The sequence below is a fragment of the Beta vulgaris genome, chromosome 3 (assembly GCF_026745355.1).
Source record: "Beta vulgaris subsp. vulgaris cultivar EL10 chromosome 3, EL10.2, whole genome shotgun sequence".
In the NCBI taxonomy this organism is placed as follows: domain Eukaryota; kingdom Viridiplantae; phylum Streptophyta; class Magnoliopsida; order Caryophyllales; family Amaranthaceae; genus Beta; species Beta vulgaris.
The window spans coordinates 31,989,007-32,061,095 of record NC_079204.1 but is presented as its reverse complement, the minus strand read 5'-3'; the positions used below and the strand labels follow the sequence as shown (position 1 = coordinate 32,061,095).

The following is a 72,089-nucleotide window of genomic DNA, read 5'->3' as shown; positions in this document are numbered from 1 at the left end:
ATAATTGTATAGAGTGGATGTAACCTTTATGTTCAGCAATATATATTTAAATGCTCCTGCGTGCGTTATATTGAATTTTGGATATCATATATCGTTTATAATTATGGTCATGATTATAGATGCATCTCTATAAGTTAGTTGTGAATTGCTATTAGATTTTTATGAAAGTATTTTTTTTGTTCAGTTATTGGAGTTTTTCGAAAATACTATGTTTCTTAAAATATGATTTGGTATGATAATGAGGAAATGATTCAAATATGAGTTAAGACCAGATAAGGTCGAATATGGTTTTTGTTATGAGTGTTGAGGATTTAAGTATGAATCATTATCTTATTTTATAAATATGAAAGTGAGGCATGAATAGGCACCCCGAGTTAGGGCGGGTAGAGTCCCTAGCTGTTGCCTTCCAGGAGGGGCTAATTCCTGGCGTTATAGGACATGTCCGGTAAGTCTTGCAAGCATAACAATAAAAGGCTGGGTGACGACCCTCATAGTTTGGAGACAGCTGGTACTGCGTGGTGCCCTCTCCACTCGCGTTCATGCCAAACGATCGGATTTTGTGAAAATATAGTTAACTGAGTTGAAAGGTTGATTAAATGAGAATATAGAACATGTCATTGTTGAGAGTCATCTTATTGAATTTTGTTACTATATGATTGATGAAGTATTATGGAACGTGGAATTTGGAAATGTAATATGTAGTTCAACAAGAATATTGCTGCTAAGTATGCTATGATTGGTGTGATTGTTGAACTTATGTTGATTGTGTGAGAGTCGTTTTCAAGTAAAAACCACCAAAGCATGTGTTACTCTTGTTTACGGGTTAGTACTCAGCTTTGTGATGTGTATATGTTGTTTTGTCATTTCTGTGGCCTGTCACTTGGTGGTGGCAGTATCTTAAATGTTTCAGGTTGAAGCCTGAGTTATCTTTTGCAAGTTGAAGCTAATACAAGTTGGAGCTATTATAGTTGCTATCGAAGTGAGGACGCTTGACTTTGTAATAGTTAATTGTTTATTTTCTATAATCTATTTCTACATTTAAGAGTCGCTAGTTAGTGCTCCTGATTCTCTATCGGTTGTTGCTCCGCGAAAGCGTTGAGGTTGTTGAGCTTTGGGATTTGGATATATTTATAAATTGAATTTGCAAACAGGTTTAAATCATTTTTCGCTTTAGCGTTGTCCTATTTTCAGAGGAAACTCTGCCTAATTTTCTGTAGAAATTTATGGAATAGAGTCTGAGAATCAAGCGTAGTTATAATAGTTAATTTATTTGAATAGAGTTGGGAATTGAGTTCCACACTCTCCGATATAGTTCGTGAGTGTGATGGTAATATGAACTATCCGTCTGATCGATTATCTCGACTAGAGTCTCTTTCGCTGTCCTTAACCCTTTGGAAGCTGGTTGGGAAATTCGGGCTGTTACAATTCCTAAGTACATATTTATTAATTGGCTTGCTGTACAAAATAAACTCCAAACTACCAGTATACTTGCCAAGATTGATATAAGTTCTACTGCTACCTGTCTCATATGTGGCAATGCTGATGAAACTCATTCCCACTTATTTTTTGAGTGCCGTTTTGGGAAGAGATGCTTGGTTGCAATTAAGAGCTGGTTACATATTGGTGCCATTACATCTGATATGGGTCAATTGTATAGATGGATTGGTAGAAGTAAATGCTCCAAATTCAAGAGAGCAATTTGGGCTGCTGCTTTAGCAGCTGTTGTTTACATGATTTGGATATGTCACAATCATGTTTATTGGAAGCAACAAGTCCCTTAAATATACAAGATTGTAGATGAGATCAAATACTTTGTAAAGAACATCATACAGGCAGTATTGCCTTCGAAAATTACTAGGAGAGATTATAGTTGGTTTGTTGCTTTATAATTGCTTGATGTATAGTTGTTCTCCCTGGTTTATTTAACCAGTGGTTTTGGTTGTAAGTTTGATGTTTCATAAGTATATATACCAATCTATTTACTTAGCAAAAAAAAAAGTGTTTGTTGCTCGTAATGGTGTCTTTCTGGAAAAGGACTTATTTCAGAAAAACAAGTGGGAGAAATGTATATCTCGAAGAAATTCAAGATGAGCAACAAATGGATGAGGTTAACATCTCATTAGAGGCGGCCCGGCATGGAAATGCTCAGGAGGCGGTGCATTCAATTCACATACCTCCTACCGTCCCACTTGGAGATACTCCATGCGAAGTCACTCAACCTAGTGAGGTAGAAACTTCTTCAGTTGTTCCCCAATGTAGGTCTAGTAGGACCATCATTCCGTCAAAGAGATATATTGATTTCCTTTTGACTAAAAGTTCTGAAATAACGATTTTAGAATCAGAAGACCCTAATAGCTACAAAGATGCTTTGGATAGTCAAGACTCCAAAAGATGGCTTGAGGCCATGAAATCTTAAATGGATTCCATGTCTGAAAATCAAGTATGGGACTTGGTTGATTTGCCTAATGGGGTAAAATAAAACCCATTACATGCAAATGGATTTTCATGTTGAAAACAGACAAGGATGGAAACATTAGTGTTTTCAAAGCAAGGTTGGTTGCGAAAGGTTTCAAGCAAATTCATGGTATTGACTATGATGAAACCTTCTCACTAGTAGCCACGCTAAAGTCCATTAGGATAATCCTTGTAATTGCTGCCTTTCATGACTATGAAATATGGCAGATAGATGTCAAAACCTCTTTCTTGAATCGGTTCGTGAAAGAGGATGTGTACATGACACAACCTCAAGGTTTTAAAGATCTAGAAAATCCAGGGAGGGTATGCAAGCTTAAGAAGTCCATTTATAGACTAAATCAAGCATCAAGGAGTTGGAACCTCATATTTGATGAGGCGGTACGGTCAAGAAATTTGGCTTTCTTAGAAATGAAGAGGAATCTTGTGTATACAAGAAGTTAAGTGGGAGTAATATTACCTTTCTGGTCTTATATGTGGATGACATACTTCTCATAGGAAATGATAAAAACATGTTTGAGTCAGTCAAGAATGGCTTAAAAAATTGTTTCTCTATGAAAGATCTAAGAGAGGCAGAGTACATATTAGGAATAAAGATCTATAGAGATAGATCTAAAAGGCTGATTGGGCTTAGTCAAGAGACTTATATTGATAAGGTTCTTGCAAGGTTAGCTGGAAAACTCCAAAGAGGTTTCATTCCCATGCAACATGGCATAACACTTGGCAAGACTCGGTGTCCTTCGAGTCCTGATGAGGTCAAGCGTATGAGTAATCTTCTCTATGCTTTTGCATTAGGATCCATTATGTATGTCATGATATGCACTCGAGTGGATGTTGCATATGCTTGAGTATATGCAGTAGATACCAGTCAAATCCAGGAGATGCGCACTGGATTACAGCGAAAAACATCCTTAAGTACTTGCGAAGGACTAAGGATAACTTTTGGGTTTATGGTGGAGATGATGAGGTGGTTGTTACTGGATACACCGATGCAAGCTTCCAGAATGACAAAGATGATTTCTGATTGCAATCTAGTTTCATATTTTGTCTCAATGGAGGAGCTGTGAGCTAGAAGAGCTCTAAGCAGAGTACCATCGTGGATTCTACAATAGAGGCTGAGTATATTGCATCAACTGATGCAGCAAAGGAAGTTATTTGGATCAAAAAGTTCATTGGTGAGCTTGGTGGAGTTCCTAGCATTGAAAATGGCATTGAGTTGTATTGTGACAATAATGGTGCCATTGCTCAGTCTAAGGAACCCATATCGCACCAAAGGTCTAAACATGTGCTCAGGAAATTCCATCTTATTCGAGAAATTGTTGGTAGAGAGGATGTGAAAGTAAGCAAGGTTCATACTGAGGATAACGTACAGATCCTCTGACTAAATCGCTTGCTCAACCTAAGCATGAGTGTCATACTAGGTCCATGGGGATTAAGCATATGGGAGAATGGCTTTAGATTGTTTACTTCATGTTTACAATTGTAAAGACATTGATTATGCTTTGGATGTTTATTAATAAAACTTCATTTCTGATTTAATTGTTTGGTTTAGTATTAAATAAAATGTCCAAATAATTTGTGTTTTAAAATAGGATTATCGAAAATGTTTTGATAATGGAACCCTATAAAGTCAACATAAACCAAAATTTATTTAAAGTCCCTAGTCTAAATCACTAAATTGGACATAAGTGGTCTATTTAAAAGACTAGTATATAATTAATTGATAGTGCAGTTCCGTGGGCTATGGAGACCTGGAGATGTCTAATTGATTATATGGATGTGTAGTTGATATTGAGACTTGACCTAATTAGATTCTAAAAGTAGAATCAAAGTATTATACTTAGTGGATTCCTTAGACATGAGTATGTCTTAATAACCACAATATAATTAGTTTAACTTTGACACTGTTAAACGTCGCGCCGTAAAATGAGGTTATAAAGGCAATGATCATATGGGCTAAGAATTGAGTGGGATTTATGGTCATACAAGAGTGGATAAGTCTTCTTATTTAATTGGAATGGTGTCTGAGCCTCTTGATGAGAGAGAACTGGAAAATTGCATGGCCATGCGGAATAGGATTAAAGAATTAATCCTCATTTGAGCAGTTTGAACTCAACGATCAAGAAACATAAATTTGAGAATAACATTGTGCAATCAAATTTGACATTAAGTGACTCAAGGAATTTAACATTGCGCTCTTGTCTTCGGACAAGTGAGAGATTGAAGGAATATGTCCTTAGACATCCCGGTAATTACTAAATATAAATAGGAATGTTATTATGAAGATAATAAAGTTAATTATTTTAGTAATCGTATTTTCTTGCTAGAGAATAAATATGATTAAAAGGACAATATTAATTGGGCCTATAACTAAAATAGATTAATCCTATAAGGTCACACAGTGTAGCACAAGTTGGACAAAGTAATCCAAATCTAGTTAGGATTAGGACTGGGCCGGTCCAAAGGAGAATAAGAGGAGAATGAGTTCTCCTAACTAGCCTATGACTCTTCTATTATATATAGGATATAATATTAGGGTTTAGGTGATCAATTCATTAATCAGTTTCTTTTCACTGGAGAGAGAAAATGAAACCCTAGATCTATTCTCTCTAAACCGGCGCCTATACCATCAAAAGCAAGAGACTTTATACTCTTCCGTTCTAGAAAACGTTGGTGTTCAACTGGTGCTCATGGACAGATTAGAGGATCAACACTTTGGGCTCTTGGATCTTCAAATCTTGCATACAACAGGGAAATCACGCTACAAAGGTTTGATATTTAATCCCTATTAAATGATTCATATATTTGATTATGTCTGTGATCCTATGATAGATATGTTAGGAAATTATTTCCTGAAATTCCTCTATTTGCATCTATAAATTCCTACATAACTTGCGACGGTTGTTCATCTCCCTGAATTTCATTTAGAACAATGAGCTTTTGGTTAAAACACCAAGGCCTACTTCCAATATTTTCTCCTTATCTCCAATGAAAGAATTGGATTGCAAACTGATTCGAGGCAATAATCCTGATTAAGACTTTATTAGATAACGCCTAGACTTGGATCATCGTTCTTTTGAAAGCTTCAAAATTATAAGGTCTATCATATAGTAATTTCCCAACGAGCAGCAACGAGACTTATTCATCCGAGTTAGGGGTCGAAAACCTCCAGAACAATACTCAATAGCGACATTTTCTTCCTAGGAAATACGGAGATTCGAACATTATGAAGCAAGATCATCGGCCATGATGGCGTGAGGATCGACAAAACGAGGTGAAAGACGACTAGGAAAACTTAGAGAAAAACCCTTTTATCAAAGGAGAAAACTTCTTTCATGCATATACTTAACTAGGAAACTAATTAGGAAAATTTGGTCTACTAACAAACTTTGAATGTGGGGATTCTACTTATGAGTTATGACCTTACTCTTTTCCCGCTCCATTGTTGCCTATGAGTCCAATTAATCAACATAAAATTCAAATCTTTTACTCTTGTGTTTCTTTCAAATTTAAACCCTTTTGTTTTTGTTTTGTTTCTTTTCAATCTACACATTGTTGTTATTTCTATTTATGATAATATATCTCGTCGTCTCATCGACTTTCTCCTTTTTTTCCACCCTGTTATACACTTTTTAATATTTTTCCTTCCACCAACCAAATCTTATACTCTTTCATTTCCTTTGCCCACTTTATTTTTTGATTTGCTTCTTTTACATATTATTATTTTTTTCTATTTTTAGTAACATGTGTCATTGACTCTTTTTTTTTCCACCCTTTCATCCATTTTTTTGATATTTTTCTTCCCACAAACCAAAAAAAAATCTTTCATGCATGTATATATTGTCTTTAGGGATGGGCAAGGGTAGGGTCTGGGTCGGGTCCAGCTGGACCCTAGACCCGGACCCTAAATATTTTTGCAGACCCAGACCCGGACCCGTACCCTAAGGGTCTGAAAAAAGTGGACCCTGACCCGGACCCTTAGGGTCTGGAGGGTCTGGAGGGTCCAGGTCTAAATTTTTTATTTTGCAAAATTTTCAGCATTATTAATATCAATAATCATCTAAAATTCGCATGAAACAAACACAAAAAATCGCATGAAACAAACACAACCATATAAATTAAAAAAAAAGAAACAAACACAAACACAAACTGAAAAAAAAAACGAAACAAACACAAGTCACAAACATATAAACTGAAAAAAAAACGAAACAAAAATACAAACATACAAACTGAAAAAAAACGAAATGAACACAACTTACATAAGAGTTTAGAATGGTGTTTTAGTTTAGGTTTTAGTCTTTTAAAAAATCAGTTTGTTTTTTCAAAAAAAAGTTAAAATGTATATATTACATAAGTTTAGGGTCTAAGGGTCGGGTCTGGGTAGGGTCTGGGTCCAAAACTTTAAGACCCGGACCCGGACCCTAAAAAATTTAGACACCGACCTCGGACCCAGACCCGGACCCGGACCCTTAGGGTCTGAAAAAGTTGGACCCAGACCCTTAAATTAGGGTCGGGTCCAACAGGGTCTGGGTAGGGTCCTGGACCCATGCCCATCCCTAATTGTCTTATACAGTATCTATTTCTCACACTTTGCGAAACTGTCAGTCCTTTAAGTAGCTTTTAGAAAAACCTCGAATTAAATTTTATAGGAGTATATAGTTTAGGCATGAAGTATGACATTATGACTTCACACATTCCCTTGCCCTGTGGCCTCTGTAATACGGTGGTATATTCAGACAGAAAGAAATTTGCCCCAAGATTTTGGATAAAAGTAGGGTCTCACGTGATATGCTTGAATGCTTTTATGTTCAACGGGACCACTAATTATAGATTTAATGCATGTAATGGCAATTGCCACCCCCCAATCATTAATTATTCTCCTCTTCTACCCTCTTTGTTTCTTTGATCAACTCTTGGCAATTTGGCCTTTACGTGAAAAGAACCATTATCAGGTGAAAGTTATATTAGAATAAAATATTATTAGTAGCTCAAAAGAAGAAAAAAGAAGATAAAGATCAGTGGAGTAAATCTGAAGCATGGTACCAACATGATCCTATCCCCCCTTAATTTTATTTTAATTTTGTATTTGGTTGTTTTGTTTTTCTTTACCCTCTGTTTTTATTTTTTCTTATTTTATTTTATATGCAATGTGTTTTCTTCAAATTAATTTAGAATTTCAAAAATTCTTATATGTAATGTGACCGGCCACATGAGAAGTTACAGGTGTGGCCACGCGCGCGACACGTTGTTATTCCGTCAGCTCATTTTCAAATAGTCATATCTCACTCGTTTCTCATCGGAATCGAGATTTTGACTAGGCGTTGGAAAGCTATTGAGCAAAAGTTTCATCTCCCACTTGAATCATCCGAAAATATTAATTGTGTTGCAATATATGACCTTTTGAGGTTGACCCTTATGCACAAACACTTATAAACAAATAGAGTTACTCTTATTAACAAATGGAGTTATTCTTATGACCAAATGGAGTTACTTGTATGAGTATGTGGTTACTTCTAACAATAAAAGTGTGTCACTCCTATAAAAAAATGTGGTTACTCTTATAGCAAATGTGGTTACTTTTGTGAACCTTTGGGGTTACTCGTATGATTAAATGAGGTTACTCGTATGATTTATTGAAGTTACTTGTATAAATAAATTAGGTTACTAGTATGAATTAATTGGGTTACTCATAAGATTAAATGAAGTTACTCATAGATTAAATGACATTACTAGTATGAATTGATTGGGTTACTTATATGATAAAAATGAGGTTATTCATATAATATAATGGGGTTACTTTTGTGAACAATTGGGGTTACTTGATCAAATAGGGTCATCATATGATTAAATAAGGTTAATGTTGTGAACTAATAAGGTTACTCGTATGAAAAAACGAAGTTACTTTTGTGAACAAATGAGGTTACTCATTTGGATAAATGAGGTTAATAATCAGTTTATTTTTATGAAAGAACGAGGTTACTCTCATAAGAAAATGCGGTTATTTTGTGAACCTTTGGGTTACTCGTATGATTAAATGAGGCTATTCGTATGATTTATATAAGTTACTTGTATAAATAAATGAGGTTACTAGTATAAATTAATTGGATTACTCATAAGATTAAATGAGGTTACTTATAGATTAAATGATATTACTAGTATGAATTAATTGGGTTACTCATATGATAAAAATGGGGTTACTCATATAATAAAATGGGGTTACTTTTGTGAACAATTGTGAGGAAGATGGATGAGTAACCCTATTATATGAATAACCCCATTTTTATCATATAAGTAACCCAATTAATTCATACTAGTAATGTCATTTATCTATAAGTAACCTTATTTAATCCTATGAGTAACCCAATTAATTCATACTAGTAATTTCATTTGTTTATTCAAGTAATTTCAATAAATCATACGAGTAACCTCTTTTCATACGAGTAACCCCAAAGGTTCACAAAAGTAATTGCATTTGATTATAAGAGTAACCACATTTCTTTATAGGAGTGACACCCTTTTATTGTTAAAAGTAACCACATAATCATACAAGTAACTCCATTTGGTCATAAGAGTAACTCCTTATGTTCATAAGAGCAACTACATTTGTTTATAAGTGTTTGTGCATAAGGATTAACTTCAAAAGGTCATATATTACAGCACATTTAATAATTTTTGATGATTCAAAATGGAGATGAAAGTTTTGCTCGATAGCTTTCCGACGCCTGGTCAAAAGCTCGATTTCGATAAGAAACAAGTGAGATATGACCATTTGAAAATGAGCTGACGGGCTGGCAGCGTATCGCGCGTGGCCACACCTGTAATTTCGCGTGTGGCCGGCCACACGCAAGACGCGCTGTTACAATTTTTATTGTACACTTAGATATATGATGAGCATGGTACATAAAACTCTTTTTTTGTTCATTACTCAATTGAATGTATTTTTTCATTCATTGCTCATTTAAAACCTTCAAATGAGCAAATGAAAAAAAATAGCCTTGGATATACCATGCACATGAATAATCCAAAGTTTGACTCGTTATGGGAAGATGGCTTAAAGCTCAGCTTATTTTAAACAATATTTCCGATAAAAAAATATATATTATATAGTTAATTATATATTATATATATATATATATATATTAAGTTACCATAAATTAGAATGTAGCTATACATTAAATGATTTTAACATGTGAAATGTATATTTATAGCTTGAATAATTTGAGGCGAAAAGGCCAAAATTTATTCTAGGAAAATTGGCTAAAATTCATATGAATTTTCACTAATATGTGCAAAAATATACAAATTGTAATATTTTCTATGAATAATATGAATCTTACTTTTAATTGTGAATAAATAAACGGGTTCACATAAGGTAGAATATTTCAAGCATATTATGTTGGAAAAACTTTAAAAGTTAAAAAAATAAAATTTCGTGAGCAGGCTCGAAATATGTTTTATTTATATTATTCTCCATATTATAAAAATTAGATGAAAAATTATACTTAAATTTTCGCAATACTTGTGAAAAACTCGAGTAAGTAGTCTAAACCTATTTATAGAATATATGTAATATAATTTCTTAAATCAAGTTAAGTTTTAGGTTAATTGAATTAGAAAATTTGAATTTGAAAAAACTCGGGACTCTGCTCGAGTTCGAGTAAAATTGTTGCGAATTGAGATGAACAATCCCAAGTTCGGTCTCATTTCGATTCGTTAACACCCCTAGCTAATAGTAAAATTCATATTTACCTAAAATTTGATGTTGTATTTTAAGTCTTCGAGTCTCTAATGTTGATGCCAAGTATTGCCAACTGCCACTGGTCACTTAAAACTTATCTATGGAACACAGTAACGGACTAGCGGAGCCATAATTTTAAAATCGAGGGATTACAAAATAAGACAAAATATATTCAATACTAAAAAAATTTACAACGCAAAAATTAGGAGACGAAAGATAGCCTAACATACATAGTAAAGACTCTAAATGGTTTCTTGTCATCGAATCCCCAATAAAAGCTATGTGTTTTCATTCAAAAATCCCTAACAAAAGACCCTTCTGTTCTTGAACCCATTCCCCATTTGTACAGTCACAGGTTGATGAAATTTCATCACTACCCTTCCCTTCTAGCAAAACCCCATTTTCACTTTTTGTTTTTCTGCTTAAGAAAAAGAGAAAAATCAAATACTACCCATGTCAGTTACGGGCTTACGGATCTGGATCTGGATCATCATTTTTATTACCCAGTGGATCCGGGTAGGATATGGATCCTTGCCTAAAAAACGGATCTGGATCTGGATCCTAGAAGACCCTGTCTTATCTTTTTGGGTATTGCATTGCATTTTTATTTACTGACATGAGTATATATATACTAAATGCAATGCACTCTCATGTTTTTATTTTTGTTTTTGTTTTTAATAAGATAGGTTGAAATCACTTGTAAGTAAGGAGGAAATTGGAGATCCCTTTTTTTACAAGGGGTGAGACTCAATTTCAGACCTAAAAGTGATCATGATCGAGCTGGACTTTGTGCAAAAAAATTTGGTCTATATTGGGATAAAGCCTCGGCCAGGATAAGTTGTAGGGTAATCTTTTCACGCCAAAACCTGCTATTTCGTTGCGACAAATCGAGGTTAGCAGGCCAATTTTATGTCGGGCCAAAATTTAACCTAAATTTTTGAATTTAGATTGTCAATTACCCGTCTTTTTTATAATAAATTGGGCCGATCAAACCCAAATCACAAGCCAAAATGTCATGCCTAAATTTGGGTCGAGTCTGGTCAATGTTGATCCCCTTTATCATGGTCTTTGAGATCAAAGATAATGCTAACACAATTAGGTTGTCACTTGTTGCTCAAAAATACTTCTTATATTGGCTATATTCTATGAAAAAATAAAATAAACCAAGAAAAATTATAGATCATATCATCCATATGTCCAATAATGGACTAATCATTTAGCTAGACAACACAGGTCAACTCCTCTGTATTACGTTCAGTAAGGATTTGAAATTTTAAGTCACTTTAAACTACTTTAGCAGAGTATGGTATAATATCGGGCATCAAGTAATTACTTAGTAGATGCATGGGGGCGTCAATGAGTTTTGATTAGGCAATCAATCACATAAAGAGAAGATAAATCGTAATTAATCATTATTGATTGTTATATTTCTATCCATATTACTCCCTCCGTCTTATAATATAGTGTTTGTTTCTTTTTTACACGGTCTCTAAGACGTAACTTTGACCTTTAATATTTTCAATTTCATATTAATAAAAAATATAAAAAGTTGATATTATGAAATTACACATCGAGACGAATCTAACAAGATCCCACATAAATATGTTTGTTTTATATATACAAATGAGAATATTCGGTCAAAGATTTTAAAGTTTGACCCACCAAAAATGAAGTAGGCACTATATTATGGGGCGGAAGGAGTATAATTTATATAAGTAAAGGAGTAGTATTGTAGTAAGATGGTATCTCCTTACAAAAAGTCTAATTTAACCTTAATGAATTTAACTGGTCATATATATGAAAGGCTTAGACATAAATACACTACCTAAAATGAAAATAAGTTGTGAATTTATGAAAAAATTATGCATCAACCGATGTAATATATGATCATTTCATGCATATTTTTCCATTTTTAACTTCTTATATGCAGCCCTAAGGGAATTACTTTTTTCTATATTAAATAATATTTTCTTCTTTTTACTTGCTATATAAATTGAATGAACAAGTTAACAATGGAATTTAATTTGAAATTCGCATCAAATATTAAATTAAGAATAATGATTTCCTCTTCTTACATATGCGTGAAAAACTCTAATCAAAAATTAAATTGACAATATAACTTAATTGACACGATTAGAAGAAAAAAATAAAAACTTGAAATTTATATTAATAATTATACTGATAATATTTTAAAATCTCAGTGTTGTTTATTATTTGTTAATTAATCTCTATTATATAAATTATATTCTTCCACTTTATCAATATTCAACAATTGAACCTTATACATAAATTTTTCTCCACTTTATTTGATCTCAAACTTTCTTATGTTTTATATGTCCTTCTCTCAATATCATAGTTTAGTAAAGACGAACAAATAACTAAAATAATCAACGAAATATTTATTTTAGAAGACCATATAAAAAAAATTACAAATGTTTGTTCGAATCAAATTTTTTGTAAAATTGGTGAATAACTAATTGACAAAAAAAAAAGTTAATTCAACTCGCACCACAGCGTGCAAAAAATCTTTTAACTAGAATGGGTAATCAATCAATCAAAATATTTGTAATTTTAATTAAACTTTTAAGATGATAATGGGTAATCAATCAATCAATCAAAATATTTGTCATTTTAAAAAACAAGAATTAGAATAGCTTAAAATTTTAGGCTTAAAAAAAGAAAAGACTAAAAAGTTTACAAAAAAAGATAACAAATTAATTAAGAATATCAAAATCTTCCATTAAAAATTAGTAGTCCACAACATTATAGTCATGTAAAGAAATTATAATTTTAATGGTTTATATTTCCAATACGTGTAAGTCAATTACATGTAGGATAATAAGGTCAGATCAAGACAACGTATTACATTTTAAGTTTTAGCTATACTATCGATGATAAATAATAAGAGTTAGAACTGAAAATCATTCACAAGTAAATCAAAATTAAAAAGAAGACAAAAGAAAAACAAAGATATGAAGGTAATCTTTGCAATTATGGAGAACATAAAGTGGAATCAAATTTGGAATTATAAAAAAAAGATAAATAGAAAAGAAAGATAAATGTATTTGCAATTATGAACTCAGTTGCTAATCAAATTGATAAACTTAGCTTGACAAAAGAGGTGATTATACTATATTCTATGGATATTTTTTAGTACTATGTTTTAATTAGAAGCACATGTTTTTTTAACTACTTTGGTTCCATTCTATTCAACCTATTTTTGCTTATCTGAACTTATTTTTGTTGAAAATAACTTCTAAAAAGTTGAACAAAACATAGTTTTTATTGAAAAAAACTGTCAATTTAAAATACTATAATGAGTTGTTGTATGTAAAACTAACTACTCGACATTAAATATCAAAATGAAAAAATTATCGTCACGTACTTCACGTACCTAGAAAGCTAGTATATCTAAAACCCACGCTTCAAGGAATGTGATTATCTTGATTCAAGATGCAAATCATATAATTCTTCTTTCTACTACTAGAATATAATATACGCAGTATTTGAGTATTCGTGTAATGCACAGACAGTATATAGTATTAATTAATCCTTAACTTTAGATATAGGATTAATTGAGAGTGAAACTTTTTTTAATGAAGAACCACTAAACAATAGTATTTTTTTTAAGTATTTGATCGATTGCAATTATGAGTTAAAGTTAGGGTGTGACATGGATATTGGGTTGGAAGATCTTAAGTTGGAAGATTATTATTGTGTATTTGTGTTAGAAAATTTTTCAGAATATACCTATTAAAAACCACTTATGTTAGAAATTATGTAATAAATAAAACTTTGTGGAAAACTACCTTACAAAATATTTTGCTTTATACTTTGCAGTACTTTGACGGAGTTACAACTGAATTTTCTCAAAATAAGCTTGATGAGCTCAGAGACTTGTGGATCAAATATGTGCATGAATATAAACAAGTGGATGAAGAAGAATCGGAAGACAACGACCATTTTAATTAGGATGTGTGTTTTCTTTTTGAGCTGGATTAGGGAGGTGCTTCTGTTTTTGTGCACATGAATTGGAAGAAACAGGCCTAGGTGCTCTATTTTTTTTTTGTAACTTATTAGTTGAATTTTTGGAATCTTCTAACATTATATTCATATACATGTGATTTTGTAGTGAATGATATTGAATGAATGAAAAAGTATTCCAATTTTAAAGTCATCTGAATTATCTCAATACAAGTGCCTAGATGTTCTATACATATGTAAATTACTTGTAGATTATGAAAGACACGCATGGAGCAGGTGAAACGGATTGGAGAAGCGTATAATAATATTGAAATATTTTTATTGTCATTTTTTTAAAAAAAAAAATGTTAAAGAGACCACCTTTTCCTTTTAGGTGGTGTTTTAAGGAATGATTAAAAAGACCACCTACATATTAAAAATGATTTCTTTGTAAGAAAAAAAGACCACGTATCTGTAAAACGTGGTGCCTTATCCTCTCTCTTTTTTTCCCTATTTAAATTCATAAATAACCACTTATTTTACGGAAGTGGTCTCTTCTATCAAATTAAGAAACCACCCGCAATAAGTGGTTATTTATCCTAAGAGACCTATGAGCTGAAGACCACCTCTCATGTGGTCTCTAAATGAGATTTTAGGGGGTCTTTTTAGGCTTTATTGTAGTAGTGAATTGTCAAAAAATCAAAGTTAACCAAAGAACTCCAGTGTTGATCCCAATTAGACCTGGATATGGGGCGAGTCGGGCCTGTTCATAAGCTCGGCCTACGGGCTTGGGGAAATGATGGGTCAGGCCGGGTTCGAACCCGTGAGTGACGAGTCGAGCTAGCAAAAACACAAGCAAACCGCAAGCATTAGCACCTACTCGGACAGCTTGGGCACATTAGCCCCTCATCTGAGTGGCGTCCACTCTACTCGACTCTAGGGGACCTTCTTCCCTTGCTCGAGTCTATTCGTACTTAGTTAGATATGACTAAGTACATATCGACACCCACTCGGAAAGCTTGGGCCTCATTATCCCCTCATCCGAGTGGTGTCCACCCTACTCGGTCAAGAGAAGATCCTTCTCTCCTTTGCCGAGCAGCTCCTATACTTAGTCAAATATGACTAAGTACATATTCGCACCCACTCGGACAGCATGGGGCTCATTAGCCCCTCATCCGAGTGGCGTCCAACCTACTCGGTCAAGAGGAGATCCTTCTCTCCTTTGTCGAGCCACTCCTATACTTAGTCAAATATGAATAAGTACAAATTGTCACCCACTCGGATAGCTTGGGGTTGATTGCCCCCTCATCCGAATGGCGTCCACCCTACTCTGTCAAGAGGAGATCCTTTTCTTTTTTGCTGAGTCGCTCCTATACTTAGTCAAATATGACTAAGTGAAAATTGGCACCCACTCAGACAGCTTGGGGCTCATTAGCTCCTAATCCGAGTGGCGTCCACTCGGTTAAGAGGATATCCTCCTCTCCTTTGTCGAGTCGCTCCTATACTTAGTCAAATATGACTATGTACATATTAGTACCCACTCGGACAGCTTAGGTTTCATTAGCCCCTCATCCGAGTGGCATCCATCCTACTCGGTCAAGAGGAGATCCTCCTCCCCTTTGCCGAGTCGCTCCTATACTTAGTCAAATATGACTATGTACACATTGGCACCCACTCAGACAGCGTGGGCTTCATTAGCCCCTCATCCGAGTGGCGTCCACCCTACTCTGTCAAGAAGAGATCTTTCTCTCCTTTGTGGAGTCGCTCCCATACTTAGTTAAATATGACTAAGTACCAATTGGCCGCACCCACTTGGACAGCTTAGGGCTCATTAGCCTTCATCCGAGCGGCGTCCACCCTACTCGGTCAAGAGGAGATCCTTCTCTCCTTTGCCTAATCTCTCCTACATTTAGCCAAAGATGGTCAAGTACCGAAGGGTACCCACTCGGACTGCAGGGGCGCTCATTAATCCCTCGTCCGAGCGACGTCCAACCCACTTAATCATAGTCATACTTAGCCATGTATGACCAAATATTAATCGACACCCACTCGGTCAGCAAGAGACTCAAGTTCTCAATTTGAGACGACCATGTCGGCTAACTAATTTCCCCCAAGGAATGGTAACTCAGTCGGCTTCGATGGCTTTCAATGAAAGATAACCCGGTCGGTCAAACAATCCTTTAGAGGAGACGATCCGGTCAGCCATTATTCCGCCAAGGATGGGCACCACCCACTTGGACCTCAATGATCCCCATCCCTGGCGTGGGACTAATTATTTGGGCTCAACCATGGGCCCGCCCAATATCTACACCATAAGTAACTACACATGTGCCACGGTGGATCCCACTTGGGAGTTGAATTAGCTCCAGGTGGCTTGGGGATCCACTGATGAGGCTGAAAAAGCTAATTGCCTGAAAAAGCTAATTGCCTGAAAAAGCAACATAGCCATTGATCCTAAAGAGGCCCATCTTATTAATGTTTCCTGTCTGGGAATTCCCAACACTATAAATATCAACAGTCTCATCAATAAGCGGGTATTCAATTCTCACCTAACAAACTAGAGCATCTCTCTCTAGACTTTCTCTCTCTACCTTAATAATCAACTGACTTGAGCGTCGGAGGGATGATCTCAGGACAACCCCCGGGGTAGTCTAACTGTGTTTTTCAGGTTTTCGGCGTACAAACAATCAATTCAAGCGCACGTCCTTGGGGTTCACTCTTACTTAGCACACATCAGTAACTCTCAATTTCTAGACATAAAATATTACAATTGCTCACTAATTAGCTGAGGATTGAGGGTCAAATTGTCATCATTATCTTGATTGGAAAACATCAATGTCGATAGCAATAACCTAAGCTACTGAAGGATGATATTAGAGCTTTTTATATTAGCACCAGTTCAATCAAAGTTTGTCTTACTCTAGCACCAGTTGTTGCCTTTATCCAAACAAGGAGTGTTTTTTTGTCTTTTCTTACTCTAGTAGATTATGTTATAACTTTTAGAGAAAACTTGCCTGATCTACCGTTATTTTTGCCTTCCTTCAAAATTTGCTCTTTTTTCCAATGAGGATGGGCTTTTAGGTTACCCCAATAACACGTTTTCAATGGTGATCATCCATACGTACAATTACTCCATACTACAAAATCACTCTCTTTCATGCTTCAATCTTTTCTTTGTGGGATATGAAGAGGGATGATGAAACATTGGACCAATGATCGTACTTTCTTTTCCGCTATTAAGGATACTCTTAATGTGGTAAAAGTTTTTAGATAGTTAGTTAGTCAGTGCGTAAATTGTCATATACATATTAGGTTGTTTGGTTGATACAAATACATGGGAATTGAAACATCCTATAGAGTGAAGTTATAAGGTGTGGTTATTTGGTTGGAAGTTGCACATTATAGGAAGTTTTACTTTCCTAGTTACTCACATAGGGGACTTAATAAATGTATTTACAGAACGAAGAACCGAATGAGCTTGTCGAGATGTGGGAGAACCACTATCCTAAAAGAAAATTTATTGTGCTACCACAATGCAAGTGAAAATCACCATAATCGTCCTCTAGGATTAATACAACTAGGCATATATATCTTTGCTAATAATGTCTGGACGAAATCCTTACAATTAGCAACAACCCAAAATGATTGTGGTCCAAAAAGGACCATAGTCCCAAAACACAAGCCCGTGCCCAACTAACGCAAATGTGTGTGATTTACTATTCCTTCTAGCCCATTACTAAACACGGTGTTCGAAATAACTTTCATATTTGAACAAGAGAAATACTTGTTTTTTCTTCCATGTGAGATAATATGGGTTATCTCTTGCTTTTTCCTTGCTTACTTTGAAGGATATTTTCTTTGCATGTTGTTGAAGTTCCAACACTCAGGTTTATAAAACTTGTCATAGAAAGCTTTTCTTCAATCCCGTAATCAAACAAAAAACTTTTGCCACTTCCTAATAAATGGAATTTTAATGAAAAAAGAAATTTCTTTGAACTCATACATCAAATCGAATGAATACTAATAATATTGAATTCTAACTACTCTATCAAAAGATAATACTTTAATTATCTATCTCTAATGAATGGATTACACATTAGATAGAAGCGTCTACTAATCTTAAAGGTGACGATGGACATGGCAACAACCCGTGGCCCCGACCCGAACCAAAAATGGACGGATTTTGGCACAAATTTTCATCTCGCGGTCGAACTCGAGCCGATTTTTTAGGTAAAAAAATTGGGCCATGCATGGACGACTTAAATATGAAAATAAGGGTAGTTTTTTTACCAGTGCAAAGATACCGCACGATCCGTCCCGGATTAGCGGGTTTTGCCACGGAAATTTTGGGTCGAGGATTTGGCTAGAAACCGACCACTTTTGTGGCCAAAGCTCGGCCCGACCCGATCCATGATCATCTCCAACTAATCTGTATTAGAGGGCATTGGTTGCCATGGGGTAAAGGAAATGGAATCAAGAAATTAGTAGAGGGTTAAAGAAAAGTGAAACTCGTAGATTTAAAGTGTTGTTTGGTTGGTAAATACTTCATTCCATCTTTCTTCCTCCTTTTTTACCATTCTTCCACCATTGCAGCGTCACGCCGCGCCGCCGCCCTTCGTCGCCACAGTTTCGCCACCACCCCCTCTCGTTCCCTGTATGTAGTCGCCTTCTTCTCTATTTCTTCTCTTATGTTTTAAAGGTTGGATTTGAGGTTTTGAAGGTAAAGCTCGACCATGAAAAACTTTAGATATGGAGTTTTTATGGTCGAATTTGACCATCTAAATCCATAAAATAATTAATGACAAGAGGTCTCTCCCCATTCTTCCATGTTTTATACAACAAAATTCTAGGATTTGTGGGTATGTGGTGGTTAAGGTGATAGGTTTTTTTGGTGATTTTTGTGGGTCTTGAATTTTTTTTTTTTGGGGGGGGGGGGGGTTAGTGGTTTTTGGATGTGATTCCCAGGTGGTAATAGTGGTGGTTTTGTGGTGGTGGGCGGGTATTGGGGTTGGTGGGGGTGTGGGTTGGGCGGATTTAGTGGATAAATGAGCGTTGCGGGTGTTTTGTTGGGCCGTTTTGGGTGCTTGGTAGGTGTTAAGGGTGTCGAGTGGGCAGTTCTGGAGGTTGGATGGGTGGAGCAGGTATTGGATGGGGAAATCTGGTGGCTGAATGGGCGGTGGGGTGTTTAGGTGAAGGGGTCAAGTGGTGGTTGGGTGTGTTGGTGGTGGTTGAGTGGTCGGGTTAGGTGTTGGTGGACAATGATTAATCAAGGAAAGGGTAAGTGAAATCTTGAAGGAATAAGAGAGAGAGTAGAGAACTTTGAGATAAGAAGAGGGTGAAAGGAATTATTAAATTGGACAATCAAACAAGAAATAAAGAAAAAAGTAAATTGATTTTTTTATTTTTTTAGAAGACCCTCAACCAAATATTCTATTTTTGTGCTTTATCTATTTCAAGAAGGGAATTGGTTAAGAGAGCTGCAAGAACAATAAGCTCCAAACGTGATGTAAGACAAACTTTAGTTTTAGATGCCAACAAGGTCAGAAAAGCAAAACACTTCGATCAAGGTAATACAAAAGTTGACTAGTAGTTCTTTTTGGGGGTAAGGTACATAATGCTAAATATTTTTTTGCAGGTATAATGGTAAAAAACTAAAAATAAAGTTGATCAGTTTAGTTGCGAACGCCGTCAGAGAAATAATGCTACTTTGATGAAGAAAATTAGTAAATATATGAGTATATGACGCCGTATGGCAAACGTTGTTTATGCCTATATATTTGTGGGATTTTATGGGAAGTCAATGTTTTGGAGATTCTAGTTACACACAGACGATAGTAACTGGTCATGCTTTATGTGTGTTTTGCTCCGTTTAGAACTCTTTGAATCTATAGTTGGTTGAACTTACTCTTACACCCTAAGTCCCTAATATCTACATGTAATAGTCCTTAAGATTATGGACTATGGAGTATGTATCTTTAAAAAAAATCGAAACCTTGACATAATAATAGCTTTTATAAAATAACTAGTGAGTGTCCCGGACGATGTCCCGCGTTGTTATTTTTCGTAACTTTTCATCAATTGAGGAAAAATTAGCGTAATGACTTGATAAGTAATTGCATGATTTTTGAAAAATAAACTCTTAAAAGTTTGGGGATGAAAGCAATAGATTAATTCTTTCTGCAAGGAATTGGAGTAAGAGTTGATGTCTATAATAGTCTCTTGTTATTATCATAAAAAAGTTAGGTATCTAACTACTTGTACAAATCTTTTAATTAGATATAATAATAAGACCTTATGATATTTTATTTTGAAATCATAAACAATGGTGTTGTGTTGGATTAATGGTTAATCTTTCATTTTTTCGTTTTAAAAGTCACGTGTTCGATACCTTATACAACATTATTTTTGTAATTGAGGGTTTTACTTGAAAATAAACCATTTGCATTGAAGCGTTAGAGGAGAGTGTCACGTGGCACACAAACTTTCTTATTAACACCTATTAATATATTAGTACTAGCTTTTTGTACACGCGATGCGTGCGATGATATTTTTAGGCCTAATACTAAGTAATAAACAAACTGAAAATGCAAGTTAGTATTTAAGTTCACCTCCGTTTTGTGAATAAGATTATTTCATGTTCTTTTTATGTTGTTATTCATTTTTGTGATTTCTAATAGTTTTTTTGTTTCTCAAGTCTTATATGCGCATGTTCTTTTATAATCAGTATGATGTTCTTTGCTAAATATCGTCATGTTCTTTTTTTTGGTTTTATTCGTTTTTGTAATTTATAATAGTTTTTGATATGGATTTCAGTAATTTCTCAATGATCCCAAAATTGTAACCGAAAAGTATAAGACAATTTCAGTTTTTTTTCCTTGTCTAACTTCGAAATTATGATTTCACAAATTGATATTTAAAAATTTTTCATCATTTTAATTTTTCTCCTTTTCTAAATGTTCACGCATTGAGTTTCAATTATATTTGAAATAAAATTTTAAGTTTTTCATACACAATCTGATTTGAAATGGTCATTTTTTATTTTTCTCCTTTTTAAAATTTTAACACTTTGAGTTTCAATTATAGGTGAAATGAACTTTAAAATTTTTCATACACAATCTGATTTTGCAAATTAATGTAAATTTTTTTTTCTGAAAATGAATTTTTGCAAAAGTTGTTCGCAAAAAGGTTTGATATTGTTTTGTTTTTCAAATTTTATTTCTGAACATGGATATTTTGCAAAAGTTTTGGGCAAACATTTATATTGGAATTTTAAAAAAAGAACTAAATTTGTAACTTTTTCATCAGTGTCATAAATGAGTCAAATTTCATACACATCTTGTTTTCATATTTTATATGAAAATGAATCAAATTTAAGTCTAATTATATAATAGCCCTTTTCAACTAATTCCTATTATCTCCATTTTTTCAATAACAGTCGACTAATAATGTCAAATAACTCTGAAGATTAAAAGAATTATGTACATGTTTGAAAGTTTGCAAATTGTCGATGGACGAATGTGTGATGTCACTGTCAAAATCTTATGTTTTTCTCAGATTTGTGTTTATAGGTAATTTTTGTGAGTATGTAATTGTGAATGGTTATTGAGACAATGATTTGTAAGTGAATTTTGTGAATGTTTTTGTATGTACTTACGTCCTAGTATATTAATTTTAGTTTGTAAGTTAATTTTTAGTTTTTGTAAGGTTTTCTGATCATTTGAGTGATTTGTTTGATTTTTACAACGTGATTTTCTCAACTCTATGAGTCATTTGTAAAGTTTCCTCATATAAATAATTTCTGAGTGATTGTTGAAATTAATTTCCGATGGCTTTGTTTGACCCCCATTTTGGAAATTGAGATTCCTTTTGTAATTTAGAAAGGGAAGGGGGCAAAATAGTCAGTTCAAAAGAGGACAACGTTGCTCCCCCCTTCCCTTATGTAATAGAGATAGACTAGTTTAAGGCCCGTGCCAAACTACGCGGGATGTTAATTGTTTGAGTTTATTTTTGTAAAAAAAATTAAAAGAGTATGAATGCAACATAAATACAACCAACAAAGTGACATATAATTAATTAAAAAATAAGCAATTATCGTGCAATATGCAACATAATAGAAGATAAGACAACTGCCAGTGACTATTTGAAAGTAAAACTAAACACATAAATTCAAAGTTTAGATAGTACTCCCTCAGTTTTTTTTTTATCTTTCTCACTTTCCTGTGCATATCTCCCAGTGCACATCTTTGAACTTAAATATCTTTCATTATATATTAGTAAAAATAATTATAACGATTGAATATTAATAATGTACTAATTGAGACGAATTAAACAAGATCACACATGACTATTTTTTCTTATAAATTGAAAAAAATTGAGAAGATTATCTCTAAGAATGAATAGTGTCAAGATTCTAAGTGAGAACGATAAAAAAAAAAACAAAGGGAGTACTTATTACACATTGTGAAATACTTCCTTATACACTACATTTGTGGCAACATTTGAGTTCTCACGCTCTTTATCACATATTAAAATCTTTAAACCCTTTTTGCCTGTAAATATTGATACAGCAACATAGAATTGTCCATGACTCAATACTGACCGAGGGAGATATAATCCTACGTGAGATATAGACTATACTTTGCTTTTATTTATTATCATTGCAAAATATACAATCAATGGAAACTGGCTTCTTTGGAATTTTATCGAGAAATTTGTTGCGTCTGATGGTGTAAGTGTGATTTTGGGAATAAAACTTTGTCCCCCACATTACTGATGGACACAACAACAACCTTAATAATGCGAATAATAATTCTATTTAAATTTCAAAATTTTGATATCTGAAAATTTTGTTCAATACTTAAATTGGCAATATGAAACACTTCTTACACAATACCATCAATGTCATTGACTATAGTCAGTGCTTTTAGACTTTGAGAGCTCCATGAGAATAATTCTATTTAAATTTCAAAACTAATAGCTTGTGATTTAGATGTATTGATCTTATTTTGAGAATAATTAAAACAGGTTTATGACCCGTACGTTGTATAGTTATGATTTTGTCTTCTCATGTCACCCTTTCTCTCTTGCTATCTTGCGCTACTGTTGTACTGCACCTGACCAACATCAACCAGCCACAACTGAGTGTGTGCTACACTACAACCTGCAATCTACATGTACCCTTTTTTTCACTATGGATTTTTTTCTGTTGAGTTTGTAATTTGTTGATGGATTTTAGTTAATTTGCACAAAAGTAAGTTATAGTACTGAATTTTGACCAACTTAATTAGAAAATTATAGCTAATCATTCGTCAATTTGCAAGTAAGTTAGCCATACTACTGAATTTTGATCGATATAACTTATATTATCTGAACTTAACTTATTACTTAACTTATCATATCCTATATATATATATGAACTTATATTATCTTATTTGAACTTATCTTATCTCATCTTATTTGAACTTATGTATACTTTACTTCACTTTATTTATATTTAGTATATAAGCTAAATTAATATGTCATTACGTTTACGAATAACATATATGGTACATCTTAGGAGTACATAGAGCTATGTAAACCTAAGAAACAATCTCAATATATTTTTCATTTTTTATGAGTGGGGCCACTTAAATTAAATGAATTGGGAGTATATAGTTCTATATACACCAATGTGTACCTTATACTATAACATGTGCCTTACTTTCATGTCTTTGATATTACACTAATTATCTATGAATATTTACATTACGATTTAAGAAATGTATCATAAGTTCTTAAATAGATATAATGCGAATCTCATGTACAAAATGCAAGAGTTCAAAAGTTAGTCCAATATAATATGAAAGGTTCCTTAAAGAAAATTTGTTTGACTCCTTGGATGGAAGTCTGACGTTCTGATCATAAAAGCTAACCTTAGTTGCCTTTCTAAATGTTGCGTTAGAATGAGCATTTTGATCCTCAGATGCGATCTAATCATAGACTAATATTTTAATTATTGATTTGTGCTATATATTTGATTACGTAATATTAGGCAATAATCACGTCTATTAACACACCTATTATGGCACCTATTATCACATGTTATTTAGTTATGAGTGTATAATTTTTTTTTGTTTTTATATATTTATTATGTGTTCCGTATGTAAGTACCATTTTCCTTTTTGTGTTGATATAGTTCCTGAAATTATGCCTACCATCTAACATATAAATATTTATCAAATCCTTTTTATAACCTATATACCCTTTTATTTTGTAAACTTAATTTATTACTTCCTAAATTTATGACTACTATTAACTTATTTAGACATCAAGTGGATCAAATGTGTAATTTTCATTGTATCATATTATTAGGTAAGCTTTCGTCTAGTTCAAAAGTTAAGTGACACATTAATAAAGAAACAATATTAAGTCTAAATCTAATGACAAAAATAATAATTATAAAACTAACAAAATAGCAATAAAGGAAAAAAAAAAGACAAATTAAACTTCTTTAAGAACATTTCACAAACATAAAAAATGACATGATTAGAAAGACTTTTCTTTTAGTTCTTATTCCCTCATATCAAATATGTAATCTCCATTGTATCATATTATTAGGTAAGATTTACATTCAATATTTATTTATTTTTTTTAAAAAGCGTTGTTTACAAATTTGCTTAAATTGTATGTAGTTGCAAGTTTGAATCAATAATGTGCATAAATACTTGTCTATAATTTTGTCCTTGATGTGTGCTATTTGATTTGTTCTTTGATAATATAGTAATTCTACTATGATCACCTTTTCCTTGTACCTCCTTTTGATTTGCAAATCTTTTAATCTGATTTCTATCATTCATATCTTAAGTAGCTTTCCTCCCGTGCGAAAATGCACGGGAGGTTTTATGTAGAAATGATTTGGAGCCGTGTATAATGTACAACAATTATTTTGTATATTGTGGAGTTGTTTTTATTCGAATATATTGAATCCGTAATTATTAGAATCCATTTATTTAAGACTAAAAGAATGTAAAATATAAAATTATGTTTAATATATATATAAATTCTTTGTTACAACATTTTAAACTTTAAAAATCTTGTAATCATGATATATACGATTATAAATATATAAATGAAACAAAAAAACACATTTAAATGCGGTGGAATACTTTGTTTATAAATTTAAGATTTTAGGATGTTTCTCCTAAAATCATAATTTGAATAGTAGCTGATTGATTTCAAGTTTTTATCATCATATCGTGTATTAAAAATAAAATTTAAAACCGACTTATGACATGCATGTTCAGTGATTGATGTAGCTAATGTCATGATAAAACATGTGACTAACCAACTCTTTTTTTTTTTTGTTCGCTTCCTCTTAGTTGGTTTTAGATTGTAACTGTTTGCTCTAATTAATATAATTACTTGCTTAGCAAAAAAAAACTTTTTTTAAACAAAGAAAGTTGAATGAAGAAGCTTTTGTTTTGCCCATTGGTTTATTCAGAGGCTCATATAAAAAGCAATGCGCGCCACTACTGGCACTGAATCATGCAACAACTTTCACTCCTAGCTTTTTGCAGTCTCGCTCAACCCCTCTCTCTTATTAAATTATCTTATTACAGATTTTTATTTTTTGTATGATATGATTGTCCAAATTGTATTAAAGAACAATCTCAAAGTTTTATATAACATGATTTTCATTACAATGAATTAGGTTATCTCTAAATCTCTAAGTGAAAAAATTAATTTAAATATGGCATGTTTTTGTCTTGATTTGCCTTCTATTTCTTAATCATCATATGACCTGTTCTTTTCCATATTCTTTTCGATTTTTAGAATTGTATTGTAGAACAATCTCAAACTTTTATATTTACATTCTAACATACTCGTGAATGAGGTGTATCTTGAAATTTTAGGTTGAAATATTTATTATGGCCTTGAGATTAAAAATTTTAGAATCTTGTAATGAGAATAATAGCTTAAAATTGGCTTACTACCTTGTGTTGCAAGATTATGACTTGTGAATTATCTATAATTAGTAGTATGATTGTTCTTATTTTCTTAGAATGGGCCCTAAAAAAATGGACTTGCTTAGTCATTTATTTAACTTTAACTATTTTTTAGCGGTAAAACTTGTCTAATAGATACTTTAAACTGACGTAAGTTTTATGCCATTATTCCTTATATTCAATTTAAATGTCTATATCAATTTATTTACATACAAAAAAAAGTATAGTCCCACTAATACCATGGTTCTCATGTGTGGTTGGACATAATATATGTTGATAATAAATTTGATCGTAAAATTTTAGTATAGGTTTTTGACCCCCGCAAATTATATGGGAATGATAAATTTAAGATTTTATGATAGTTTTCCCAAAAAATATGTCGTAAAGTTCATAAATATCTACCGAAATATTATAATTAAGCCTATGTAGTAAATACTCCCTCTGTTTTTTTTATCATTCCTACTTTTCTGTGCGCGTCTTCCAATGCACGTTTTAAAACTTAAATATCTTTCATTATATATTAGTAAAAATTATAACGATTGAATATTAATAAAGTACTAATTGAGACGAATCAAACAAGACCCCACATGACTATGTTTTTTTTATAAATTGAGAACATTTGAGAAGATTCTCTCTATGCATGAATAGTGTCAAGATTCCAAGTGAGAAAGATAAAAAAAACAGAGGGAGTATAATTTAATCAAAGTAAAGAGTGATTAAATAAGTCTCTCTCTAGAGAAACTAGGGTTTGAGCGATAGTGTTGGCTTTCCAATCATTTGTCTCGTTTTTTGAGCCTTCAATCCCTCTTGGGATTCTCATTAGCTGCTATGGCTGATGAAATTACAAATAAGTGTGCCAATTTACAGATTACATCAGATGAGAATTCTGTTATTTCTTTCGAAGAAGTACCAGATGACAGTAACGCATCGGGCATTGATTTATCACTAGTTGGAAAGGTTTTATCAATTCGCCCTCACAATTTTGAGGCGATGAAGAAGACGTTAAACCAGATATGGTTGATCTCCAAAGATGTCCTATTCAGGAACATAGAAAACGGTCTTTTTATGGTTCAGTTCGCGCACTTTAGAGACAAGGCGAAAGTCATGGCAGGTAGGCCGTGGACTTTTGATCAGAATCTCGTTCTGTTAAACGAAATTGAGGGTACTGCGCAACCTTCGAATATTGCCCTCACCCATTGCCCTTTTTGGATTAGACTTTATAACTTACCTATGGACAGTCGATCCGAAAACCGAATCAGGATGATTGGTAGTGGTATAGGGACGGTGATAGAAGTTGACTTTGACGGTATAGTATGGGATAAATCCGCTCGAGTGAAGGTGCTTGTGGATGTGACTAAGCCTTTGAGACGTATTCAGCAGATTCGATGTAAGGGGGGTGTCGTAGCCATTGTTGAGGTGAAGTACGAGCGGCTTCCGAATTTTTGTTAGGCGTGTGGCATATTGGGCCACATTGAGCGCGATTGTCTTCGGGTCCCTGAAGAAGATAGAACCGAAGAGAAGATGTGGGCATCGTGGCTGAGAGCCTCGCCTCGTCGTGGTCGTATCAAGATGTTGGAGGAGGCAAAGCAGTTTCGTAGTTGTGCCCGTACTCTGAGCTTTTCTCCTTCAAGTGTTCCTGTAGAGGAGGTAGCTGCCATTAATCCTCTTAATTTTAACCTTGAAGTCACGTCCCCAGTGCAAGGGGAGGAGACGTCGGTGCATGAACCGGTCTGTATGCATGAGGAAGTTAATGCGCATCATGATCATGCTATCCCACTTAGTGGGTCCCCCCCTCTTAATGGGTCAGTAAGTATTCCTGCTCCTCTTCTTTTTGCTTCTGGTTCGGTCTCACCTAAAGAAGGTCGAAAGCTACGTGTTAAGCCACGTAAGAAATCTAAAGATATAAATATCCCTGTGTTGGTTGAAAATTGTTGTTTGAATGTTGAAATTATTGATAACTCAGGACTAAAAAGAAAACACTCTGATGATATGATAATTGATGATTCTGTGGACATGACTTTGGGTCAAAAAAAGACAAAACTTAATGATGGTTCGATTGTTGGCAGTAACTTGATGACTGTCGAGGCGGAGGTTGGCGAGATCCAACCCCGCCAGGCATTATGAATCTCCTGTGCTGGAACTGCAGGGGCCTAGGCAACCCCTGGTCAGTTCGTAGACTCCGTCGATGGAGTACGGTGTCAAATTTTAGCCTTGCTTTTGTTTCTGAGACTATGATACAAGGTTTGGTTGCGGAGAATTTAAAGAGTAGATTGGGTTATGATTGTGCTTTTGGTGTTGATAGTGTTGGTAGGTCGGGAGGTCTATGTATTTACTGGAAGTCGGCTCTGCTAGATTTCAGTTTGGTTTCTTTTTCTAATAATCATATTTGTGGAGATGCGATTGTTGCGAATGGTGTTAAGTGGCGCTTTGTTGGTGTATATGGGTGGCCGGAGACGGGCAACAAGCATAAAACTTGGGACTTGTTGCGATCATTTGGTGACTATGAAGGGCCGATTCTTTTTGGGGGTGATTTTAATGAAGTGTTGAGCATGTCTGAAGTTGAAGGGAGTCGTGTTTATGACCGTCGAGCCATGCATGATTTCAGAGAGGTTTTAGATGAGCTCCACCTTCGTGATTTGGGTTTTTCTGGCTTATGGTATACATGGGAGAGGGGTAAGAATCCCAGAACTCGAATTCGTGAACGTCTGGATCGGTTTCTAGCCTCTCCACAGTGGTTTGATTGCTTTCCTCAGGTGCAAGTTGAGCATATGACACGTTATAAGTCGGACCATACTCCAATAATGGTCCAACTTCTCGGGTGCAAGCGAAAAAGAAAAAAGAGGAAAAAGAAGAGATTCAGGTTTGAAACTGCATGGTTGTTGGAGGATTCGTGTGAACCTTTGGTTCGGGCTGCATGGGAAAATTCTTCGGGCATCTCTTTTGAGGGTCGAGTTGGTGCTGTAGCGCAGGAACTTGTTGCGTGGAGCAAGGATACGCTGAATCATTTGGGTCGTGAAATTTACTCATTGGAAGAAGATATAAAACGGCTGCAGCACTCTTCTCTTGCTGCTGACCGTGATTTTGTTATGGAGTGTCATGGCAAGCTTGATGGATTGCTGGAAAAGCAGGAGGCATATTGGTATTTGCGATCGCGTGTGGCGGAGATAAAAGATGACGATAAAAATACCAAGTATTTCCATCATAAAGCTAGTCAACGAAAGCGGAGAAATTACATTCATGGTTTGTTCGACGAAAGGGGTGTTTGGCGTGATGATGAGGATGACATTGAGAGCGTGGTCGAGGCATATTATAAAAACTTGTTCACTTCGAGTCTTCCATCTGATGATGCCTTATCTGTTGTTTTGGATGCTGTGGTCCCTAGTATTTCTGAGGAGATGAATGTGGCGCTATGTAGGCGTGTTGTGAAGGAGGAGGTGTGGGAGGCTCTTCGTCAAATGCATCCTAGCAAGGCCCCGGGTCCTGACGGGATGCATGCTGTGTTTTATCAGCGCTTCTGGCACATTGTGGGCGATGATGTCACCTCTGTCGTTGCAGGTATTATTCATGGGACTAGACCCCCTGATGCTCTAAATCACACAAATATTGCTCTTATTCCGAAGGTGAAGTCTCCAACTCTTGTTTCTGAGTTCAGGCCAATAAGTTTGTGTAACGTTATTTTCAAGCTTGTTACAAAAGTTCTAGCTAACAGGTTGAAAGTAATTTTGCCTGGTGTTGTTTCTGAAAACCAGAGCGCTTTTGTTCCTAGTAGGCTCATTACTAATAATGCTCTTATTGCTCTTGAGTTATTTCATTCTATGAAGTATCGCTGTAAGGGGAATAGAGGTTTTGTGGCAATGAAGCTTGATATGAGTAAAGCGTATGATAGGGTTGAGTGGAGTTTTGTTCGGAGTCTGTTGCAGAAAATGGGGTTCGCAGATTCCTGGGTGAAATGTGTGATGGATTGTGTGTCTTCGGTGAGATACTCTTTCGTGGTGAATGGGGACGTGTGTGGCTCTGTTATTCCTTCTCGGGGGCTTAGACAGGGTGATCCTATATCTCCATATTTGTTTATTCTTGTTGCAGATGCTTTTTCAGCTCTTGTTAGGAAGGCAGTTGCAGATAAGTCTATTCATGGCATGAAAGCGAGTCGCAGTGGCCCGGAAATTTCTCATCTTCTTTTTGCTGATGACAGTTTGCTCTTTGCACGTGCTTGCAGGCAGGAATGCTCTGTTATAGTTGATATCCTCAACAAATACGAAGCAGCATCTGGTCAAAAAATTAACATTGATAAGTCGGAAGTTTCGTTTAGCAAAGGTGTCAGTTCTGTTCAGAAAGAGGAGTTGGTGGAGTTTTTAGCCATGAGACCGATTGATAGGTATTCCAAATACTTGGGCATCCCTACATTTGCAGGTCGTTCTAAACAACATCTGTTTTCAGGAATTATGGATAGAGTGTGGAAAAAGTTGCAAGGATGGAAGGAAAAGTTGCTTTCTCGGGCTGGTAAAGAAGTACTTCTGAAGGCGGTGATTCAGGCTATTCCTACGTATGTGATGGGCGTCTACAGGTTTCCCGTGGCTATTATAAAATCTATTCACTCGGCAATGGCAAAATTTTGGTGGGGTTCAAAAGGTGACAGGAGGTCGATGCATTGGAAGAGTTGGGAGTTTTTGTGTAATCCAAAGTGCTTAGGAGGTCTGGGATTTAGAGATCTTTCAGTTTTCAACGAGGCCCTTCTAGGTCGACAGGCTTGGCGTTTGATTCAATGTGAGGATTCTCTTCTTAGCAAGGTGTTGAAAGCTAAGTATTACCCTAGTTCGAACTTCCTCGATGCCTCGATGGGTCCTGTTGGAAGCTATTCGTGGAAGAGCATTTGGGGTTCGAAGTCTTTGGTGAAGGAAGGGGTTCTTTGGCGTGTTGGAAACGGAACATCTATTAATATCTGGGAAGATCCTTGGGTGCTTAATGGAGATAGTCGCTTTATTTCAAGTGGACGAGTTGAGCAGCTAAAATATGTGTGTGACTTGATTGATTTTGGGGAAATGGAGTGGGATGCTGGGATTGTCAATGAGAATTTCAATGAGCAAGATATTCAAGCTATATTGGCAGTACCTTTGAGTGAACGCCTCCCTCATGATCGTGTAGCTTGGGCCTTCACGAAAGATGGTCAATATTCCGTCAAGACGGCTTACATGGTTGGTAAGTCAGGAAATCTTGATCTTTTTCATCGAGCTTGGGTTACAATTTGGGGCTTGCAAGTATCTCCGAAGGTGAGACATTTTTTGTGGAAAATTTGTTCTAACTCATTGCCGGTTCGTGCCATTTTAAAGCATAGACATGTCATCCTCGATGATACTTGCCCTTTGTGCTTAGAGGGGCCCGAAACTATTTCTCACGCCTTGCTGCATTGTTCGAAGGTGCGGGATATTTGGGAGGTGGCGGGGCTTACGAGTAAGCTGCCGTATGGGGAAGGGGCGAGCTGGTTGGAACTATGGGATGAATGGCAAGAGGTGGAGAGTGAAACTTTAGTTTCCTTGAGTTATGTAGCTTACTTCGTGTGGCATAGGCGAAATAAGGTGGTCTTCAAAAATTGGTGTAGGCCGAACGAGCAAGTGGCAGCCCTTGCTATGCGAGCTGCAGCCGATTACAATGAGTACTCCCAGCATATATATGGCAGCGTGGTGGAGAAGACGTCGCGAAGTTCGAAAGTGTGGCAACCCCCCCCCCCCAACAGGGTGTGTTAAATTGAATACGGATGCCTCGCTTAGTGATGATGGGTGGATTGGCATGGGCGTGGTTGCTCGTAGTGATGTGGGAGAAGTTTTGTTTGCGGCGACTCGTAGGGTGAAGGCATGGTGGCCTGTTGAAGTGGCGGAGGGGAAAGCTCTTTGTTTTGCAATCAAGCTAGCTCGGAGTCACGGATTGCATGATGTCATTTTTGAGACCGATTGTCTTACCATTACAAACAGGTTGTCTAGAGGTGCTCTCTTCCTTTCTGATTTAGATGCTGTGCTTGAGGATGCTCTTTATTTTAGTAAGGATTTTGTTTCTGTTAAGTGGTCTCATGTGCTACGGGATGGAAATTGTGTTGCCCATCACCTAGCTAGACTTATTCCATTTGGTGTTGAACAACGTTGGGAACATCATAGTCCCGCGGAGGTGTACCCTTATGTTCTTATGGACACTCTGTCCATTGATTAATATATTGCACCTATTATTTCCCCTCAAAAAAAAAAAAAGTAAAGAGTGATTACGTTTTCCATCATTTTTTTAAAAAAAACATGTGAGTTAGTTTATTAAATAGATAATATATTTCATTTATATATCTTTCATCAAGATGCTCCTTTTGAAATTGAGATCTAGATTTCGAGCACCAAGTCAATAACTCTTGTATGATTTTAGTACTGAAATTATGATTGGTCGTACTGTTACATATATCCAATAAAGGGTTTTTATGAGTTAACAATATAATGTTGTTTTCTTATCGTTATGTAGCACAGTCCACAAAATATTCTTTGGCTATATCAAAAAGCATAGATCATATATCAAGTATGTACATTATGCATAAAAAAAACCCAATTTTTTAACCTGATAATTAGTTATGTATACATAAAAAAAATAAAAACCATAGTAATGTATTTAAAAATTGTGTTTGTTTTTATATAACCTTTTATCTTCAACTCTTTATATTAAGCTTTATGTACAGTACTTTATAAGTTGTTTCACTTTATAGCAAATTTATACAATTGTTTATATTTAGATTATTCAATGGACTTAAATGAAACAGATTATCAATCAAAATTATACTCCAACATCTTGAATTGTTATCTTCTCAAGTCATCGATTTTTGCAACAACAATTATAAAACTCATGCATGTGGGTTTTATGAAGAAATTAAGCCTTTGATCTTCATGTTCTTTGCATTTGAAGCATGTTTACTATAATCCCTTGATGCAACCAAGGTGTACATCATTTGATCTACAAAGTGAAGAAGATTTAAAGACCGCATGCAAAATTACAAATATATGAAGGAGTTGGATTAGAATGGAGTTCGAAGAAATTTTCTAAATGGGTCAATATAGGTTGGAATTATTTAGTAAGTTTATTTTTAAAAAATTGATTTTTGGCTAATTATGATGAAATAATTTCCATGATTTTATGTTTGCTTGTAGTTTTTAGCAATCAGATATATCATATAATTATAATACTAAAATGAGTCACATAATTCTTAAAATTGATAACAGTGAGTGAGAAGAATCAATAACATGAGGTTGGAGTGAAATACTGAATATGTCAATCTATTGAAAATATTATAATATATTATAGTTAGTGAGTGAGAAATTTATCGGAAAAATCAAGATTCTATGTTTTAACAGTTAGTGAAAATTAATTTACATTTACAAATTACACATTATACATCAAATTATTTAAACATTTACACATTTACACATTATACATCAAATTATTTAAACATTACACCATTTCACTCAAAATTTAATCAGAGCATCAACACATGTTCATCAACTCTATTGCATGTTCGTTGGTTTGTGAGAAAAATCAGAAGAAAGAAGAGAAATAGGTGAGTCATAAGAAATTTATCTTCACTTAGTTTTGGGATTTTTTTTCCCAAGGGGATTTTGTTTTGGGATTTGATTTAATAGGAAATTGGATGGAAGTTTTGATACATTAGATAGGAATAGAACTATACAAAGACCCTTTATTAACTATTTAACATACTTAAATCCCTCTCGATGATAAACTATATTTCTTTCATCAAACTAAAAATGTAAACTCATTAGTATATTCCTTGGGAATATCATAATTCTTAAATAACCATTTGTAGGATGATTATTAAATTTTGGAAGTAATTTTTTTTCAAAACCGCTAGCTGTAAATGAAGATTTCATCTTTTCATTTAATGTTGCCACGATTAATCTTCTACAGGAAACACAAATCGTTAATGAAGTCTAAATATTTTTTATTCAAATACGGAACTTTGCAAGACTTTTCACCAAATGTTTTTAAAGAGTGGCTAGAAGTTAAAGAAGAATCAAACAGTGAAAGATTAAATGAATATTTTTACTTGATTTATATAGATGGGATAGTTGTACACTGACCGTGTCTAATTAGCAGCATAATATGTGAAAATCAATGCCTAAAATATAGGGTGAATTATGTTATATAGTAATTTGTTAATATATAGCATAATAGCAATATTATATATGAAGAAATACAGAAGAGAATCCATATATTAGTTACCTAAATTAGAGGATTATTATTGATTAACACACGCACACAATTAATACTGAAGCAACATATAGAGTTGTACTAAGTTGTTACACATGGCAATAGTATTTTTGAGAATGTTTGTAATGGCGACATTTTGGCAAAATCATTCATAGCTTGACACATATGACAAATGTACTCAGCTTTATATAGATATATATAGATAACCCTTTGTGTTTTGATTGGAATTAATTATTGAACATGAATGTCAATATTTTATCCATCCGCACTACCATAGAAATCTCATAGATTTAGCATAAAAAGAAAAAAAATGTATAGATTTTCGTCAATCTGTGTTATATTTTGACTAACAAAATCTCGCATATCAAAATCTTATTGTTCTCATAAATTAAGAGCATAATGTCTGTTACGGCAAACCAAGAATCTGACTCTCATTCTAGCTTTTTTTAAAAAGAAAATATTTATGATTTTATTTTTTACATGAAAAAATTATTTATATGTGTAATATAATCGTGTTATCATGCATATGATTGTAGTATTATTGGAACTTATCTGAAATCATCAATCTTATATGGACAAAAAATTAAGGTGAACAATATAGCGCATTATACGACTCAACTTTTATCGATAATTTGAAAATAATCATTATCTTTTTTGTTTTTGCAAACTGAATAATTATATTCATGAAACTTTAATTATTATTATCATCCATGTATAAATTGAAAACAAAAAGGTAGTGTACATATAAATAACATATACACATGCATGAGTTGTAATTCATATAAGTTTTTACGCAACTCCATATTTACTCCCTTCAAATATATTCACTAATTCAATTGAAAAAACAAAAAATGTAGTGTACATATAAATAATATATACATGAAAGTATAATTTGTTGTAATTTAAATAATTTTTTTTTGGTTGCTGATAAAGGAGGGGCTAAGCCCAGTAAACAAAAGAGAGTATATGCATCCATTTTTTCTGTTTTATTTAAGTTTAATTTTACTCGAACATAGTACATATTTTTAAGATTTACTAAACATAGAATAACACACATAATTTTATTTCCAATAACGAACTGCATATTGATTAACGGTAAAGAATCGGCAAATTTCAGAGTTCCGTATTTGAGCATGTCGTAAACTCCAATCTATGAATAGAACTGTTTATTTTTTGTTTCGAGTTTGTGTTTGTAATTGAGTATGTGTCTTCGAAAAATTGATTTGAGAGGATGTTATGTCGTATAATTTTTTATGTTATTGTATGTAATTTTAACGTTTGGTAAGTTCTTGATTATGAATCTTTTTGATTGGATCTTTTTTATTGGCAAGTTTATATGATTGAATCTTATATGAGTTGATTAGTTTTAAATTTGATTTGATTGATATTTTTATTTTGCCAAGTTTATGCATGGAATTGGGGTTGATTAGGTGGCCAGAGGAGCATTTAAGTAAATTCAAAGGGGGACACCATTGCTCCCCCTTGGCTTGTATAATAGAGATAAATTTAAGGTGGTCAAATATACGGGAAGTTGTTTAGGGTTTATGAATTTTGATGTTGTAGTGCAATACAAATATGATTAGGGTTTTTATAGTGCAAACTTAAACTCAGTGTTTTGAAAAAATATGTAATATAATTTCATAAAATCACTATTTATCATAATAAATATTGATTTAATCAATATCTAAAATCACGTCTTCCAATTTAGGTATGATTTTGATTTAGGTGATCAACTTGCACATGATAGAACTAGTAGAAAAAAATGGAAGGGCTGCGGTTAGAACAGCCCTAAGGGCTGCGTTTTTGGCCAGCAGCCTTTTCCGTAGCAGCCCTTCACTAAAACTGAAAGGTTGCGTTTTTAAACTGCATCCCTTCACAACGAAGGGCTGCAGTTGAGGCCCAAAAACACAACCCTTCCAATTCGGAAGGGCTAAGATTTTGGGCCTCAAACGCAGCCCTTCTTTGTACAAAGGGTTGTGGTTTTGACCATAACTGCAACCCTTTTGACCCAAAAAAAAATAAAATTTTTTTTTTGCCTTTTTTTTTATCAAACAACATGATTATATGTATAAACAACATGTTGTTGATATCCCTCAAACCACGTTCATTCGAACAAGGAACAGATGAAACAGGATTAACAGATTCCAATAAACCAAAAACGCTATACTTACCCTTCTGAAATTACATGAATTCATCAAAACAAAGATGAACAAAAATGAAAAAAAATGAACGAAAATGAACAAAAATGAAAAAAAACAAACGAAAATACAAAAGTGAAAAATTATAGATTTGAAAAATTACATGAATTCATAACAAAGATCAAGAAATTATAGATCTGAAAAACGAAAAATCTATCACTTGTTGTTGTCGTTGCCGGAGTTCGACGACGAAAAAAATGGTCGGAGTTCGACCCGGAGAAGGACGAACGGAGAAGGATCCGGAGAAGGGCGTCGCGAGTGCTGGTGGCTTTTTTTTTTTCAGTAAAGGCGTAGGTAAAGCAGAGGCCAAAAACCTACCCCTTTCATATCTACAAGCAAGCTAGGCCCTCAATCTTTTATCTCAGAGTAGGGTTTTGGCCCATTAACCAAAAACGAATTTAGGGTTAACATTTATACCTCTTCTGTAGTACAGCAGAGGACAACCACGGTGCACGTTTGCTTCTATCGCAACCGTAGTACCGCCGTAGGGTTTAGAGTGGTGGAGTTGTTTCTGTAAAGGTGTAGGTAGGAGAAGGGCAATGAGGACAACCATGGCGCTGTTTCTGTAAGGGCAACCGTAGTATCGCAACCGTTGTTTTCTCTTGTTTCTGTAAGGACGTGAGAGAGAAGAGTGAGGGTGAGAAGGAGGCGTGAGAGAGAGAAGAGGGAGGGTGAGAAGGAAGAGAGTTTAAATTGTGAGAATCCCTTAGCCCAACAATTCTTGTAAATTAAAGTTATTTAAAAAAAACCCATAAAGTGCTGCGTCTTTTAAAAAAACGCAGCCCTTTATTACTTATAGGGTTGCGGTTTTTGCATCGACCGCAACCCTTTATTACTTATAGGGCTACGGTTTTCGGCTAACCGCAGCCCTTCACTATTAAGGACTGCGTTTTAGAAAAACGCAGCCTATTGCACCACAGCCCTTTCGTTTTTTCCCCTAGTATATTGTAATTGATTGAATTTCGCATGATTAGAGGGGGGTAAAAATTTTCGATCATTACAATAGATAAATGAGTGACATGTGGAGATTTATCCTAGTTGGGCAATGTTTTAATTGAAAAAATGTCATGTAGGATTAATGAGAGTGAAAGGCTCGAATTTGAGAGAGAATTCGTTCGAACAATTTTCAAAGTGGCATGTAAGATTTAAATAAAGTAAGATTTATTAATATATATAGTTTTTAGAAACTTTGTTTATTTAGAACAAATGATGCAATTATTAAACTCGTCATAAAAATCCATGTTTCTTTTTCTAAAGGATCTAGAAAAATGGATGCATAGAACTAGAAGTAATGGGGAAAAAGAGAAAGAGGTTCTTGAAAAGGGGGTAGTAATAGTATGAAAAGAAAAAAAAAACAAAAGAAAAAGGGGAACATAGAACTAGAAGTACTAGATAACAGGTATCAGAAAAAAAAGAAAAGAAAAAAGCAAGGGTGGATGATAATATAATACTGCTGAAAGACTAGGTCCAAAACTCAAAACTTTTAAAACTACCTGCCTACCTCTAACAAAAGAAATGACTCTATCAGCAATAAATAAATAGAATCAAAGCATTCATCAATAATAGATTAATCATATCAAAGCAAAAAATACGTTACTTTATTTTTTTTTAGGTTAAGTTATACGTTACTTACAATGTCATTTATTAACACTTATACTATAATATTATTACTAAATTTTTAATGGACCAAATTTCTAATAATTTATTATAATTCCATACTTATTATCTTTAAAAAAGAAAAAAAAATTACACAATAATCGACTGTAAGAGAAAACTGAGTAAGGACGTGTTCGGCACAAGCTTTTTATGTAGCTTTTAGTGTCTTGACTCGGTTAAAACACTAATTAGAAAAAATAATAGTACTTGGCAAGGTAGTGGTGTGTAAGTAGCTTTTAGTGGTATAAAAATTACACAATACTACTAAAACACTTTTTTTTTTTCCCTTCAAGTAGTATTTGTTAAAAGCTACAATTTGTAGCTTTTAGAATAGCGTTTAGTGGTGTATAGATTATATGTTAAAGTTTTGTTGCAGAACACGCCTTATATCTACTAACTATATAAAAACTAAATCACTCAAAAGCTAACTATATAAAAACTGATTATATGTTATTATGAAAATTGATCGTATTATAAAAAAAATCACTATATTAAATAAAAATTGAACATATCAAATAGAAACGAACTATATCATATACTACCTCCGTTTCTTTTTAATTGTTACACTTACACTTTTCACGCATGCCGATGCACTACTTTGAGCCTTTATATCTCTAATTTTGTATTTGTAAAAAATATAAAAACTACATATTAATAAAATAACATACTAATACGAATCTAACAAGATCCCACATGACTATGTTTTTATTCACGTATGAATCACAAACGAGGGTCAAAGTGCAATTTGTAAATAGTGTAAAATGTCAAAGTGTAACAATTAAAAAGAAACGGAGGTAGTAATACCCAATGCACAAGTTCTTATTATATGTCGTCTCCATTCAATTTTTTTTTAATCATTTTACACCACTAAGAAAACAAAATAATAATACTAAAACAGCCAAATCTAATTTCCCACTTTTCTTTTTTCTTTTTTCTTTTTTCTTTAAGAAATCTACTTCTATTCTACGGTGGGTAAGTGGGTAGGGTCGGGTTATCAGCACGAGAAAATCTCACCTTCCTCTCTTTCCCGCTTCTTCCTCCTCTTCAAATCTCTCTCTCTCTCTCTCTCTCTCTCTCCTCTCCTCCTCCTCTCCTCTTCACACTTTACCATTTTCACAAGAAATTCCATCCAAAAGAGAGATTGGTATACAGCAGGAGAGAGATAAAATAGAGCGTAACACTTAAGAGTAAGAGTGAGAGAGTGAGAGAGTGAGAGAGTCAGAGTAAAAGAGTAAGAGTGAGAGTGGTATGCTTTGAATGCATATTAAGCTTCAACTATGGACACACCAGAGAGAAATCAGATCGGAACACCCATTTCTAAAATGGAGGTTTTACATCGCTACTTTGTTCTCCTTTTTTACACTTCTAATTTTTCCCCCATTTTTTTTTTCAAATTTAGGGTTTTATTTCTTTGTTACTTTCCTAATTTGTTTGTTAAGTGTTGACTTGATTGCTCCATTTGTGTCGTCATCATCGTCTCATCTTGCATGTCTCTGATTCGCCTTCATTAATCATTTCACTAATTTTATTATTTTTACGAAATTTTGCTTTCTTTGATCAATAATAATGGTTTTTTTTGCCAATAGATCATTAATTCCAGATTTTATTTTGGTTCAAATTTGGCATACTCTGGCGTATACTGCTCTTTTCCTTCAATCGAATTGGTTTATCTTAAAGTTTGAGTAAATTGATATGATTCAGTAAGAACAAATTTTAGTAGGTTGATTTTATGGTATCACATTTTGCAACTCTGTATGGTGTGGTTTACTTCTTCTGTTGTGGCGTTTTGCTGGAAAAGCTCTAATGTGAATTTAGAAATGGTCTGTTTACTGTTATAGTTTAGAGGCATTGTGTTTGTTTATGGCTAGAGTCTCTGTATATGTTACTACAAGCCACTTGTTTTTTTTTTTTTTGATTTGATGGTTTCTGGTCTTCAAATGTGCATAATATTCGATTTTTTCAGTGTTTTTGATGCATATTTATGCATTATTTTTTTCATGCAGGAGTCTCCTTTTTCCAGCTTCATCAACAATTTATCTCCTATCAACCCTACAAAGGCGACACACGTTTCTCAGACGTTTAGCTCGCTTAGTTTTACTTCACCTCCATCTGTTTTCACTTCACCTCATGTGAGCCTTCAGAAGGACTATAAATTCTTGAGAAGGTAAGATTACTATAATTTTTAAGGTCTTTGATTCAGCAGCATATAGTTTGTTTTTCATCTTTTTTTTGACATTTGTTCTTTTTCTTCACTCATTGTCAAAGGCATCAGGTTTCAGATCTAGCCAAGTCTCCATTCGCTTTAGAGGCAGGGAACAAAGATTCTGTAGCTAAAGAGGTTGTCAGCTCCGGACATCTGTCTGATAGTTTGGAAATCGTGCAAGTCAGAGGGGAAACGGCTTCTGGTAGTGAAGATTCTGCCAAGCCACTCGAAGAGAATACAGATTGTGCAAAAGAGCTACCAAGGGTGCTCAAGTATGACATTGGAAGTCCCCGCTGTAAAACAGCAGTGACATCGTCTGGCAATGAAACGAATTGTGAGCCAGATGCATCAGCAGCTCTTGTTCAATATGTCCAGGAGCCTTCTGTCAGGGGTTCTTTTGGGACGGAATTGAATTCTCAAGTGATGAACCATGATAATGAAGAGACATGTGATTGGCAGAGCTTGATATCTGGTAGTAGTGATTTATTCATTTTTGATTCACCTAATATAGCAACTTCAAAAGAGTCGGTGCAAAAATCAGAAGAAAAAGAAACAAATGTTTTTACATCTCTTTTATCACGCTTTCCACATGATGAGGCATTTTCTATGCAAACTACACTTCATGATGGCTCCAGTAACTGTAATGAAGCATATGAAAGTATAGAAAATTCAACTCAACCAACAGAGGCTCCTGAATTGAAGCAAATGGAGCAGCCGCCAGAGACTCTGGAAATTTCCTCTGTTAATGAACTTCTTTGTGGTGATTCTGTTGGAAAAAAAGGAAAGCAGGTGAGAAAAACCTACCTGTTTGCTCATAAAATACTTCATATTTTTCTGGACTATGTATGCTGTCACATTTAGTTGTCTTCATTCGTAACCAGTTGACCACATCGAAAATATTTGTGAACTTCGTATTCTGTTTTTCTTATTCTTATTCTTATGTGCTTGCTGGCTAGCTACCTTTTCTGCAGTTGGAAATGATAGATGTGTACACCTTTATATCGACGTACATGCTCCCTAGGTTGACGTGTCAATCTTAGTTCAAATGCTCAAATTGCTACAAATCTTTTTCTTATGTCCAATTTTCAGTAAGCATTTGGATACAAGACTTTTGTCTTTGTTCTTGTGTTCAGATCACCTTTTAATTTCTGGATTACACAATTTCTAGAATACAATTTACAAGGCTACAATCCATATTTGCTCTATGTTTGCTGTCCTTACATCTCTTTGTGTACCTTTGCTCATACAACATTGTACGTGGTGTTTTATCCTTGCATGCCTTTTTTTAGGGTCGTAATTTAGTTCTTCCACAACCTTTTTCTTCAAAAAGAATGGAGAACTCCTTTTAAGCAGGTTCATGTTTTCTGCTTGCAGCCTTTCAGTAATTTACATCGGGGATTGCGACGGCGGTGTCTTACCTTTGAGATACCAAGAACTAAGAAGAGTATAGATAGTGCTCTATTCTCCAGTTCTTTGTCTTCTCTTCAAAGTGAGGAGAAACCTTTGTCCTGCATCAGGCAGCCCATCACACCCGGAAATGATTCTTCAAGGCGCATTCTGCCAGGTATAGGTCTGCACTTGAATGCGTTGGCAGCAGCTTCAAAGGACTGCAGCAACCCCAACCAGGAAATTATTTCTCCAACTGCTCAGGATCCTTTCATGAAATCATTAGATTCATCCTCTCTCAGAAAAGATGAGGGTCCTGCTGAAAATGTAGCTGAAATTGCAGAAAATTCTTCTCAGGCATCAGTATATGCAGCTATCGAGGAGTTAAATCCAAATAGTCCGAAGAAGAAAAGGCAAGTTTAGTATTCGTAATTTGTGATTTCATAATAACTACTACAAGGGCTTGCATTTGAAGCTAGAGCTTTCTTATTGATGTTCTAAACCAATCAACAGGCGCAAATTCGAAACTATTGGAGAAGGAGAATCGTGTAAGCGTTGCAACTGTAAAAAGTCTAAGTGCTTGAAACTGTAAGTTGCTCCTCATTCTGGTTTCTAAGTATTTCTTAGGATTACAATTGTATTATAAATGTAGCCTAGAAAATATTAAATTACTTTTATGCATTTAAATTAACTATGACACTACAACACTGCCTGAATTTAAGCTCTATGATATAGTTGCTATAATACCAATAACATGTCATCTATTGGTTTTGTTGTAAAAAATTTTGTGCCATAATTCTGCTTAGGTCTGTACTTCCAGTTTTGCAGATTGAAGAACTTAGTAATGTGCACATGCTATGACAGAGAAATGTTTCCAAAATTTTGATATCATTGAGAAAGCTGGATTTGTAAACAGGTGGAAAAAGGTGTTTTTAAGTAATGGTTTGAAGATGATGAAGGGGATGGTTTTGTTTATCTCCCTTCTCATCAATCTAGGGTAGCTGCACGTATTTAACAGTAGATGACTTGTTTTGCTCTAATTAAATAAATTGATTACGTCTTATTTTCTTCCTTCAATCTCCTATTTTCTTATTCTTCGGATAATTTTGAGGCGGTAGTTGGAGCATCATTTTGTTATAAAGCTTCTAATAACTTCTCCATGCTAATACATAGCTTATTATTGTACAAGAAATTTATGACATTTTGCTTCTAATATATGCTTGAAGAGCAAGAATCTGAAGTGACAACTGGAAACTGCTGTAACTAAACTACTCACATCATCCTTAGCTTTGACTATTCTTTCTGGGTGCAGTTATTGTGAATGCTTTGCGGCTGGTGTTTACTGTGTTGAGCCATGTTCCTGTCAAGATTGCTTTAACAAGCCAATTCATGAAGAGACTGTTCTTGCAACTCGTAAGCAGATCGAATCTCGTAATCCACTTGCATTCGCTCCCAAAGTGATCAGGACAACTGATTCAGTGCAAGAACTTGGGGTAAGTAAAGAAAATAATGAGGAAAAGCTCCATTCCATACTACTTTTACCTAGCCTGTTTTGTGACTCAATTATGGTAATCCAAACAGGAAGATACAACTCGAACTCCTGCTTCAGCTCGTCACAAACGAGGATGCAACTGCAAGAAATCAAATTGTCTGAAAAAATATTGTGAATGTTATCAGGTTCTTCCCTTCGCCTCATCTTGATCAATTTTAATACTTGAGTAGCATGTCATTGAAAAATTGTTTTTTGGTTGTATAGGGTGGTGTTGGATGCTCCATTAATTGCAGATGTGAGGGTTGTAAGAATGCATTTGGTAGAAAGGATGGTGAGCTAAATCATTCTATGATACATCTGTGCTCACATTATATTAGGTTTTTCTTAACAAGCAAGTGAGATTAGCCTATGTTTCTTGCTAATTCTACTGAAAACTCATATGTCAGGGTCCACTATGATAGCAACAGAAGCTGAAATAGAAAAGTTACAAGCTTCTGAGAAAAGCATAATGGATAAAAGCTCAGATATTCACCGATCCCATGATGAAGATGACCAACATTCTGAATTTTCCATCCCTCAGACACCATCTAGACTTTACAGGTTTGATATTCTTAATCTTATTCAACTGCGCATTACAGCAACAAACTATAGAATCATATATGGTGGGCTTATTGGTTGTTATGTGGTATGATAGGCCATTAGTTCCATTAGCAACTTCATCGAAGGGAAAACCACCAAGATCGTCTTTAGCGATGAGTGGTTTATCCTCTTCTTTGCATCCAGTTGATGGACCAGGAAGATCAACATTTCTGCGATCTCAATCCTGTGCTGAGAAGCATCATCACAGTGTCTCAGTAGATGAAATTCCTGCAGTTCTTCAAAACACTAGTCCACCAAGCAGTGGTTTGAAGACTCTGTCTCCAAACAGCAAGAGGGTATTATCTCCTCACAATGCAAATGGGCAATCCCATGGGCTTAGGAGCAGCCGTAAGTTGATCCTGCAATCTATTCCAGCATTTCCTTCGCTCAGTCCAAGACGCTGAATGCCCAAGTTGCCGTGGAAATCTGGTATGAAGCACCTATATCATCTCTATCCGGAGTTACAAGTGCTAATTAATGCTACAGTCCTTTCTCTCTATTTAGTAGCTGTATAATATTTCTGTTATTCGTTTTCCTTTTTTTCATCCTTTCCAATTCTTTGCTGGTGAAATCCTTTTCACCCCTTTCATAATGCTTAAATTCGAAGTAGGATCATGTGAATGTTTTAGATTATTCTAGTTCTAGGATTATATATATATATAATATGTGTGTCAATTGTCATAGCCCAAGGGTAGTTTAACCCGAGGGCCGTTTAGCAAATTATTGTAATCATATTATCTTCATTTTATACAGTTGTAATATATGTAACCCAAGAACTAACAATAACTAAGCATTGACACTTTGTTTAACTAGCGATCATGGAGGAAAGGTTGGAGATGTAGGTAGAGGGAAGTTGGGGAAGGGTCTGGAAGGAAAAAAAAAAAAAAGGAAAGGCAAGAGAGCTTGAAACTTTTTTCCAAATCTGTTCAAACACTTGTAGAATTTGGTTTATTTAGAGTGGAAGGATTTTTCTTTTGCCATTTTACTTTTAAGCTAGAGATGTCAAAAATTGACCCAATCCATGGGTGAACTTGCACCAAACTTGTTATGGCTCGAAAGAGTTAGGTGTTTAACCTAACTCATTTTGAGCTGAAGTCAACTTTAAGTCTCTAACCCAGTTCGATTTAGGAAAATCAAAATTGGCCGTGCTGATTTTATTTCAATTTGAACCAAGTTGGACCAGATTATCTTATGATGTAGACTTGATCAATACTCGACTCAGAGGCTGTTGTACATATTTCAAACTAACCAAAATAAACCAAGTGTATCAAATTCTTAAAGAGAAACCAAAAGTGGCACAACTATCATGAAACTAAGGGAGAACTATGTGATTAAAAATTGAAATTGTAGTTGATTAGTGGTTAAACACTCACATTTCGTGTCAAAGGTCTTGTGTTCGAGTCTTAGTAACTACACATTGTTAATATTTTTCTCACCAAAAATATAAATGAGTCATACACCCAAAGGTCATCACGCAACCGTAAGTGACTAGTAAAAGGATTGAGAACCCCATGTAACAACAAAGCCACCAAAAAACAGCAAGTAGTTAAACACAACTAAGAGCAAACCATTATTAAACCTATAGTAGGGCGTTGTGAAGCGCATCAAACACTCAAAAGTAGCATATGGGTTATATCAATAGCATGACAGCAACCAACAAAATCAATATAAAACTATAAAAATATAGGATGTCTTAAATACTTGGGAAGAGATATGAAGGACAAAAGAGCAAAATTAAGTATTGCATCAATAAAATATAAAAAATTACTTATTAATGAATATAAGCGTAGTCGATATCACAACTATTTGGGCTAATTAAAGGATCAACCCAATATTATAAGGGAGCCTACCTCTTAAACAAATAGGTAGTAGCAATTGGTCCCACCATGAAGTTAAATCAAACTCAGAGGCTTAGGAAAGTTCTCAAAAGGTTGGGAAAATATGGTTACATTAAAAGGCAACAAAACCACTTCTCGAAGAAAGACCCATCTCCTCAAGCTTATCTGTCTGGGAATTCTCAGCAGTATAAATAGCACTAGTCTCATCAATGAAAAAATATTCAATTATAACCTACTAAAGTTAGAGCATCTCTCTTTATATTGATCTCTTTCTCTTTATACCTCAATCACATCTGACTTGAGCGTTGGAGGGGAGATCTCGGAACAACCCTCGGGGTAGTCTAACCTTGTTTTGTAGGATTTCGGTGTACGCGTTATTGGTGTCCGCATCAAGTCTCTCAACCTTCAACAATTATTAATTTCTCAACCTTCAACACTCATAAATTTCTTAGACAAAAACAATTTGGTGTCGTCTATGGGAAGTTACAAAAAGAGTTACTTCGCTACCACTCAACAATGGCCCCAACCATGAATACACGGTCTCAAGCTAATCCAACTGCGAGACCCCAAACGTCTGGACAAGCCCAAGTGTCTCGACGAGCACAAGCATCCCACATTCATATTCCCACGGCACAGTCCCTCGACCCTAGGGATGAAGATTCCTATGAAAACCTTCAGAACCTCGAAGAGATCAGTCTAAACGATTGGGTCAGCTTCATCTACCTAATCCCCAACCCATATCTACAGTAGACATCACTCTGATCGCTGCTCAACTCCAACAAACCCTTCAACGAAGTTTGATGGATATGATGTCGACCCTGCATAAATGACACCTGTTGCCAAATCCTCATGGAAAAGGAGGGACTCTGGTGCCGTCTCATCAGAAGGAGAACATTAACCTTCTCAACATGCATGGCCAGCCTAGCCGGCCAAGGTCAAAAGCAATGGAAGAAAGCCAGCAGGATCACCAAAGGTCCAGACATGAAGGGAATAGGCGTCACCAACCCAAGGACAAGTCCCATTGGCAGGGTGAAGTGATAGGTCCCTATTTTATATATAATTTTAGCCCATTATATTACTCTTTGGTACAAGTTCGGAGACTTATAATAGGTTTTCTTCTTATATTTTAACGTTTTAAGAGTTAAGTTACTTATGCAATAAAGTTGATTTAAAATATGAAAAATGAGCTCAATAAATTACTTGTTTGATTCTACTATTACTTACACATGCTAATTTGGTTACTTTAATATTTATAATAGTAGTATATTTTTACTATGGAAATATTTTGCTTTAGAACCCATTTAGTTATTACTATGTATTTGTTTTGTAGGAAAATTAGAAGAAGTAAGAAAGAAGAAACAAAAAGTAAAAGAAAAAAAAGGAAAAGAAAAGGGTGTTGGGCCGAGACAAAACGGCATCAACATGAAGCAAATAATAAAAAAAAGAAACCTAAAACTAAGGCTATGTTTAGTTCACCTGAAATTTTATGATCTGAACTTATCTGATCATCTGAACTTATTTTTTCTGATCTGATCTGAACTTATTTTTTCTGATCTGATCTGATTTGGTCTGATCTGATCTGATCTGATCTGAACTGATCTGATTTACAAGATTTTATCTTCTATAAAATATATTATGGCTATTATATTATTACTTTGTAATTCATTATTATGCAATACATTATAATATCTTCTTTATAGTATTACTATTATTATCATTTTATTTCTATCACAACTTTTACACAATTTTCATTAATAATAATAATAATAATTATCATTATTATAAGAACAATAATAATAATAATTATTATTAAAAATAATTATATAACTCAAGTCATTAATTTATAAGAGCACTTATACAATGTTTCACATTTTCCCTTAAAAAAAATATTTCACACTTGAGAAGTCGACAGACTCAACTCTTTTTTTCATATAAAATAAAATAAGATATACAAACAACTATGACTTGCGCATAAAGAAATAAATATCGTGCAACTTCAAATAGCTGAGAGATTTGGAATTCGGTAGGAAGAGGTGTACCGAATCTAATTATAATAATTTGTATCTCACACTTAGCTTATTTTGAAATGTAATCCGAACTTAGTAGTTTCGTTGTCATGGATTTGACTATCATATTATAATATTTCTTATTTTTGCGTCAATCTTATGTTCTTAACAGCGGCTTTTAATTTTCTATTATTTAATAACAACAAAATAACTTAATATAATATAACAATGACTTTATAATGGTAACAACAAGATTAATAATAATTACCAATATTAATAATTAATAAGTACAACAACAACAATAATAATCCTTTTGAACAAATGTACTAGTAAATAATAATACTCCTTTGTATTTTTTTTTATCTTTCTCACTTAGAATCTTGACACTATTCACAATTAGAGAAATCTTTTAGATTTTTCTCAATATATAAGAAAAAATATAGTCATGTGGGGTCTTGTTTGATTCGTCTCAATGAGTATTTTATTAATATTCAATTAGTATAATTTTTACTAATATGTAATGAAAGATATTTAATAGTAATAATGAGTTTTTAATATAAGCATGATCTGATCTGAACTGATATGATCTGGTCTGATCTGATCTGGTCTGATCTGATCTGATCTGGTCTGATCTAATCTGATCTGATCTGATTTGAACTTATTTTTTCTGATATGATCTGATCTGAACTTATTTTTTCTGATCTGATCTGATCTGATCTGAAATAAGCAAAAATAAGGTGAACTGAACATAACCTAAAGAGGGGAGAGCAGTTAACATAAAGGAGGAGCATTGGTCATAGCGGCACAGAAGACGAACAAGAAGACAGAGACCATACAACCAAATACAGACGAACGAGAATTCAACTTTTTTGGGAGTTTCTTCTGTTTCCTTTTCTCTAATTATTTCAATTGTTAATCTTTGTTTAATTATTATGTCAAATTTTAATTGTTCATTGTTATACAATTGGGTTAATTTAGATATGTGTTGCTAAATTTATATGTTCTAGGTTAGGGATGTAGTCTTTTATATTTCTATCAATGAATTGAATTTGTTGTTTGGGTTTGATTTATTATAATTGCAATTTGATAATCTTGGTTTGTTTTCATATAATTGTTTGACCAATTGATTATATGTTTAAGATATTGGATTATTAGCGGAAGTGAAATTTCAATATTAGTTCGAGGGATTATTAAACGTCAAGTAGTATAATTTTAGGAATTTATACACTTGGGGTGGTATTTTATATGAATTCTTGTTCTTAATGAATTTATATTAATTGTTGTGATCACGGAAGTAGACATAAGATTGGTATAGATATATGTTTTCTACCTTGGAAGTGGGGACGACATGTTATTGGTAAATTCGATCATTGTGATATACTATTTCAACCCTGTGACTAGTCCAATTTCATTATATAAGAAGCAAAAGGTGAAACCCGAACCTAGAACTATCTCTCATACTTATTAACCACTTTATTATTATTATTATACTAGTTTAATTATTAGATTAGCTTTAGTCTTAAAGTATTTTCACTGTATTTCGATCGTCTAGATAATATTATAGTTTCTTAAGTTGGTAATTGATTAGACTTCCTTGTGGATACGATACCTTGCTCACCCTATATCTACAGTATTTGACCCATACACTTGCGGTATTTTAAGGTACATTTATGATCGACCATGAAGCCACCCACACCTCGTCAAATTCACCAAGGGGAAATGAGGCGTAAAAGTCTAAAGATGCTCGACACTTCCTCAATGAAAAAACGCCTGAAAGAAGGGTGTGATGCCACATAGATCCTCTTCAAAAATGCATCTCAAAGAAAGGGTCATGGTGATTCGACACAATCCAACCCCCTCGGATCAACAACGGTGCCCTCAAGTTCATGGTCCCGTTCAACCAAGCAATCCTAGAAACCCCCAGCCCCAAAAAAAAAGCTCCCATTGAACCGTTCGCGGGCCTCACCGACCCAGGCGATTATATGGCAACATACAAGGCTTAAATGAACGTTCATACCAGTTGGAAAGTGACAGGCTAAAGTCGTATCACCTAATCAAAAATAACCTAAAGTCCACGAACTAGTAGTAAGGGAAGGCATGATCGAATCCACAGGGAGAAAATTATACTATTTTATCTCAACTCTAGTATTATACTAACGAAATCAGATGAAAATGGTTGATTTGCTGAACTAAGCGAATAACAGAATAAAATACGAGGGAATAAATCAATTAATAAAGAATTAGAATCACGGATCACTACGCATACAAGTCGGAAAATCAGGGACGAATAACAACTACCTAATAAGTCAATTTATCTAGGGCACATGTAATTTCTCTAGAACATTACCTCCATCAAAGATCATCTAGCTGCTCTCGCATGGTCAAAATGACTCTGCCTAATGATTGAAATTTTATACGAAATCTCTCCTCTTGAAGCAGATTCAGTATTGCGATAGTAGAAATACAAATCAGGCCTAATTTCTAAATATAGCATGAACGATTCAACAACAGGAAACAATTGAAATAGAAAGTAATTAGACTAATCTATCAGTCCCTCATTACATACATGAATCCCCCAACCCTAGAAATAAAACTACTCACTCATGTTTATGAAAACAATAATAAAATCAATATAATAATTCATACTTGGAATAGTTGGAAATAACTAAGAGATGAATCTAATCAATACTAGAGGAAGCAATAAAGAAGATTACCAAACTGAAGAACTATATTGAACTTGCAGATTATCCAAAGGTTTGATCTTGAATCCAAAACGAAAAGCAATAAACTAGGACTCTTGAATTACTTTCTAGAGAAAACTATGAAAAACAAGGGCTAAACAAAAGATAAATAATGGATGTCTTAGTAATGTTCTAATTCTCGTGTTTATACTAAACCTAACACATAAAGGAAAAGTAATACGAAATTAGCCCGTAAATCATTAAAATACGATTGACAGGCCAACCGCCTGATCGGCTCAAAATGTAAGACGCCTGATGCAGTTGAGCCGCCTGATTTTCTTCATCAATGCACACAACAACACACACAAGCACGCCCGATGGAATCGGGCCGACCCGCCTGATCGGGTTTGAACAACGAATTACGAACGTGCGAAGGGAGCCCGATCAGGCCCGCAACAAAAGAGCTTGTTGTCACTCGTGGGCGCCCGACCGGGCTTGGACGCTTTTCTTCGTTCTGCCAAGTCTTCAGTCTTCTTTTGCTCAAGGGTCCCGAAAAGTGTCCTTGGGACTTTGGAACTCAACATCAAACCTATCCAATCTAGTCCAGCGGTCATATAATAGTAGGAAATAAAGAAAAATTCTCTACAACCTGGAATTCGACACAAACTAGAATGCCACAGCTAGATGGAGAAAGTTATCATCAAATGGTTTTTAAGAGCACCACTGACATTCTTTTTAGCTTATAAGTACGGGGGAAAGACTCTATATAAAACCCATGACGTCAAACTCCCCCAAGCTAAACCTTTTCATGTCCCCAAACAAAGCACAACATGAATATGAATATAATTGATTCACCCCTCAGATAAGATATTCAGGCTCTAACATTTTTAAACTTAAAATCCTTCAAGCAAGCAAAATTAAAGTCCAGTTGCTCAGATCACCCTGACCACCAATCACCCAAGCAAACCATCAAATGCAGTTGCCCTACATAACATGCAAATCTTGAAAAGGTGCTCATCGAGGTGTCACTTCTCTCAATTTTGTGGCGAAAAAAATATGTGCCTGATTGCTTAGCTAACCATAATATCCCTTACCTCTGACACTCTCATGTGTTTAGGAAGGTATAATATCGCTCATCCTAATTAGGTCGACTCAAATAACAAACTTAATCTTCAACTTTGGCATATTGACTCAGTATAATTCTAATAAAGGCAATCAAAGATCATATCACAACATCAAAGTCATAAACGCCCAACTATCCAATATAACAAGTTAACTCATTTTTGCAAAGCACAATTTGGGGCACAAGGAAGCAACTAATCTATTCATATTCAACTCGTATTGTTGGTGTTCTTTTCAGCAACATTTTTTTTTTTTTTTTGTGATTTTTCATTTTTTTTGTAGGCAATTAAACTAAACTAATATAAAAAGTAATAAAAGAGAGATAAGTACTTACAGAAATCCTCCCCCAAGCTGAACGTGGCAATGGCCTCATTGCAACAAGGGAGAAGAGAGGTATGTATGTCAGTCATCCATGTGGGTGTCATCACCATCATCATCCTCCTCACCATGCCACCCCCACTATTGGATCCCTGCTGGCTCTAACTCGGGTTCCAAGTGTACCAAGATGGGTGTGGATCTGTTTAAGCAATTCGATGAAGTCTGCAGTAGTCATCGTGCGTGGGATACATAGCCAAATGTTGAGCGGTGGCCAGTGTATCAACATGCTGGCTAATGCTCTGGTTAGCTGCGGAGTTGGTAGTAATGCTAGACTCCATGTGCTGGAGCATGCTTATCATTGACTGAAAATCAAAAGGAGGAGCAACATAAGATTGGGGAGGGGGAGCATCAGAAGTAGAGGCACCGATATCATCAAAATGGGGTAGGCCACGGTGGAAGGTGCGCTAGGGTATCTCAGGGGTGGGGGTGGGAAAATCACTGCCAGCAATGGGAGGTGGTAGTGTGGTTGCCCGGGTCGAATTTTGGCTAAAGGGCTAGGCAACTCAGTAGAGCGCAAACCGTTTATGCACCACTGGTATTTGTCCCCAACCCTCTCTAACCATTGGAGGCGATCAAGGTACGCATAGTCCATGAGGGTAGGTCCTATGGCCTGCTGGTAACGAGTCTCATCAAAACCCGGGACTTTTCGAGTAAAAATAAAGAGCCACCAAAGTAGAATAAATGCTTATTGCTGCGGTCATTAAGTGGCCTATTGCGGCGGTTTTGACTGCGCAACAATTAAGGGGGCAGCAATACGTAATTATTATATTGTTGCGGTTTTAAACCGCACCAATATGTTAAAATATTGCTGCGGTTTCTAGGGAAAACCGCAGCAATATATTTATTTTATATACGAAACTTTGAGTATATTGCTGCGGTTTTTAGGGCAAACCACATCAATATACTCTATTTTATGATAAATAATAAGCATATTGGTGCGGTACAGGTGTAGGTAATTTTTTTTAATTGCATTTTGCAATTAAATTTGAAAATCAAAAAATCCTATAATAAAAGTAGCATGTTTTGAGTATAATCTTCCTAGTATTAAAAAGTTGAATGAGTGACTTTTCAAGTGACAAGTTCAATGGATATAACATCTCAAAATAGAGGATGAAAATAAGTTGGTCTATCAAAACTTATGGCAACTAAAATTTTACTTACAATGACTAATTACAAAAAAATATAATAAAAACAAAAAATATATTAAAAAAAAGAAACTGAAAATAAAAAAAACCTAAAACAACAAAAAAATACAGATCTAAAATAATGAAAAAAAAATGCAGAACCGAAAAAAATAGAGTATTGAAACCTAAAGAATAAAAATTATGAAACCCTAAAGAACCGAAAAAAAGAGTGTTGAAATTATGAACACTTGACTCTCGCGGCCGAACACCAACAAGTGTTGACGAACCAACGGTCAAATCTGGCGGACAAACCATCGAAACTGGCGGACGAAGCATCGAAACTGGCGGACGAACCATCGAATCTTGGTCGTGGTTGAAGTTCTGGCGGAGGAACGACGGTCGTGGTTCAAGCTTTGCCGGACAAACGATTGAAAGTTAAAACTCTGGCAGACGAACGACTGGTCGTGGTCGAGAGGAGGAGAGAGAGAGAGGAGGAGAGGAGAGAGAGATCTGGCGGAAGAACGACCGGTCGTGGTCGAGAGGAGGAGAGAGAGAGGAAGAGAGGAGGAGAGGAGAGAGAGAGAGAGAAAGAAAGGAGGAGAGAGAGAGGCGTGAGTGAGAGGAAGAGAGGCATGAGTGAGGCGTGAGTGAAGAGTTGCTTAAAACCCTAGGTCTAATTCTTTTATAATTAATTTTAAAAGTCTGTTGTTGCGGTTTTTTTGTAGGAACCACAACAATAGGTTCAAATAATAATCTTTTATATTATTTTAATATATTTTTGCGGTTCTTGCCAGAAATAGCAGCAATATGTTTGGTCAAATAATTAAAAAATTTTCAAACAAAATTCATTCAAAAAATATTGCTGCGATTTTCGGCCGAAACCGTAGCAATATGGTTATTTTATGTTTTTCCTTTACTTTTTGCGTGATATATTGCTGCGTATGGGTAAAACCGTAGAAATATTACCGCAACAATAAGCAATTATTCTACTAGTGTCATAATGGCACGAGAGGTCAAGGAACCGTCAGTTTGCCTCTTATGAAATGTGGTAACAATAGGCTCCATTTGGAGCGTAACATGGTGAGGGATATTGTATTGAAACTGGTGATGTGTCCCTCGGAGCATATAACTCCCTATCAAGGACAATTCACCCCCCCGGATCAATTGCCCTTCCACGTGCCTAAACAGTGTCTGAGACATAAACCGTACCGAAAGTTTGAAGATGCGCTGGTGGATGAATTTGGTGTTACAGTGTTGTAAGGTGAAGTTGTTATTATCACCCGTGATGGCATAGTAAGTCTCACAGTGGTGGTAGTTAGGAGGATATCTAATCTCCTCTCGGCACTGGACTCGAAGGATTCAAGCAAATTCCAAGAGGGCAGGCGACAATCCTGATTAAGTACTCGATATGGCACGTACGAGACAAGTCTAGTGCGGGATTTAGTGATCTCTAGACTATGGTAGAATTCGTAAACAAGCACAGGGTAGGTATTAACTTGCATATAAAAGAAAGATTCCATCCTTATGATTTTCATGAAGTCTTGAAACTCAGATGTTATACCCAACTGATTAAGAAATTCAATGTGAAGAAAATGGGTAGGAGTTACCTCGTGCCCTTTTAGGCGTTGAAATTTGTTGCGCTGTTCTTCCGACTTGAAGATGACATCCGAAAAGGTATCATCCCGCGGGATAGTCGGTGGTTGTTGTTGTTGTTGTTGTTGTTGTTGTTGTTGTTAGTTGAGACCCGATGCTAGATCCGCGAGCACACCTGCTCAAATTCATGGTGGAAACAAGAATATGAGAATTTCAAGTTTTCTTACTCACTTGAATGGTAGAAGGAAGTATATAAGAATTCCAAGTCTTCTCACTTACTTTAATGGTGGAAGGAAGGAGGAAGAAAATAGATGTGAGAGATGGAGTGAAAGAAAGTGAAGAGGATGGAGTAAGAAATTTGTAGGAGATGATGAGAGGAGTGTTTTTTTTGAAGATTGATGGAGCTTCAATGGTGGAAGTGGAAGTTGGGGAAGAAGGTGAGAGAATTTGGGGTTAGAGTTTGGAGAAGATAGAGAGGGATTGTGAGAGGAATGAGGGAAAGAGAGAGGATTGAGTGGCTTAAAGCAGCCCGCTGGGCGACGACATGATCGGGTGAAATCGGCTCGATGCAATCTGGCGTAGTTTTTTCATTCTTTTTATTGCCAGATTTGGTCGCGGGCCCGATTAGGCATCTTCGCTCGATGAGATAGGGCGGCCTACTTTGTTGTCCTGGAATTTGACGGAATGCTCGTCCGATCGGGCAAAATGGCCAAATGGATCGGGCAATTGTTTGTGTCCCTAATTTTCGTTGTGGGCCCGATTGGGAGGGATTGCTCGATAGGATCGGGCGACTGCCCAAACAGCTTAATTCCTTGGTTTTTGCGATCTTTGCAACTTGACGACAACCCAATGTGCTATGCCAATATTCCTGCACACATATAGCCTCATAAGGATGATTAATACTATCTCACTCCCTTACCAAAACTACAAAAATTAGCAAATCTAAAAAATAAAAAGAAAAGAAAAAGGAAAATCGGGTTGCACCCTAATAAGCACTGGTTTATAAAGGTCCCGTACGACCATAATGCCTCATCCCTCAAGAAGAAGAGGAATGGGGTTGGAGGTATAATTCCTCCACATATCCAACATGAGCTCCTGTATGATATAAATTTAAATGTTGGTGATTAACTTTGAACTTATCACCTGTTGCATTCATCACCTCAATAGAACCAAACTTGTTAACATTAGTGACAGAAAGTGGACCAGACCACCTAGACTTCAACATACCAGGGAAAAGTTTTAGTCTAGAGTTGTACAATAAAACCTTGTCACCAATAGAGAACTCTCCACTCAAAATTTTCATGTCATGCCATCTCTTAGTGCGCTGTTTGTAGAGACGCGAACTATTATAAGCATTCAAACGGAGTTCATGAAGCTCATTAATCTGCAATAGACATTTTTTTAATTTTCTGCTACTTTAGCATCAAGGTTTAGCTCCTTAACAACCAAAAAAGCCTTATATTCGAGCTCAACAAGTAAGTGGTAAGCTTTCCCATAGACTAACCTGTAAGGGGGGTGGTCCCAATAAGGGTCTTAAAAGTAGTTATGTAAGTCCATAAGGTGTCATCTAACTTGTCACTCTAGTCCTTCCTAGATTTGGCTACCACCTTCTCTAAGATAGTCTTTAGCTCACGATTAGACACTTCTACTTGCCCACTTGTCTGAGAGTGATATGCTAGGCCAGTCCAATGATTGACACCATATTTCTTAAGTGGCCCGTCAAAAGTCCTTTTGTGAAAATGAGATCCACCATCACTTGTAACGCCCCTCTGGGGACCACGAGCCTGCTAGTAGATATTGTGCTCTCTGGGGCCTAGCCCGCAAGGTTTTTCTTTGGAGTGGGAACAACCCACCCAAAAGGCCTCTACTAGGTTGAGGTATCCACCTCTATATAAAGAAGGCTTTGTTCTCCTCAACTTCCGATGTGGGATGGCTTTTACTCCCTTTCCCCACCCCCTTTAAAGGGTGACTGCGTCCTCGAAGGCACGACAGGACATCGAATCGGGCCCTGGCTCTGATACCATCTGTAACACTCCTCTGGGGACCACGAGCCTGCTAGTAGATATTGTCCTCTCTGGGGCCTAGCCCGCAAGGTTTTGCTTTGGAGTGGGAACGACCCACCCAAAAGGCCTCTACTAGGTTGAGGTATCCACCTCTATATAAAGAAGGCTTTGTTCTCCTCAACTTCCGATGTGGGATGGCTTTTACTCCCTTTCCCCACCCCCTTAAAGGGTGTCTGCGTCCTCGAAGGCACGACAGGACATCAAATCGGGCCCTGGCTCTGATACCATCTGTAACACCCCTCTGGGGACCACGAGCCCGCTAGTAGATATTGTCCTCTCTGGGGCCTAGCCCGCAAGGTTTTGCTTTGGAGTGGGAACGGCCCACCCAAAAGGCCTCTACTAGGTTGAGGTATCCACCTCTATATAAAGAAGGCTTTGTTCTCCTCAACTTCCGATGTGGGATGGCTTTTACTCCCTTTCCCCACCCCCCTTAAAGGGTGTCTGCGTCCTCGAAGGCACGACATGACATCGAATCGGGCCCTAGCTCTGATACCATCTGTAACACCCCTCTACTAGCGGGCTCGTGGTCCCCAGAGGGGTGTTACATCACTAATGACAACCCGTGCTACCCCAAACCTTGGGAAGATAATCTTTTTGAACATTTTCATAACGACTTTGGAGTCGTTAGTTGACTTCTACCCACTTAGACACATAATCAACAAGTATGAAATTATTGCCTGAGGAAGAGGGAAAAGGACCCATAAGGTCAATACCCCGTACATCGAATAATTTAACTTCCAAAATGGGGGTTTGGGAAATCTCATGTATGCGGGAAATATTTCTCGTTCGTTGGCATGCATCACAAGACTTAGCAAAGGTACTAGCATCATGAAATAAAGTAGGCTAGTAAAAACCAGACTAAAGTACCTTATCAATTATTTTGGAGGGCCCAACATGGCCTCCAAATGCAAAGGAGTGGGAGTGCTTCAAAATTTCATGCACTTCCCATTCTGGGATACAACACCTATAGATGGTGTCAGCATAAAGCTTGTAAAGTAGAGGGTCATCCCAGAAGTACTTTTTAGCCTCATGAAGGAACTTCTTCCTCTGCTGGTAACTCAGCTCTGGCGAGTATGCCCACTCACCCATAAGTTGGCGAAGTCTGCATACCACAGGGTGGCTAAAGTGACTGCCAGGAGCTTATCATTAGGAAAAGAGTCATCAATGGACATACAGTCTTCCATATCCTCATACTGCAATCTGGACAAGTGATCAGCTAGCACATTTTTTGCTCCCTTTTTATTCTGATCTCTAAGTTAAATTCTTGGAGCAGCAAAATCCACCGAGTGAGTCTAGGCTTTGCCTCCTTTTTGGCGAGGAGGTACTCTAATGCATCATGGTGGGTATAAACAATTACTTTGGACACCAGCAAATATGTCCTGAATTTTTCCAGTGCATAGACCACAACTAGAAGCTCTTTCTCAGTGGTGACATAGTTAACTAAAGCTTCATCTAGTGTCTTGGTAGCATAGTATATCACATGGAAGATGTTGTCCTTCCTCTGACCAAGCACAACTCCAACAACATAGTCACTAACATCACACATATTCTCGAACGGATGGGTCCAATTCGGAGATCGAATGATTAGGAGCAGTAATCAAAGCTTGCTTGATCCTGTTGAAAGACACAAGACACTCATTAGTAAACATGAACGAGGCATCCTTGACGAGCAACTAAGTAAGTGGTTTAGAAATTTTAGAGAAATCCTTGATAAAGCGGCGATAAAACCCCGCATGACCAAGAAAGGCTTGCACTCCTTTAACATCCACAGGAGGGGGTAATTGCTCAATCACTAGAATTTTTGCTTTATCCACTTGGATGCCTCGTTCAGAAATAATATGACCAAGTACCACTCCTTCAGTAACCATGAAGTGGCACTTCTCCCAGTTCAGTACAAGATTTACATCACTTTTTTTTCCCCAAAACTCTAGCCAAATTAATCAAACATGCATCAAAATCAATTCCATACACGCTAAAGTCATCCATAAACACTTCCATAATTCACTCAATCAATTTCAGAAAAGATGGCCATCATACAACGTTGGAAGGTGGCGTCGGCATTGCATAGTCCAAATGGCATCCTTCGATAGACAAAGCTACCATAAGGGCATGTAAATGTGGTCTTCTCCTGGTCGTCTGGATGGATGGGTATTTGGAAGAAACCTGAATAGCCATCTAAATAACAAAAGTAAGAGTGACAAGCTAGCCTTTCCAACATTTGATGAATGAAAGGGAGGGAAAAGTGATCTTTCTTGGTGGCAACATTTAATTTCCTATAGTCAATATACATACGCCAACCAGTTAGTACCCTTGTAGTAATTAATTCATTTTTCTCATTTTAACTACAGTAGCACCTCCCTTTTTAGGAACCAGTTGAACTGGACTCACCCACTTAGAATCAGAAATGGGATATATGATTCTAGCATCAAGCAACTTCATAACCTCTTTCTTGACCACTTCCTCCATATTGGGGTTCAGACGACGTTGACCTTGTATACTAGGATGATGATCATCCACTTGGTGAATTTTATGCATGCAAAAATTAGGCGTTGTACCTTTCAAATCATCAATACTATATCCAATGACCTTTTTATGTTTTCTCAAAATAGACAAAAGTTCAGGCATTAAACCATCATTCAGTGAAGCACTAACAATCACGGGATAATATTCATATTCATCCAGAAAAGTATATTTGAAAGAAAGAAGGGGTTTTAGTTCAGGTTTTTTTACCTCTACCGGTTGAGTATCATGTACTAACTGTTTCTTCTTGTGACTGGTGATACTATCAAGCTCTTCACCTGTAAGAGGTACTTCCAAGTCATCCACTTTACCACTCAAGGAGCTAGCATCACATGTAGAAGATGCAAAACAAAGCAAAGCCTCCAAAGGATCCTGCAGAAGAGATTGAGGCATATCATCATTAACCAACACATCAATAACATCAATCCTATAGAAATCTTGTTCTAGCATGGGACTTCCCAAAGCATCGGTGAAACTAAAAGTCACCTTATCATTTCCCACAGTCAAAGTTAACCTTTCCATTATTAACATCTATAACAACTCCAACAGTATGAAGGAATGGTCGCCCTAAAATGATTGGGATTTGAGTATCCTTTTCCATGTCAAGTACAACAAACAAGAATATAAAATTTACCAACTCTCATAGGTTCGTTCTCTAAGATACCTAACGGGTAATAACAGAACGATCAACCATTTGAAGAGTAATATTGATACATTTTAAATCGCCCATGTCAAGCTTTTTGTAAACAATAAAGGGAATGACACTAATACTAGCACCCGAATAACATAAAGCTTTATCGATAAAAATGGTGCCACTATTACAAGGGATAGAGAAACTCTCTGGGTCTTTCGATTTCGATGAGGAATGATTTTGCAAAAGAGCACTACATTCTTTAGTAAAGGCAACAGTCTCATCTTCATTAAAGGCTCTCTTTCTAGTCACAATTTCCTTCAGAAATTAAACATATGCAGGAACTTGAGTAATAAGTTCAGTAAAAGGGATAGTTACCTGAAGATTCTTCACTACCTCCAAAAACTTACCGAGCTGGTGATCAAGCTTATTCTTCAATAGGAGATTGGGGAACGGTACCTTGATCACAAGAGTGGTAGATGGAACATTTTCAGCTATTGTATGCTTCTCTGTGTTGATGGCCTCCTTAGGAATTGTGGAATTTTCAGGGGCAACTACATCCTTTTGTGGTTCAACTTGAGCATCAATTGGCAATATCTGGACCATCATACTGCGTTCCACTCCTAAGAGTGATGGCATTGGCAGTATCTCTTGGTTGCAATGGTTGTGAAGGTAATGAACCGGGTGGCCTACTAGCAGAAGAACTAGCCAACTAAGTTAGTTGAGTCTCCAACATCTTGTTATGTGTACCCAAATTTTCCAGTTGAGCTATTTTAACTGCTTGAAAAGCATTAAAATCTTTTTGCATATGAAACATCATTTTTAACTCTATCATGGCTGGGTCAGTAGGAGGAATGGGTTGGTGTGGAGCTTCATTTCTCTGGAAGCCAGGAGGAGCTTGTTGTTGAGGTTGATAGTTTTGTAATTGATTTGGGAGCACATATGGTTGTTGAGGTGGAGATTTAACACATTATTGCTCCTCTATGAGAGGTTTGGATGATTTAGCAACCATGGGTTATAAGTGTTAGAATAGGGATTAAAGTGACTCCTGGGTTGTGACTGAAAAGCATTAACTACCTCAGAATTTCCCCCCTACATTAAAAGATCGGAGAGCAGGGCACTCTTGAGAGTGGTGCCCAGGTATCGCACCAGCGTCACAATTGAGAGCATTGTAACTAGAAGCATTAACCATTGTATTAAGGAATCATTACTTAGCTTCAAAGAATCAATCTTCGAGTTTAAAGCAACCAATTGCCCGGACAGTAAAGAATAGGCCTCAATTAGGGGTGGTAATGATGCGAGTCGAGCTCGAGTTTGACTAAACTCGACTCGAAAACTAATACCCAAACTCGACTCGACTCGAAAACTCGCGAGTATCAAATTTTCAAGCTCGAACTTAAACTTGGAACCTAAACTCGAACTCGAACTCGTTTCATGCTCGAACTCAAACTCAGTTAAAGATCGAACTCGAACTGTGTTCGCTTGAAATTAGTTCCAACTTCAAGCTACCTATATGCATTCTTTGAAGACTTTGTATGAACAAGAAATACCAAATCTCATCCTTTGATATAGTTCTATTTTTTATAGGAGAAATTCTTCACTTTGCCTTTTGGTCATTTTATATACTTTTTTTCATGTTTTTTCTTTTCAAGAAAAGTACAAGTATTTTTATAGAAGAAAAAGTTAAAATTTCTTAAAAAAATAAAAAGTATATATATAAATTTTTTTTTCGAGTATCTCACGAGCTTCTCGAGTCGAGTATTGAGTTACTCGACTCGACTCGACAGGTTAACGAGTTTTGACCGAGTTTTGACTCGAGTAGCTCGCGAGTTGTTTCAACTCATTGCTAGCCCTAGCCTCAACCTAATGTTTGCCTTCTTTTTACAGAGAAGAGAGAATCGTGGAGGCTTGGTTAAAGGTAAGTTTCTCTAAAATTTCATATCCTTTATCAATAGCCTTATCCATGAAAAACCCACCGGAGGCTCCATCAATTACATGCCGTGCATCTGCATCAACTCTAGTGTAGAAAATATGACACAGATACCATTGGTCTAAACCACGATGAGGACAAAGGCATTGTAGATCCTTGAGTCTTTCCCAAGCTTCATACAATGACTCGCAGGATCTTGAGTGAAGGTCACTACCACATGACGCATATATGTAGTCTTTTGGTAAGCATACCACTTGATGAGAAAGATCTTTGATAGTCTACCCAAGTGGTGATGGTGGAAGGCAGCTTATTATACCAAAACAGAGCTTTGGGTCGGAAAGAAAAGCCAAACAAAATCAGTTTCATCTCATCGACAGTAACTCCAGCTTGTTTCTGAGTAGCACAACATTGTAAAAACCGTCGGAAGTGCTGATTTGGATCTTCAGATGTCTACCATAAAATTGATTATTTTGAACCATATTCAGAACATGAGACTGATTTCAAAATTCCTAAAAGCAATAGTACGCATCCGTACCCCAGTGGGTACATTATCAGGAGATGCCATGCATAGTCCTTGAAGTTTCGTGTAATATTCTCACCCATTTTAAGAGAAATAGTTATGACAGGGAATTTTGCTTGGGGTGAGGATGGTGGAGAATGTGCCTTTTGGGAAGGTGTCCCTACAAACAACTTTGCTTGCTTAGTTTTCTTTCTGAGTCTACGAGCAGTCTTTTCAATTTGTGGATCAAATGGAATGAGATTTGGGGATTTTCTTTTCCTGCTCATACACCAAAATCACTAAAACAAACGTGCGATGCTCCAAAGAATAGGTGTTCTTCAGAGTAAGTCAGTGTAATACTATAATTCAGATAAAATAAAAATAAATAAACTCCTCGGCAACGACCCCAAAATTTGACAGCCTAAAGTCGTATCATCTAACCAAAAATAACCTAAATTCCACTAACTAGTAGTAAGAGAAGTTAGGATCAAATCCATAGGGAGAAAGTTATACTATTGTATCTGAACTCTAGTATTATACTAACTAAATCAGATGAAAATGGTCGATTTACTAAACTAAGCGAATAACATAATCAAATACGAGGGAAGGAATCAATTAATAAAAAAATAGGATTATGAATCATTATGTATACAATTCGCTAGGGATGAATGACAACTGCCTAATAAGTCAATTTATCTAGGGCACATGTAAATTCTCTCAAACATTACCTTCCTCAAAGATCACCTAGCCGCTCTCGCATCATCAAGGATCACTCTACCTAATGATTGAAAGCTTATACGAAATCTCTCCTCTCGAAGCAGATTAAGTATTGCAATAGTAGAAATACAAATCAGGCCTAATTATTAGATCTAGCATGAACAATTCAACCACAGGAAACAATTGAAATAGAAAGTAATTAAACAAGGGCTAAACTAAAGATAAATAATAAATGTCTTAGTAATGCTCTAATTCATGTATTTATACTAAACCTAAAACAGAAAGGAAAAGTAATACGAAAATAGCCTGGAAATCATTAAAATGCGCGTGCTAGGACAACCGCCGATCGGGCAACACATGCCCGATGGAATCGAGCTAAAAAATTTATTTCAGCCCAAAATGGAACACGTCCGATGCAATCGAGCCAGTACCGCCTGATGCAATCAGGCCGCCTAATTTTCTTCGTCAGTGCATACATCAACACACACAAGCACGACCGATGGAATCGAGATAACCCGCCCGATCGGGCTTGAACATCGAATTACAAATGGGGCGAAAGGTGCCCGATCGGGCCTGCAACAAAACAACTTGTTGTCACTCATGGGAGCCTGATCGGGCTTGGGACCCTCGATGTGATCAGGCCTGAACGCTTTTCTTCGTTATGCCAAGTCTTCAATCTTCATTTGCTCAAGGGCCCCAAAAAGTGTCTTCGAGACCTTGCAACACATCATCAAGCCTCTCTAATCCAGTGTAGCGGTCATATAATAGTTGAAATAGGGAAATAATATCCTAAAACTTGCAATTCAACACAAACTAGAAAACCACAACTAGATGGAGAAAGTTAGCATAAAATGACTCCTAACATTAGTAGGGAACCAACGATATGCATTGGACATGGAACCACCATTTGTCTCGGACCTTGGTCCGACGGCACAAGTCTCGATGCACAGGTCTCGATGAACAGTTAAGAAGCTATTTTCGTTGCACATGGCTCGAGGTGCGACGCACATGAAATCCTATATGCGTCGCACATGGCTCAGGATGCATTGCAGATGCGACGCCAAGCCACACCACCAGCATGTCTGGGGTGCCGTTTGCGTCGTACGTTGGACCATGTGCGACGTAAATAATGCATTTTTTAAATAAAAAAATGAATTTGCGTCGGATTTTAACCACCATCCGACGCAAATGTCTTATAATATAATGAGAAAAAACAAAACCTAACCAAACCAAACCAACCCAGCTGCAACAAGCACGAAATTATAGTTCTACACATACGAAACTATTGAACATGATTCTTTATTCTCTACAATAGTTCTGTAATAAAAAAACATGAATGAAAATCTAAAATGATAAACTTAACAAATGGTACAAAATAAAATGGAATTAAACAAACTTAAACAACGAAAATATACATCCTTAATCAGTAATTTCTTCTCTTCCTCCACCAAATTTGCAAATCCATAAAATTCATTTTAAAGTTTAAAAACTGATAAGATACAAGAAATTTCATTTTTGATAGTTTCTTTTTTTTATTTCAAAAATAAACATAACTATGGAAAAACAAAGAAATTCAGAATAAAATATGAATTCAAAATACCATAAAATCGTAAATGAGAAGATGAAACCCAACAACTTCTGAATTCGTGTCTCTCCTCTTTGAGTTCGTGCTCGTCGGCAAGATCGAGAAACCAGATCGTAGCATTCGCTAGCGAGATCCAAAAACAAGATCGTAGCACTCGCCGGCGAGATCCGAAAACACCCAGAAAAAATGGTGAAAATACCCAGAAAATGCGGAGATTTTTTGAGATTCGAAATTCAGAGGAGAGAGAAAATACCCAAATAAAATGGCGAAAAAGAGGAAATCTATTGCAACGAACCTTGATAAGGTGGATCGAACCATCAGAAAATCTCTTTTCAAGACGGAGAACGTGATGGACTTGTATATATATATCTCACTTTTTGCTTTTGATTTCTTTTTTGTTGTTTTAATTTACCAGAATTTGTGTTTTTTGAGGGTTTTGTTGTGTAATCTGATTTGGTTTTTTGTTAATTTTTGAAGATATTTTGTGGTTATGATGTTTTGAGTGATGAGGGTTTCATTTGATGATGAATTTTTCCTTGTTTGATTGTTGTTTGAGAGTGAAAGAGAATGAGGTGAGAGAGAATGAGGTGAGGTGAGAGTGGCACCAGGGAAATGAAATTAGGGTTTGGAAATGCGGGGAGTGGACTGGGAGATTAAAAGTAACGAGTCATCTGCATTGCGTGTCATGGGCCATGCGATACACATGACTTAATAGTCCTCCAAACATTTAAAAAATTATAAGTGGGTTGTGGGATGATCTGCGTCGGATGGGCCAAGGTGTTCGACGCAAATCATCCTTTTGCAACGCACTTTAGTTAAGTGCGACGCAGATAGGGGCCTTAATTCTATATCTATGATGCAACAATGTGCATCGGATGGGCTACAATATCCAACGCACATCCTTGTATCTAAGCTATATGCGTCGCACATCAATAGGGCACGACGCATATAACTCGTATCTCGTGCTTATGCAATGATGTTTTGCATTGCACTCTTCATAGCATGCGACGCAATTATGTTTTTGCGTTGTTTTGCTTGTCGTGCGACTCATTTGGGGGCACGAAAATCGTCCTTTTTCTACTAGTGTGAGAGCACCATTGACATCGTTTTTAGCTTATAAGTAGTGGAGAAAACTCTATATAAAACCATAACATCACAAAGCCACTTGGTGCCATTTCTTTCCCACAACACTAAAGGGGCAATCGTTAAACTGGTTCCAGGAACTGCCAGCCGAAATTGTCACAGACTTCTCCGTGTTGAGTCCTCTAGGTTTTGAATGATGATAAACAACTGCAGGGAACAATTGTTATTACAGGTGGTTCTAGGCTGTTAGGAAACAAACTGGGTATCCAATTGTTCCTAACTGTAATAAAACAACCAAAAGAATATTTGTTAAGCTATTATGTGTTCTTGTGTAGCACATATATTATTCCAAGACTTGAAGCTAAGAAGCCCTCTCGAAGTTGTTCGAGGAAAAGACATATTGCTTCATTGTTGATTCAAGGGAACTTTCAAGGAATAAAGTGCATGAAGATAGTTTACGATTGTTTTATTGATTCATCTTAGAGGTCTTCATGCAAATTTTGCGTAGGATATTTCTAGTGGAATTGTTTGTGTTTTTTCCTGAGTGTGAAAGATTAGGGGTTTGAATATGGAACCAGTTGGTTAAATATTCATAACACTACTAAGTAGGGTCACGAGTCTAGGTACCAGTTAATTTATTGGGTGATTGAGTTAGCTATTTTAGAAAAGATTTTCGAAAAAATATTTTCACAAATACTTTTCATAAGAAATGTTTACCAACCTTTAGAATCATTATTCAGTATTTACTTGCCTCAAAGAGTGGGTATATCTTGGATAATATCTTTTATCCAAGAAAGATATTGTTCCAGATATACATTCCAGAACTTAAGATTATCATATCTTTCATTACTTCAGTTAGGAACGCTCAAAGGTTAGACCTAGGCCTATCAATAATATATCATGATTTTCCTTCACCTTTGATGCTCTCTTAAATTTTATTGAGTATTTTCAAGAGCCTTCACATAGAGCACAACTAAAATAGTTTTCTAAAAAAGAGTACATATCTCATAAAGCTTCATATCACTCTTTACTTGCTTTGTAAGAAAGTGTGAGTTAAGATAAACTGATCGAACTGAATCTCTAATAGAAAGGGTCAGAGATTGGGTAGTGTTTGTGAGTTTATTTGCAAGTGCTTGTGAGTTCAAGTGCGAAGAAGCACACTAGAGTTAGTGTTGGGTGTGCTGTTTTCCTGGAGTAAGAGAAACAAAAGAGTGCGAGAGTATTCTTATTTTTTCAGAGTTAATTGATGAAATAATTTTGTGTTGGAGGATGTAGGGCCTTGTTTGGTTGAACCTCTTTAAATTTGGTGTGTTCATGACTACTTTCAAGTTCTAGTATTTTCGCTGTCCTAAACCAGCCCAATTGGTTCCCCTTTAAATTGAAAGAATTTGAATTTGTCACCAGCCGTGAAGTACTCAATTCACCCCCCTCTTGAGTACATTGCGAACCTTCAATTAGTATTAGAGTAGGTTCTTCTTAATAGATAAGTAGATCATAAGTTATCATAAACGAATGCTACGGGACACGACAATAAGACTCCTAAAATCAGTGGGAAAAACTATGCGTAGTGGAATTTTTTTTTTGAATAACATCATCATTGGTATTTACTACGAATATTGGTTGGTTTTCAAGAATGAACCATTAGAGATTACAAAGGAGGTTGATGGTTCCTCAGAAACGATAAAGGAAAGCGAATATACTTCCATTGACAACAAGAAGTTGGAGAAGAATACTAAAGCTTTGTCCATATTGCAACATGCTTTTGGGGAGAATGAGACAAACGAAATCTTTGGTCGTGTATTTGCTAAAGAGATATGAGATACCTTCAAACTTGATTATGAGGGAGCAGTGAGGTAAAAAGGTCTAAAATCGACTCACTTATGTCTAAATACGAAGATTCTAACATGAATAAAGATGAAAAAATAAATGATTGCTTTGGTAGATTTATGACTATAGTAAATGATTTAAAATCCTTTGGCAAAAGTTATTCTAACAAATATTTGGTCAGAAAGATGTTGAGAAGTTTGACATATTTATGGACGGCTAAGGTAACAACTATCTATGAAGCAAAAGATCTCACAAGCTGTGTTCGCAATAGCTGATTGGTTCCCTCATTACTTATGAGATGCTAGTTGAGTCTAAGAGTGACAAGGGACCAGTTAAAGGTGTTGTCTTGAAGGGAAAAGTTGAAGAAGAAGATGATATAGCTGTGATGGCTAAGCGTTTTGAGAGGCATTTCAGAGATCAACATAAGAATTTCAAAGGTAAGAACTTTAAGTAAACTAACCCTTCAAGTGTAGGTTGTTTCAAGTGTGGATATTTTGATCACATCATTCGTGACTTTCCAAAATGGAAGGACAAGCTATGTAAGAGCAATGATAAGAAATCGTTCAAGAGGGATATGATAGCAGCCATGCGTATAACACCCCTGAATTTCGAGTTATTATTAAATTAAATAATATTAAATTTCTATAGAAAAAATTGATAGAGCTCCATCTGAAAAATGGATTGCGTAAAGTTTAATTTAGGACTCGCGTCCAATTATAAACTTCTTTTAATGAAACCAGCAATCCAAAATCTCAATAATCCTCATCCAGCTCAAAAGCTAATACACCCATGCATAATTACCCAAAATTCCAAAATTGTTATTCCACGATTATTGCGAGAATAACCGTTAAAGATGAGCGACACAGACTGAATCTAAGTTAAAGCAAAACTTAACTAAACTACTACAGTCAAGACAAGTAAAGGTTTTTGTGAATTAATATTTACAACCTTAAGTCCCAATATGGTAATATATATACATATATAGTGCATCGTATAAAAGAACTACTATAAAAACCCCTAATTCAATTTCAATCTATAAACCCTAACTTCATAAACTTTGAGAAAATTGATTTTAAATTCATACACAACTTACCCACTACTATGGAAGATTATTGATGAAGAAAACTTGTGAAATAGCCCCTGAAATTGAAATGTACCCTAAACCCCAAATCGCACCATAACTGGACCTTCGTTCTTGCTGCCCTTCTCCTGACGGTGCCGGGCGCGGTGGTTGTAGCGCCGAAAAATTAGGAAGGTTAAAGGTGATGGATTAAGGATGAATGTTGAAGGAACTTGAGAGAAAGAGTTGGGGGAAGTAACATAATGACTGATATTCTGCTTTCTTTTCTTTTTGTTTTAGTTTTCCCTTTTCCCTTTTTTTTTACATAGAACTACTCACTTACAAATAACCCTATAAATATATAATCTTTCTTATTATCACTAGTAGTACTTAAACTATTAACCAATCTTGACCCACTAAGTTCATAAAAGTTTGTTTTGTTCCTTTAAAATTAATTCCCATAAAGATATTAAATATGAAATGAGCTTAAAAATAATAATTTACTTTCAATGAAATAAATATTATTTGTATTCCAAAATTAAAAACCGGGGTGTTACAATGTGGCGTGACTCAGATTCTGGATCAGAAGAGGATGAAGAGTCACCTAATCATGAAACTTGCATGACTGTTATTATGGATTAAGGAGGAATAACTTAACTGATTGAACCAGAAAAGTAAATAATACGTTAAATCTTTGTCTTACGGCAATGAAAGATGTACTTAGTGAACATAAGGTAATTTTGGAACAAATTCGTGAAGACATGCATCATTATGATAGAGATATGCTTAAATTTATTGATATTTGTTATAAGAATGTCATAAATTAAGTGAGGCTTATATAAATGGCAGACACCAGTTGAAAGAAAACAAAAATGAATGTGATATTGCTATTACTAGTTGTGATCAATTAGAGAAAGTTTGTATTAAGTTAAAGGATCAAGTGGTCGAGCTTGATGTTGCGCTTGATAAGTGCAAGTTCGAGTTGGAAACAAATAAGTCTTATTTGATAGAAGAGGACGAGGGTGATCCTAGTGATAGTGAAGAAAACTTAATTGTTCTCCCATTACATGATTTGTTTAACCCAGATGATCACCCAAATTTTGTGGTTTTATGAATAAGGCAAACACACTAAGAAAATCTAATACTTCATGCTTTTAACCTTTTAGTTGACGATGCAGAAGAAATGCATAGAGAGTTTGTTACGCTTAAGACTGTCCAACTAACTATTTTCGCTGCAGATCCTTGTGTTGTAGCTAGTAAGATGATTGATGTGTATGAAGATAAAATATGTGATTTGTATGCTGAAATTAATCAATTGAGTAAGGGTAAGCAGAAAGCGGTTGTCAACGTGCCAACAAATTCATGAATTTCAAAACTCGAGTTTGATCTTGAGAAAATCAGAAGAGATTTCAAAGCTATGGATGAGAAAAATGTCTTTCTGATGAGAGTTCTCAATACCAAGGACAAAGAGCTTCAAAACAGTCAAAGACACGCGGACAAACTCTTATCTACAAAGAATACCTTGAACTATCTCGCTTCAGGTGGTACAAATGGTCTTAATTATTTTAGAAGGAGAACCGGAACCAACTAGCGCCCCAAGGGAACCACTTGGATTGAGGAATTCAAAAAAGGTAAGTATGTCCTTGCAAAGGACATGCACATGTGCTCTCACTATAGTATGAATGGACATATAGTATTTAATCATCCAGCAAGGAAAAAAAGTATTGAAAGAAACAATATAAGCAGGTCTGGATGAGAAAGGACCAACTAGAGTAAGATGTTTCTGGAAAGGGACCCAAAAAAAGTTTGGGTTCCTAAATATAATGTTTGATTGTTTCTTGCAGGCTAAAGTGAGAGGTCATACCTTTTGGTATTTGGAAAATGGTTGCTCAAGACACATGTCCGGGAATAAGAAGTAATTTCTCTCACTCACAACTTATGAGGGTGAAGTTTTACCTTTGGAGACAACAGTAAAGGCCAATTGTTGGCACAGGTAAAGTTGGTAAATCACTTTCACAAGCTATGATGTGTATTATATTGATGGCTTGCAACATAATCTTTTGAACATTTCTCAATTAATTGATAAAGGCAATCGAGTTGAGTTTCAAGATAACCTTTGTAACATAGTTAATTCACAAATAGGTGAACTTGTCTTTGAGAAAACCAGGAAAGATGATATCTACATCACTGTACTAGATCAAAAATCCGGAGAACAATCCATCTGTTTTAGAGTTATTTCCAAGTCAAATCAATGGGTTTGACATAAGAGGTTTGGACATGCTAGCTTGACACTTTTGAATAAACTTTGGTCTCGTGACTTAGTGATTGGACTTCCAAAAATAAAGTACGAGATTGATAAAGTTTGTTCAAAATCTGCCAAGGGGAAACATGTTAGATCCTCTTTCAAACCAAAAAGTGTCATTAGTACCAGTACACCTTTTGAGCTTGTACATACTGATTTATGTGATCCCCTTCGTGTACAAAGTCGAAATGGTCATAGGTTTTTTTGAGTTATGGTTGATGATTTTTCAAGGTTTACAAGGGTTATTTTTTTACACTCAAAATATAAAACATTTAATGAGTTCTTTTCCCTTAGTGAAATAGGTACAAAACCAGCTAAATCATCAGTTGGTTGTTGTAAGATTTGACCATGGCTCTAAGTTTGATAATTCATGTTTCATTGATTTTTATAGAGAGCATGAAGTGAATCACAACTTCTACTACAAAAGGAATGGGAAACCGGTTGAAAAAGGCCTAGCAAATCGGTTTACAACAGGTCTCCATCTCACATGTGTCCTAGGGTAGGAGACCGATGATGACGCCTGGTTTCTTTGTTTATTTGAGAGACCAGTTGCCAACTACAACCAGTTTCTTAGGTTATCATATAAATCATATATAAAGAGGTTATGAGAGTAGTTAACATTTAAAACCAGTCTCCTTGGCTTACCCTTTGAAACTAGTTATTGACCATAACCGATTTCTTAAGCTTATGACACGTTTTTTTAATTAGAATAAATTACAGTATAATACATTATTCTATACTTGCTGCTCATATATACATTCTTTTTTTTTTCTATAAAACAATATATAAATAACAACAGTATTACTAAACAGGAAATCCTGCTTGCTTTATTCATCTTGTCAATAAAGGATTCGCTACATGAAATAAGCATCTAAAAACAATTTCAATCAAAGCATAAATTTCTTCCATTAATATCTTAAAAATAAAATATTTATAATGTAATGTTATCTACTAAAACTAAAATTCTAAAAAAAATCAAATAATATGTGCAATTCAAATTTGACCGTTGTTGTCTTTAATATTCATCGTCTTGTGTTTGGTTGTTTAAATATGCCACCCACATATCTCGAAGCTCGTCAATCATCTCTTACAAATAAGTGCTAGGAGTCCCAGGAAAGTACTACAAAATAATTTCAGATAATTATAGTTAGAAAT

At 35.5% G+C, this 72,089-nt stretch overlaps 2 protein-coding genes across 2 annotated transcripts; both read left to right on the top strand.

Annotated features, from left to right (window-relative positions):
• Nucleotides 1-26,985: 26,985 nt before the first annotated feature.
• On the top strand, nucleotides 26,986-27,606 carry LOC104906918 (uncharacterized). Its single transcript, XM_010695747.2, has one exon. It carries the CDS (start codon nucleotides 26,986-26,988, stop codon nucleotides 27,604-27,606), a length of 621 nt encoding a protein of 206 aa, XP_010694049.2.
• An 11,554-nt stretch (nucleotides 27,607-39,160) lies between these two features.
• LOC104906904 (protein tesmin/TSO1-like CXC 2) lies at nucleotides 39,161-44,743 on the top strand. The gene is made up of 10 exons (XM_010695733.4): nucleotides 39,161-39,583; nucleotides 40,259-40,419; nucleotides 40,521-41,247; nucleotides 41,833-42,257; nucleotides 42,358-42,432; nucleotides 43,157-43,337; nucleotides 43,426-43,521; nucleotides 43,601-43,667; nucleotides 43,783-43,936; nucleotides 44,031-44,743. Exons 1-10 carry the CDS (start codon nucleotides 39,533-39,535, stop codon nucleotides 44,377-44,379), a joined length of 2,286 nt encoding a protein of 761 aa, XP_010694035.1. The 5' UTR covers nucleotides 39,161-39,532; the 3' UTR covers nucleotides 44,380-44,743.
• The last annotated feature ends 27,346 nt before the right edge of the window (nucleotides 44,744-72,089 follow it).

What these genes read in the sequence shown, in the direction of transcription:
- LOC104906904 (XM_010695733.4), top strand. Translation starts at nt 39,533, where the DNA reads ATGGACACACCAGAGAGAAATCAGATCGGAACACCCATTTCTAAAATG. An exon ending in TGCATTTGGTAGAAAGGATG is followed by an intron (nt 43,668 to 43,782) that starts GTGAGCTAAATC and finishes CTCATATGTCAG; the next exon opens with GGTCCACTATGATAGCAACA. An exon ending in ACACCATCTAGACTTTACAG is followed by an intron (nt 43,937 to 44,030) that starts GTTTGATATTCT and finishes GTGGTATGATAG; the next exon opens with GCCATTAGTTCCATTAGCAA.
- LOC104906918 (XM_010695747.2), top strand. Translation starts at nt 26,986, where the DNA reads ATGGCTGATGAAATTACAAATAAGTGTGCCAATTTACAGATTACATCA.